This window comes from Musca vetustissima, unplaced genomic scaffold (genome assembly GCF_032173495.1).
Source record: "Musca vetustissima isolate MV318-11 ecotype Yass unplaced genomic scaffold, APGP_CSIRO_Mvet_v1 utg37201, whole genome shotgun sequence".
Taxonomy (NCBI): Eukaryota; Metazoa; Arthropoda; class Insecta; order Diptera; family Muscidae; genus Musca; species Musca vetustissima.
The window spans coordinates 27,797-99,885 of record NW_026888913.1 but is presented as its reverse complement, the minus strand read 5'-3'; the positions used below and the strand labels follow the sequence as shown (position 1 = coordinate 99,885).

The following is a 72,089-nucleotide window of genomic DNA, read 5'->3' as shown; positions in this document are numbered from 1 at the left end:
AGGGACACCTGTTTAGGGTTCCGGGGACAATGCGCTCTCGATACGAGTTGAGTACATTGCTGTATCCGGACCTTAGTTGTGCCAGAATTGAACGGGTTTGCCTAGGGAGAAGCCTCTCACTTTCCGAAATTGCAGGAGGATGTTGTTGTAGGACTTTATTGCATCTGTAGCCATTTATGGCATCGGAGACCGCCAGTTGATGCACGGATTTCATCGCATTCGCTATCGACAATCTGTTGACGTCCGATGGAATGACGTCTTGGATGCCATCACGATAGCGCCTGAAGTCCTGGCGGATGTGTCGCGGAGGTGGATCTGCCATCACAATGTGATGGTTAGGATGACACGGCAGATAGCATGCCAGCAGGAACTGTCTAGTCAACAACACATTATGTTGCTTGACTGACAGCATCCTGGTCTCCTCATGGAGGTGATCGACGCTCGTCATCTGGACACACCCGGTTGCAATTCGGAGTGCATTATTTTGGGAAGTTTGCAATGATCTCCATTGTGTGTCGCTAAGGAAAGAAGTCCAGACTGGGGCAGCATAATTCAGGATGGAACGACCTATAGCCTTATAAGTCGTTACCAGCGTTTCTTTATCCTTGCCCCAGGAGGTGCCAGCCAAAGCTTTCAGAACTTTATTCCTAGCTTTCACCTTCTGGTTGATGTAATTGGAATGCGAGGAGAAATGAAGGAGGCTATCGAAGACCACCCCAAGGATTTTCGGATTATGGACGGTGGGGATGCGCCTACCTTCAACGGAAATGTCAAGTTCTAGATTGACTTCTCGCGTCCAGGAAGTGAAAAGTGACACGGTAGACTTTGCAGTGGATAATTTTAGATTGCGCTCCCGGAAGAAGTTGGTGATGGTGGCTAGATAGCTGGAAATTCTTGCACTTACGTCGTCAATGTTAACGCCGGACGAAATAATCGTACAGTCATCGGCGTACGACACCACTGAAACATCTGGTGGAGGAATGGGGAGTTTCGCAAGATACATGTTGAACAAAATGGGAGAAAGGACACCGCCTTGCGGTACTCCCATTTTGATCTTGCGATATTTGGATTTTTGGCCACGGAACTCAACGAAGGCCTGCCGCCCATTAAGGTAGTTGGCAAGCCAACGTTTGATATCACACGGAAGGGTGGAATTTGTGATATCGGAAATCAGCTCGGAATGATCGACCGTATCAAACGCCTTGGACAGATCTAGAGCTGCCACAATGGTCCGTTCAGGTGGTCGTCGCTGATTGAGGCCATTCGCAATCTTGGAAGTAATTTCTTGCAAAGCCGTTGTTGTGCTATATGATTCCCTGAAACCGTGTTGGTGGGGAGCAAGAACGAAATGCTGTTTCAGGGACGGAAGCAATAGAGACTCTAAAACCTTGGCTACTGGCGACAGCAGAGAAATCGGGCGGTAGGATTCCCCATTAGTAGCGGATTTATCAGGTTTTAGGATTGGAATAATCCGGGCAACTTTCCAAATGTCAGGAATTACCAACTGTGACATCGATAACTCGAGGACTTTGGTCAGATAACCCAGCCCTATTGCCCCAAGCTTCTTTAACATGAACATGGATATGCCGTCTGGACCAAGGGCTTTGGATGGTTTGGATTTGGAGATAATTGCCTCTACCTCGCTGGATGTAAATGATAGTGGCTGCAAGTCTCTTTTAAGATTCTTGGATCTCCGGATAACTGCTCGCTTGGTCCTGTTCTGCGAAGATGGATGCTCAATGAATTGGCGGCAGAACTGCATTGCACATTTTTTGGCATCGGAATGTTGAATGTTATCGAAGGAAATAGCAGGGAGATTTTTATTTCTTTTGGAACCAGATAGACTCTTAATTGTGGACCATAGCTGCTTGGAATTAATGTTGCAGTGGTTAAGGTGTTCTAACCATTTAGAGCGCCTGTGCTCAAGGACTAGAGCATCTATCTCAGCGCTAAGCTGCGGAATTCTGTCGTCAGCGGGGCTTTCGGCACGGAGTTGGTCGCGTTGCTGTGCCAATCTGGATGCCCTGGATGGATAATTTGGTCTCATTAGAGGAATTCTGCCCGCAGGAATAAAGCGTTTTGCCGCTTTTTGAATAATTTCTCGGAAAATCTTCTCACCCTTTCTGGCACATACGGGTGGCGGCATAGGACTTAAGGAGTCCTCAATGAATTTTGTGAAGCCGTGCCAGTTGGCTTTATTATAATTCATGAATGTACGCTGATCGGGCTCTACGAAATCGCTGGGTTTCTCTACCGTGACCAGGATGGGAATATGGTCTGAATTTAAAGCGACCTTGGTTTGCCAGGAAGTATATGGAAGGAGCGATGGACTGACGATGGAAATGTCCGGAGAGCTCGAACACCTGGCAGTGACTCTGGTAGAGGATTCCTCATTGATGGAAGCGAAATCGGACTCGTCTATCTGGTTTGCAATAAGAACACCGCGAGGATCATTTGGAAGTTGAGAATACCATATCTCATGATGAGCGTTGAAATCGCCAAGAACAAGTTTATTATCTCCCTGCAGCAGATGGATGATGCTTGGATGATAACTAGCCCCAATGCTGTTGACGGGCGGAATATATACATTGACAATTTCAATTTCAGCATCGTCGGAATGAACTGAAATGCTCAAAACCTCCAGGAAAGGATCAGACTGGGAAGGAGACGGAGGGGTAGTCAGAGTATATCTGACATCTCGCTGGATGATGAATGCGAGTCCCCCGCCATGGTCTCTATCTCTGTCTCGCCGAATGATATTGTAATTCCCGGAGGAGGATAAGGAACAACTACTGGTCAGCTTCGTCTCTTGCAAGGCAGCAATGAGGATGTTGTTTTCATGCATGAAGTTTGTGATCTCAATTACCTTATTCCTAAGACCATTACAATTAAATTGCATGATTAGGAATGAGGTATTTGGATCACTCCCCTGCATGGACTGCTGCTGTGGAGGCAGGCGGGTGGAGTTATTCGGCGAACGGAAAACCTGCCTGTAACGCTGTTGTCTGGATGGGAAGTTTTGAGCATTCGTTGTTGGAATAGGATGACTAGAAGGAGTGCTAGTCGGAACACTAGAATGAATTCTACTTGATGAATGGCTAGACGGAGTGCTAGCCGTAGAATAGGAAGAGAAGCTAGTAGAATAACTAACTTCACTACCAGTATGAGCACTAGTGGTCGTACTACTGGATGGAGAACTAGACGGAGTGCTAGCCGTAGTACGCGAATCACTAGTAGAATAACTAGTGGAACTACCAGCGTTGGAACTGGTAGGAGTTCTGCTTAAAGGAAAACTAGCCGGGGAGCTAGCAGCAGAACTGGAGGAAGAGCTAACGGAATGACTAGCTCTACCACTAGTACTCACACTAGTAGCAGTACTACTGGATGGAAAACTAGACGGAGTGCTAGCCGTAGTACTGGAAGGACTCCACTGGATTCTAGCGGATATTGCTGGATTGTTAGTGCAGCAATCGGCTACAAAGCCTGGATTCCAATTCCTGTGTGAACGCAGGGTGGTACATCTTCTCATATGGCACCAGTTTCTGCAGCCATTGCACCTTACAGATGTCATATTTCTCCGTATTACTTCCCCGCAAACCGAACAGTACCACTTGGAGTTCTGGGCAGGTTGCTGAGAAGGGATGGAATTTCTCGGGGCTGTTGGAGTTAAGGTGCTAGATGTCGAAGGCTGCAGGCAACAGCTGGCAATGAAGCTGTGTGACCAGTCGCGGTGTGAGGTGAGACCTGAGCACCTCCTCAGGTGACACCAGTTGTTGCAAACATTGCATCGCACAGATGTGGAATTTGCAGCGATGCGTTGATGACACACTGAACAAAACCAGACATCAGGGCCTGGGTTTTGTTCAACGCCGGCACGGATTAAAAGAATGGCGAGCAAAGCTGCCGACATGAATTGCTCACCTGCGGAAAAAACTTTCGTTTTGTACAGCTGTCGCTGGGTTGACAATCCCTGGCCGAGTCGAACTCGGGTCGTTCCGGAGCGTAGATCCGATTGTCGTGGGAACGTGGTTTTTGGTACCCAAGTGTTGCTTTTGCTGTAGTTTGTAGGGAGTGGGCAATTCTTTGCCATTGTGCTTCTATACTATTATCGGGACAAGAAGTGATTTCGTCAAGCAGGTGGGTAAGTTGAGCGGAGTAGGCTTCTGCTATCTGTTGTGTTCACAGCTATTCGACGTCGAGTTTCCGTGTTGTATTAGATCGCACCTTTGCTGCAACATTAATACGAGTGTCAACTTTGGCTGCTTCAAGGTAGTGATCCGCGTCGATATTCACTCCTCGGATCGATCGAATGTCTAAAACACTGGATGAATGCCTTCGGTCTATCACAACATGATCGATTTGACTTCTCGTTGTTTGATCGGGAGAAATCCAGTTGGCCTTGTGTATATCGAGATGCTTGAATCTGGTGTTGTTATCACCACGTTTTTTTGCTGCCACGAAGTCAATCAACCTCATGCCGTTGTCGGATGTTTCTTCAGGAAGGCTGAATTTTCCGACAGTGCGACCAAAAATATTTTCCCTTTCGATTTTTGCATTAAAATCTCCTAGCAGAATTTTAATGTCATGGCCAGGGCAGCGATCATATGCTGTTTCTATGCGCTCGTAAAAATGTCTTTGGTCTGCTCATCTTTATCTTCGGTCGGAGCATGGGCGCAAATAAGACTGATGTAGAAGAACTTCGCTTTTATACGGATTTTAGCAATTCGCTCATCTACTGGAGTGAATCTGTAGACGAGGTCTTTTATTCTCATGTTAACCATAAATCTGCAGCCAAATTCATGTCTCGTTTCATGGCAGGGCGTAAGCATCTGATTTATTTACACCTTTTTCTTTGCTTTCTCATAGTAGTCGGATTTTCCGAGTGTGGGCAACTGGGTGACTTCGTGGTACATATCAGCTCACTATTTCATGAAAGGGTGATGAAAGTAGCTACTCCATGTGACACCGCGGGAGGTCAGTGTCCACAATTGAGATGAAAGAGGGTCCGAGATAAGTCCAGGCCTTGCCAAGTTAAAGGTAATCAGTAGCGTTAATTGAGATGTGGAGATCAACACAGTTATTCTGAAGAAACTATTAATTATGTGGCAGAACAACTGTAGCTCAAGGGGTCTGTAAACACGAGTAAAATATGATGTGGTCTTCTGGCTAGCTGATGTTCATAGAGTCTAAATAGGTGATCCAAAGGGAGTCATAATAGACATGCTAAAGAGTGTTTTATAGGCGATCTATCTACGTCTTTACAGAGGAACCAGAAGGCTCAGATACTCTTTGTAGGTGAGCTGAGCCTCAAAAACATTTATAGTATTTATGGATGAGTAGGAAATAGTCTGTATGGACGAATTGGAAGTAGTCTTTATGAAGGGACGTCTTTAGACAATGTCCAACATTGCAAACATTTGCAAAACATGGCCCACAATAGAAACAAAATCATATAACTAAGACATAAAAATGTCTAAAAATTTATTGCAGTCATAATGTGTTCGTATCGTATCTCTGTTGCGAATAGTTCATGGCTTTGGGATGGCCATAATAACTGCTGGTCTGTGCGCCCGTGCGGTGATTGGTTAAGTAAGCCTTTTTTCCATGAACACCGAACCCCCTGAAAGCCTAAAATGTTGAGGTAGCAAAGATGACTACCAAAAAAAATAAAAACAACAACAACGAAAACAAAAACAGAAACAAATCCTGGCATTACCGAAACAACCATGTTGGCCATAGCAAATGATATGGTCGACATCTTTCTTTAAGCCATAATCTGGGTTAACCTTCATATTGCAGCAGCGGCAGCAGCATCTGTTCATGGTAGTAAACTTGTGGGTTTGTGGGCGAGTGTGTCTATGTCTGTGTATTGTGCGGTCAATGTATGTGTGCGCTTATAAAAATGAAAATAACTAAAACAACACCATAATTTTATTTACATTCAATGGGTTTTCTGTTTTTGTTGTTGTTTTTTTTTTTTTTTGGTACATTTGTTGGCCTGCTTCTCCTCTTATCTCCTCCACAAAGTTCTCTCTAGTTTAGCACCCACTTGTTCTTTTATTTCCTCCAAAAAAAGGGGTAGATTACCATGGCCACTCGGTTTTTTGTTGTTCTTGTTGTTGGTGTAGGACATTTGTTTTTCTATGTGGCAGCTGTTTGTTTGGAGTGTTCAATGTTTAGATTAAATTTCAATGACGTCATTTGTTATGATTTGGCCTTTATGTGGCCGGAGGGCATAACCGGCATTTTTTGGTATCTCAGGCTAGGGAGAAACCAGAAACACTACCATCACCAGAATGTCATTTGCCAAAAATAACAGCAAACAGCAATACTTTGTTTTGCAAAAGATAGGAAATAACCTTTGTTGTTTGTGTTGTATTTTATTCACCATTGTTGTTGTTGTCAAAGTGTTTCTGGCTATGCCTTTTGATAATAATTTTTGGCTTTACGATTTCGCATAAATTTATTTTATTTCATGGTGGTCTGGAAATACAATTAGAGCAGAGCCAGAAGAATATTGGACAGGAAAAAAGAAATCCACGCCTTGAAAAATATTCTTTAAAAATCCACGCCTTGAAAAATATTCTTTAAAAATCCACGCCTTGAAAAATATTCTTTAAAAAATCCACGCCTTGAAAAATATTCTTTAAAAAATCCACGCCTTGAAAAATATTCTTTAAAAAATCCACGCCTTGAAAAATATTCTTTAAAAAATCCACGCCTTGAAAAATATTCTTTAAAAAATCCACGCCTTGAAAAATATTCTTTAAAAAATCCACGCCTTGAAAAATATTCTTTAAAAATCCACGCCTTGTCTAAGGCCTTGAAAAAATATCCTTTAAAAATCCACGCCTTGTCTAAGTAGGCCTTGAAAAAATATCCTTTAAAAATCCACGCCTTGTCTAAGTAGGCCTTGAAAAAATATCCTTTAAAAATCCACGCCTTGTCTAAGTAGGCCTTGAAAAAATATCCTTTAAAAATCCACGCCTTGTCTAAGTAGGCCTTGAAAAAATATCCTTTAAAAATCCACGCCTTGTCTAAGTAGGCCTTGAAAAAATATCCTTTAAAAATCCACGCCTTGTCTAAGTAGGCCTTGAAAAAATATCCTTTAAAAATCCACGCCTTGTCTAAGGCCTTGAAAAAATATTCTTTAAAACTCCACGCCTTGTCTAAGGCCTTGAAAAAATATTCTTTAAAAATCCACGCCTTGTCTAAGGCCTTGAAAAAATATTCTTTAAAAATCCACGCCTTGTCTAAGTAGGCCTTGAAAAAATAGCCTTTAAAAATCCACGCCTTGTCTAAGGCCTTGAAAAAATATTCTTTAAAAACCCACGCCTTGTCTAAGGCCTTAAAAATATCCTTTAAAAATCCACGCCTTGTCTAAGGCCTTGAAAAAATATTCTTTAAAAATCCACTCCAGTAGATGAGCAAATTGCTATAATCCGTATAAAAGCTAAGTTCTTCTACATCAGTCTTATTTGCGACCATGCTATGATCGAAGAAAAAGATGAGCAGACCAAAGACATATTTTATGAGCGCCTAGAAACAGCATATGATTGTTGCCCTGGCCATGACATTAAAATTCTGCTAGGAGATTTTAATGCAAAAATCGGAAGGGAAATATCTTTGGCCCCACCGTCGGAAAATTCAGACTCCATGAAAAAACATCAGACAACGGCATGAGGTTGATTGACTTCGCGGCAGCAAAAAAAATGGTAGTTAGCAGCAACAGATTCAAGCATATCGATATAGACAAGGCCACTTGGATTTCTCCGATCGAATAACGAGAAATCAAATCGATCATGTTGTGATAGACGGAAGGCATTCTTCCAGTGTATTAGACGAATATCGATGTGGACCATTACCTTGTAGCAGCAAAGGTTCGCACTCATCTTATTGTTGCAGCAAAGGTGCGATCTAATGTAACAGGGAAACTCGACATCGAAAAGCTGCAAACACAACAGGCCTACTCCGCTCAACTTACCCACCTGCTTGACGAAAGCACCTCTTGTCCTGATAATAGTATAGAAGCACAATGGCAAAGAATTGCCCACTCACTACAAACTGCAGCAAAAGCAACATTTGGTACCAAAAACCACCATCCATGGTACGATCAGGAGTGTAGTAATGCTACTGAGTTGAAAAACGCAGTGTATAGGGCAACCCTGCAAACAATAGCAGCACGCAATGCGAGAGAGAATTATCGGGAGAAAAGGAGAGAAGAGAGACGTATTCTAACAAATAAAAAAGTGTCAGTGTTGCCAGAAGGAGTGGACCAATGGATCCCACCTTCAGACTTGATGTAGGCTTGGTATCTTTACCAAGATTTCATTCAAATCGGATAGTCCGTTTGCATGTTATTATAAAATAAATTTTTACCACAATTTTGACAATTTTGTTGGGGAGGTACGAGATATGCCGATATACCCCATCTTCGAATTTAAACTAAGTTTTAAAGAAATATTAAGATGTGCAAAGTTTGGATGAAATCGATTATTCCCTTCGAGAATTATCGTGCGCACCAGCCAGACAGACAACGGGCGGACATGTGTAAATCGACTCCAAATTTTCTGAAACGGATTTTGTCCAAAAACATGGGGTCTAAAACCAATATTTCGATGAGGCATTTTCACCGTATCAAAGTGTATATTCCCTCATTAGCCTAAAGTCTGAGGGTATAAAAATAATGAATAAAGAAAAACGTGAGCAAATCGAGATGTACATGAGTCAGAATGAAGTCCGGAAATTTTACCAACGAGTAAAACACCAAACCGAAGGCTTTGGTGCAGGCACATCCTCCTGTAGAGATAAAGAAGGAAACCTGGTGACAGATACAGTGTGATGAGGATCTGGAAGGAGCATTTTGAAAAACTTCTGCTATCAAATAGTAGCGGTTAAGAGGATACTCTAGAACCAAAAATAGATGACGGTATATAGTGTATACCACTTAGCCAAGATGAAGTCAGAATAGCAATCAATCGGCTGAAGAATAATAAGCAGCAGGTGCCGATGGGCTACAATCCGAATTATTCAAGGCTGGTGGTCAGATACTGGTCAGAAGCATGCACCAGCTGATTAGTACAATTTGGCAAGAAAAATGCATGCCCAATGATTGGAACCTCAGCATCCTGTGTCCCGTGTACAAAAAAGGAGACACGACGATATGTGCCAACTATAGAGGAATAAGTCTCCTTCCCATCGCATATAAAGTGCTATCCAGTGTGCTGTGTGAACGATTGAAGCCAATGGTCAATGACATCATCGGACCATACCAATGCGGCTTCAGACCTGTTAAATCCACCATTGACCAGATTTTCACTCTGCGCCAAAGTCTGGAAAAGAACCACGAAAACCACATCGACACATACCACCTATTCGTCGACTATAAAACCGCATTCGACAGCCCTATCCGTTCAGAGGTGCTTAAAGCCATATTAACGTTCGGCATTCCTGCAAAATTAATACGGCTAACTTTAAGTGGCACAAGGTCAGCAGTTAAAGTCTGAAAGGACCCATCGGAACCCTTCAATACCCAACGAGGATTCAGACAAGGTGAAAGCTTATCGTGTGATCTTTTTAAAATCCTGCTTGAAAAGATCATACGAGCCGCAAAGGTGAACTCTGTACACCAAACAACACATGTTACTCGCCTACGCCGATGACATCGACATAAAGGGTCGAACATTGAGAGTGGCAACAGCCAGATTTGAACAAATTGAAAAGGAGTCTGCCAAAGTGGGTCTGACAGTAAACGGCGAGAAGACCAAGCTGATGAATCAACGCGCAAGACGTCCAGTAGACTCGGACCAACTGTGGAACTTGAGAACTACAGCTTCGAGGTAGTTAGAGATGTTATATACCTTGGTACCGCCATAAACAAAACAAATGACATCAGTTTTGAAATTCGGAGAGGGATAGTGTTGACCAATAGATGCTACTATGGTCTATGTAAGCAGTTTAGAAACAAGGCCACCTCCCGCCAGATCAAGCTCACACTTTACAAGACGCTGATACTACACGTGCTGTTATATGGATCAGAAGCATGGGTACTTGCGCAAGCAGATGAGGCAGCTCTTGGGGTGTTTGAAAGAAAATTTTTCCGAAAGATCTACGGGTCGATCTGCTTCGATGGTGAATATCGGCGTCGAATGAACAACGACCTTTACAATTTATACGCGGACATGGACATAGTCAGTCGTATTGAGCTGCAGCGACTACGGGGCTAGGTCGTGTTGTGCGAATGAATGTGAATGCCCCAGCTCAAAAGGCATATAAAAGCGAGCCTACTGATGGTTCCCGTAGAAGGAGAAGGCCAAGATCGACGATCCTTAAAAAATATTCTTTAAAAATCCACGCCCTGTCTAAAGCCTTGAAAAAAATATTCTTTTAAAAATCCACGCCCTGTCTAAGGCCTTGAAAAAAATATTCTTTTCAAAATCCACGCCCTGTCTAAGGCCTTGAAGAAAATATTCTTTTCAAAATCCACGCCCTGTCTAAGGCCTTGAAGAAAATATTCTTTTCAAAATCCACGCCCTGTCTAAGGCCTTGAAGAAAATATTCTTTTCAAAATCCACGCCCTGTCTAAGGCCTTGAAGAAAATATTCTTTTAAAAATCCACGCCTTGTCTAAGGCCTTGAAAAAATATATTCTTTTAAAAATCCACGCCTTGAGTGGGTCCTTGAAAAAATATTCTTTAAAAAATCCATGCCCTGTCTAAGGCCTTGAAAAAATATATTCTTTTAAAAATCCACGCCTTGTCTAAGGCCTTGAAAAAATATATTCTTTTAAAAATCCACGCCTTGAGTGGGTCCTTGAAAAAATATTCTTTAAAAAATCCATGCCCTGTCTAAGGCCTTGAAAAAATATATTCTTTTAAAAATCCACGCCTTGTGTGGGTCCTTGAAAAAATATATTCTTTTAAAAATCCACGCCTTGTGTGGGTCCTTGAAAAAATATATTCTTTTAAAAATCCACGCCTTGTGTGGGTCATTTAAAAAAATATTCTTTAAAAAAATCCGCGCCTTGGGCGGGTCCTTGAAAAAATATTCTTTAAAAAATCCACGCCTTGTGTGGTTGGCCCTTGAAAAAATATTCTTTTAAAAATCCACGCCTTGTGTGGTCCTTGAAAAAATATTATTTAAATAATCCACGCCTTGTGTGGTCCTTGAAAAAATATTCTTTAAAATTCCACACCTTGAAATTTTTATTTTTCAAAAATTGTCCCACTGTTCTGCTTCCTCGAATGGGTATCACACAATTCTCACCCAACATCTGTTTTTGTTTGTTTCACATGATACAACTTCATAGCACTTTTATGTCAGCATCATCATCGTGTTTGTGTGCGGACGTATATGTAAGTGTATTTGTTGTCACACATTGTATAGCTGGGGTGCCGTTCGTTGCATGGCAAGGATATGATAATAATTTTGTTATTGACCATGTTCTGTTTCCGTAAGCCGCTTTCTTTTGCCAAGAGTAGCATTGCGGTTATGAATGTGGTCCAACAACAACAGTAGCAGCAACAACAATAACAACAATGCGACATGTTGTTAGTGTAAAGGATGCTGCTGTTGTTCGATTCTATTTTTATTGTTCTATGTGTTAGTGGGGTTGGTAGTTCTGCATACGCTTAAAGGAAAACAAAAGCCTACACTTATGAGACAGTGTGTGTGTCCTGCCGATGTTGATACTACTGCTCCAGTGCTCCACATTCATTATTTGTGTTGGCATTGGTTTTGTTTTTCGGATTCTGCCTGCAAAAATAAGCATGTTATTGTTTTCGCTCTCTTAGCAGGTGTTCATTTTCCGGTAGTTCAGGCGCCTGTGCGGTGAGGCTGAGAGCCCTACCGGCCACGTGCTTTTATTTTTCCAAAATTGAGTGAATTTCTTGAGTGGAAAATTTCCCCACGGAACTTTCTCTCCGGTGCTCGCTCTCCCTTTTCAAATAAAAATTCATTGCTGTTTAGTCCACAACCTACCATAGGCAAAACCAAGTCATTACCATTCAGTTCGCTGCCATTTGCGGTTTTTCATTTATTTTTAATTTGTTTTTCGCCATTTCGTGGATTTATTAAAGAATATTTTTCAAGGGCCAACTGAGGCGTGGATTTATTAAGGAATATTTTTCAAGGGCCCACTGAGGCGTGAATTTATTAAAGAATATTTTTCAAGGGCCAACTGAGGCGTGGATTTATTAATGAATATTTTTTCAAGGGCCAACTGAGGCGTGGATTTATTAAAGAATATTTTTCAAGGGCCAACTGAGGCGTGGATTTATTAAAGAATATTTTTCAAGGGCCAACTGAGGCGTGGATTTATTAAAGAATATTTTTCAAGGGCCAACTGAGGCGTGGATTTATTAAAGAATATTTTTCAAGGGCCAACTGAGGCGTGGATTTATTAAAGAATATTTTTCAAGGGCCAACTGAGGCGTGGATTTATTAAAGAATATTTTTCAAGGGCCAACTGAGGCGTGGATTTATTAAAGAATATTTTTCAAGGGCCAACTGAGGCGTGGATTTATTAAAGAATATTTTTCAAGGGCCAACTGAGGCGTGGATTTATTAAAGAATATTTTTCAAGGGCCAACTGAGGCGTGGATTTATTAAAGAATATTTTTCAAGGGCCAACTGAGGCGTGGATTTATTAAGAATATTTTTCAAGGGCCAACTGAGGCGTGGATTTATTAAAGAATATTTTTCAAGGGCCAACTGAGGCGTGGATTTATTAAAGAATATTTTTCAAGGGCCAACTGAGGCGTGGATTTATTAAAGAATATTTTTCAAGGGCCAACTGAGGCGTGGATTTATTAAAGAATATTTTTCAAGGGCCAACTGAGGCGTGGATTTATTAAAGAATATTTTTCAAGGGCCAACTGAGGCGTGGATTTATTAAAGAATATTTTTCAAGGGCCAACTGAGGCGTGGATTTATTAAAGAATATTTTTCAAGGGCCAACTGAGGCGTGGATTTATTAAAGAATATTTTTCAAGGGCCAACTGAGGCGTGGATTTATTAAAGAATATTTTTCAAGGGCCAACTGAGGCGTGGATTTATTAAAGAATATTTTTCAAGGGCCAACTGAGGCGTGGATTTATTAAAGAATATTTTTCAAGGGCCAACTGAGGCGTGGATTTATTAAAGAATATTTTTCAAGGGCCAACTGAGGCGTGGATTTATTAAAGAATATTTTTCAAGGGCCAACTGAGGCGTGGATTTATTAAAGAATATTTTTCAAGGGCCAACTGAGGCGTGGATTTATTAAAGAATATTTTTCAAGGGCCAACTGAGGCGTGGATTTATTAAAGAATATTTTTCAAGGGCCAACTGAGGCGTGGATTTATTAAAGAATATTTTTCAAGGGCCAACTGAGGCGTGGATTTATTAAAGAATATTTTTCAAGGGCCAACTGAGGCGTGGATTTATTAAAGAATATTTTTCAAGGGCCAACTGAGGCGTGGATTTATTAAAGAATATTTTTCAAGGGCCAACTGAGGCGTGGATTTATTAAAGAATATTTTTCAAGGGCCAACTGAGGCGTGGATTTATTAAAGAATATTTTTCAAGGGCCAACTGAGGCGTGGATTTATTAAAGAATATTTTTCAAGGGCCAACTGAGGCGTGGATTTATTAAAGAATATTTTTCAAGGGCCAACTGAGGCGTGGATTTATTAAAGAATATTTTTCAAGGGCCAACTGAGGCGTGGATTTATTAAAGAATATTTTTCAAGGGCCAACTGAGGCGTGGATTTATTAAAGAATATTTTTCAAGGGCCAACTGAGGCGTGGATTTATTAAAGAATATTTTTCAAGGGCCAACTGAGGCGTGGATTTATTAAAGAATATTTTTCAAGGGCCAACTGAGGCGTGGATTTATATTTTTCAAGGGCCAACTGAGGCGTGGATTTATTAAGGAATATTTTTCAAAAAATTTTGTCACAATCGGTCAAATATTTGGAGTTTGGTGCACCATTTACCTAAAATCGGACGAAACTATATATGGGAGCTATATCTAAACTGAACCGATTTCAATAGGGTTCGTCCTTGGGCCAAATAAGTAATTTGTGCCAAATTTCATTCTAATCGGATTATAAATGCGACCTGTACTCACACAACTGTACGTCACAAAAATACATGGACGGACGGACAGACGGACATGCCAAAATCGACTCTGAAAATGATTCTATGCATTTTCTCAAAAGGAACCATGGGTCTCGATTTTTTTGTCTGTTACAAACATATGCACAACGACATAATACCATGTACCACCATTGTGGTGAAGGGTATAAAAATACCTTCGCTCCAAAATAATGATGCTGAGAACAACGTTTATCTATCTACCTACGTTTTCAACGCGACGCTAGCTTAGGGTAGCATGCACTGCACCGCCCCAATCAATCATTCAAAAAATTGACAAATTTCGCAAATGTTTTCTCCTTTATGGATTTTTCATCACATACCAGGCGACCAGAACAAAAAGAAATTATTTTTTTAAAGGAAAAATGTACGAGTGAAACATTTTAAACAGGACATAAATTCTGAGCATACTTTCAGGCGCTTTTGTAAAAAAATATGGAGACTGTTAATCCCATGCAAGACCATTCCGCAAGAATTTCGGTACTAGACTCTAATAGCAATATGGATCATGAAGAATTGTCTGATGAAGATTTTCAACTCGTGCAGAAGAAAAGGAAAATCGCAAGTAGCAATATAAAAGCAAAAGTAGATTTATCAAATGTTGAATTTAGCATTCCTAAAAACGTACCTCATACATCGACCTCGACATCTAATAGATTTGCACTGTTAGGTGACCTTGATGTTAAATCTAATAGCTCGTTGTATAAGACAGTCCCATTGAAAGACACGGCAAATGTAGAAAAGCCTAATGGTAATAAGAAATCTTTTTGTCCCCCAATCTTTCTTTTTGGTGTAGATATGCAGAGTCTAATTAAAGATTTAGAAGCCCGAAATATTGTTTTTAAGATAGTGAACAAAAGCAGACTTAAAAGTAAACTCTATTTACAAGATACACAAGTTCACACAGAATTAATGAGCCTCCTTCGCGAAAAAAAATTAGATTCTTACTCTTTTACACCAAAGGAGATGAAACGACAATCCATGGTTTTGCGTGGCCTCTTGTATGAGTCAAACGTAGAAGATATTAAAGCGGATATTGATAGGTTAGTTCCTGATACAATTGATAATGTCTCCAAGTTCACTACTTCATTCTCGAGGAAAAACAATGTTGACACGGGTCTTTTCCTTGTAACTTTGCTTCCTGGTAAATCGGTGTCCGAATTAAAATGTCACAGGTATATATTGAAGCAACTAATAACTTGGGAGTTGCCACGAAGGAATTTGGGTGACGTACGATGCTGGCGATGCCAGAAATGGGGACATATGTCAAAAAATTGCAACAGAGAGTCCGCCTGCGTAAAGTGCGATCAAATCCATGCTAGAGGGGAATGCCAATTTGTGCAGACTGAGAGTAATTTGCCATATTGTGTAAATTGTGGTAATCACGGTCATCCAGCAAGCTTCAGGGGTTGCTCTGAGTATAAAAAATATGTTGAGTTAAAGAATAGAGCTAGAAAAGTTGCGAAAGAGGGAAAAGAAAAAGCTAATACTAATGTCCTAAATGCCTTTAACTCTATTATTAGACCGAATGTTTCATTTTCAGATGCATCTCGAGGTGTTATTAATGCTCGTAGTCAAATTCCATCTCCCAAACCCAAGATTATTGAGGAATTCTTAAAGATCGCAAACGAAATTTGCCCTCCAAAAACGATTGCGCTTGAAAATAAAATAGCTACATTTCTAAGAGAGTTAAAATCGATTTCAAAGGATGAGGCTATACAGCAATGTATAAGTCTTTTACGCGAGGTGAATGAAGTTTATGGTCCGTAGCTTCCTAAACCTAATTACATTTAACGTCAGGTCACTTATTGAGTATGGCCGTAGATTCGAACTATATAATCTAATCAACAAGTTTGATGTTGACATTGCATTCCTTCAGGAAACTCACTTGCGCCCAGGTGTAAGAGTTAGTTTCGAGGGATGCAATTTTATTCGGGACAATAGTGCGCAAGGGGTTGCCATATTGCTCAGGCTAAATTACAAGTATAAAATTGAAGATATTCCTGATTTCTGTTTTCCTTGTATATTTATCTCAATAGATGTTTCAATTAATGGGGTTCCTAGGAAAATTTTACTAGGCTCCATTTATATCCCTGGGAATTCTAGTCATACACAAATAAACAGTTCTTTAACTAGTTTAGGAAATTATTCAAGAGGTTTCGATTTCACCTTTGTTGGCGGTGATTTCAATGCTAAACATGTTTCATGGGGGGATTCTATAAATAACCCTAACGGCACTTGCTTCTACGACTTTCTTCAACAACACCCCTTTATGTTCACAAAAATTTCTTCGACTGAACCCACCTTTCCAAATGGTTCATCATTCCTGGACCATTTCATCGTAAATTCTAATTCTTCGGATCTACCAAACCCTTCATATTCCACCACATCCTTGCCCACATTTTCAGACCACTTCCCTTTAAAACTTAATATTAAGCTTCCAAATGTTGAAATTTTTCTACATCCTCCATCCTTCTTTGTGAGTCACCAAAACACGAATTGGAGCGATTTTAAACATGATGTAACGCAGGGTGTTCTGACCAATTATCCTAATTCCGTTAATAATTTAACAAACGGAGAAATTGATCAATATATACAACATTTTACTTCTGTTATATGCACAGTTTCTGAATCTCATTCTGAAAAAGTCGTATTAGGAAGACGGAAGTTTTTGATTTCTGATAGAATTAAGAATCTGTACAAACTGAAATATAGTTGGCAAAAGGAACTTAAACGAATTTATCAACTCTCAAGTGATAGACATAGTCCGCAATATCGATTGTTATCTAAGCAGATTCAATTGCTAGGTTTTATGATTAAGAAACAAGTTGAACTGGAACAGGTCTCAATTTTCAGGGAAAAACTCCGTGGAATTAAGCCTGGACCGAAAGCACATAGACAAGTTTTTAAGATCATTGGACATCATAAGACGCCTCCCTTGCAAAAACTATCAATTGATGGAGTAACGCTTACTAATGAGGCTGAATGTCTCAACCGTTTAAGATTGTTCTTTTCTAGTATTTATAATATGCCAGTACACCAACCTTCTGAAGAACAACTCATTAACGGCTTCATTGCCAACCTTCCTCAACATAGTGTTTCATTTTCAAATGACGTGGATTCCAGAAATAGAGAAGGATGCGAAAGTCTTACAACCTTAGATGAAGTGATGGCCATTTCAGCAGCTATCAAGAATAAAAAGTCTTCCGGACTCGATGGTCTTTCGAATTTTATTATTCGCAAACTTCCCGTCAAAGCTTTCGAGTATTTAACCATTATATTTAATAATTGCATTTCTAATGGGTATTTCCCTGATTCTTGGAAAATTTCCAAGATTATTCCCATTAAGAAAAAAGCCAACAGTGAAGAAATTTCAAATCTTAGACCTATATCTTTACTTTCAAATTTGGGCAAACTTTTCGAGATAGTTATTCGGAAAAAAATGGATAACGGAATATCGTTGCCATATATTCCAAATTCACAATTCGGTTTTCAGAGGGGCCATTCAACAGTTGATGCAATGACAAAATTTCATAATGATATTGTTCTAAATTTAAGGGATAAAAAATGTACTGTCGCTGTTTTTCTTGACGTAGAAAAAGCTTTTGACCATGCTTCTCATTATGGAATATTGACGAAAATGATAAACATTGGATTTAATCCTCAGATCATAAAGCTGATTAAAAGTTTTTTCACAAGAAGACAGTTTTGCGTGCAGTTTAAACACAAGTTGTCAGAGCTTTCAGATGTGAACTGTGGTGTCCCTCAGGGTTCGGTTTTAGCTCCCCATCTGTACAATATTTTTATGAGTGATTTCCCCCACGATCGTGAACACTCCAAAAGTATTTTGTATGCTGACGATTCCTTGCTATATTCGCACCACGAATCGCCTGTTGTTGCTTTGGCAGATGTCTCGCAACATCTCCGCGTAGTAAATCAATATTTTGATAAATGGGGTATCAAGATAAACCCTTCAAAATGTGAAGCCATTTGCATAAGGAATGCTTCTGGGAAATGCAAACGGTTTGTTGTTCCCGAAAGTAAGGCATTAAAACTTGTTTTGAATGGCACAGAAATTCCATTCAAAGACTCTGTCACATATTTAGGTATTGAGTTTAATAAACTTTTTAAATTTAATGTTCACGCGAGAAAAGTTCGAAATAAAGCTCAAATAATCTTTAATTCTTTTCTAAAACTTTTTTGTAATAAATTTTTACCATCCAACACCAAAATTCTTTTGTACAAAACCTGCATAAGACCAATATTTAGTTATGCATTTCCAATTTGGTTCAATATATCACCGACGATAATGAAGGAACTTGAGATGCTGGAGAGAAAAATTTTAAGGTTGTGTATAGGGAAAAATTTTAGCAGTATAAATAAAAGATATTCAAATGACTATATTTATTCCAAATCAAAGTTAAAGCGTTTTTCCGCCTACGTTTTTGATATTTTGGATAAGTTTAATTTAAGATTGGAATTTCATGAAAATGCTCATATGATAGAGGCAATTAATAGTCAGAGAAACTTTGGGTTGTCAAACACACAGTATCTCTCTCCTTTGGGGTTTTCAAATGAGGATCAGGCAGGCATTACCTGCTTTTATGAAAAGGCGCTCGCCGGGACTCATCGTGGGTAGCTATTGCGTACCTTTTTATTATTATTATTTTTTTTTTTATTTTATTGTATTGTTATTTTTTTTTTTTTATTCTTTTCATATGTTTTTTTTTTTTTTTTTTAATTTCTAGATTTAAGTTTTAGTTTTAAGTTTTAAACCCTAGATTTAAGATTTTCTCTTTTATGTAAAAGTCCCGGGAGCAAGGGCGTCCATTAACACACAAGATGTCTACATTTTATTGTCTTTTTATTACATGAAGCATGATGCTGTATAACTTTTCTTGACATTAGGATAATACATTATAGTCTTAAGGATTACTTTATATTGTTTTTAATTCTAATCTTATTGATAAAAAAAAAAGACTCAATAAAATATAACTTATAAAACTTATATATCCTCCACCATAAGCGCCTGAAAGTATGCTCAGAATTTATTTGCAGTTAAAAATTGTTTCTATCGGACGTACGTTTGTCATTTTTAAAACCATTTTGCTTATATTTCGTTCTGATCGCCTGGTATTGGAATAAGATTTATTAAAGGAGAAAACATTCGCGAAATTTGTCAAATTTCGTGTGGCACATACACGTACGCACATTCATTACTACGTACGAGAGAAACGAGTGTGTGTATTTTTTTAGAGATCCTTGGGTTAGATATGAAATAAGACAGTAGCAACAAACATTTCAGGCTTTATGCAGGTCCTTGAAACATATTTTTTTAAATCCACACCTTTGTATGACTTTGAAAATAAATCATTTCTTTTAAATCCACGACTTGAAAAATGTTAGGTCGAGGAAAAAAGAAATAAATACATTAGACCGGTCGTCGAAGATGTCGATAAAATCGGAGAAATGATCGAAGTTGACCGGCATGTTAGCAGTTGTAAATATCGCCCAGGAGCTAAAAATCGACCATAATTCAAAAAGAAGCTCGATGTTTGGGTGCCACACCAATTAACAGAAAACAAATTGAATGGATCGAATTTGGTATTTAGGAAGGATTGTGAAAATCGACTACTTGAGTTTTTTGCAAATAGAGAGCAGGCAACAAATCATACAACAAAACGATGCATATTTGGCCCAAATCGGACAATCCGAAGCATGTTAAAGTTATATACAAAAATAATGGATTTCTTTTTTTCCCAACCTAATATATATTTTTATTCAATCTTTTGTAGGTCCTTGAAAAATAGTTTTTCAAAGCGTAGGCATAGATAGCCTTAGAAATTCTTTGAAAGGCGACACTTTTTTAATTCTACCCTTTAGAAGGTTATCGAAAAAAATCCACGCTTATTTGGGATTTGGAATAAATATATCTAAAAATCCACAATCCTTAAATAATCCACATCTAATTCGATCCTTAAAAAATTAATCCTCGCCTTTTGTTGGTACATAAAAATTATCCTTGAAAATTTTAACTTGAAAAAAATCCACGGCTCTTTTAGCCCTAAAAAAAACCGCGCCTTTTGAAGGTCCTTAAAAAAATCTGCGCCTTGTAAAGTTCCTTAAATAATCCGCGCCTTGTGAAGGTCCTTAAAAAGTCTGCGCCTTGTAAAGATCCTTAAATAATGCGCGCCTTGTGAAGGTCCTTAAAAAATCTGCTCCTTGTAAAGATCTTTAAATAATCCGCGCCTTGTGAAGGTCCTTAAAAAATCTGCGCCTTGTAAAGTTCCTTAAATAATCCGCGCCATGTGAAGGTCCTTAAAAAATCTGCGCCTTGTAAGTTATAAGTTATAAGTTATATTTTATTGAGTCTTTTTTTTATCAATAAGATTAGAATTAAAAACAATATAAAGTAATCCTTAAGACTATAATGTATTATCCTAATGTCAAGAAAAGTTATACAGCATCATGCTTCATGTAATAAAAAGACAATAAAATGTAGACATCTTGTGTGTTAATGGACGCCCTTGCTCCCGGGACTTTTACACCTGCGCCTTGTAAAGATCCTTAAATAATCCGCGCCTTGTGAAGGTCCTTAAAAAATCTGCGCCTTGTAAAGATCTTTAAATAATCCGCGCCTTGTGAAGGTCCTTACAAAATCCGCCTCTTGTGAAGGTCCTCAAAAAAACGCGCCTTGTGAAGGCCCTTAAAAATCCCCACTTTGTGAAGTTCGTTAAGTAATCCGCGCCTTGTGAAGGTCCTTGAAAAAGCCACGCTTTTGTTAGTCCTTAAAAATATTGAAGGTCCTTAAAAAAGCCACGCCTTTGTAAGGTTCTTAAAAAAGCCACGCCTTGTGAAGGTCCTTAAAATATCCACGCCTGTTGTTGGTCCTTGAAACAATTATCTGTAAAAAATCCACGCCTTCTGTTGGTCCTTGAAACAATTATCTGTAAAAAATCCACGCCTTCTGTTGGTCCTTGAAACAATTATCTGTAAAAAATCCACGCCTTCTGTTGGTCCTTGAAACAATTATCTGTAAAAAATCCACGCCTTTTGTTGGTCCTTGACAAAAATATCTGTAAAAAATCCACGCCTTTTGTTGGTCCTTGACAAAAATATCTTTAAAAAATCCACGCCTATTTGGATTCTGTTTAATCATTGAAAAATTAATCTTTAAAAAATCCACGCCTTGTGTAGGTCCTTAAAAATGGTTCATTAAAAAATCCACGCCTTGTGTAGGTCCTTAAAAATGGTTCATTAAAAAATCCACGCCTTGTGTAGGTCCTTAAAAATGGTTCATTAAAAATCCACGCCTTGTGTAGGTCCTTAAAAATGAATCTTTAAAAAATCCACGCCTTGTGTAGGTCCTTAAAAATTATTCTTTAAATAATCCACGCCTTGTGTAGGTCCGTAAAAATTATTCTTTAAATAATCGAAGCCTTGTGTAGGTCCTTAAAAATGAATCTTTAAATAATCCACGCCTTGTGTAGGTCCTTAAAAATTAATCTTTAAAAAAATCCACGCCTTGTGTAGGTTCTTAAAAATGAACCTTTAAAAAATCCATGCCTTGTGTAGGTCCTTAAAATTATTTTTAATAAATCCATGCCTTGATGGTCTCCACGCCTTGTGTAGGTCCTTAAAAATGAATCTTTAAAAAATCTACGCATATTTTAGTCCTTGAAATAATATTCTTTATAAATCGCCTCAGTTGGTCCTTGAAATATTCTTTAAAAAAAATCACGCCTTTGGTTGGTCCTTGAAAAAAAATTATATAAAAAATGTATACTTACCTTTGTTTCCTTATAGAATAAAATATAAAATTTTTATTTTCTAATTGTTTTAATATTTGGTATTTCATTTTTTTATTCTTTGTTTATTTATCTTCATTTTACTTTGTTGTTGTTGTTTCTGTTAAAACATGTAATAAATTATTAACTAGATACGATACGCTAAACGTTACATACAAATATAAATATAAACTAATTTCATAATAATAATTATATTTGATAATGTATATATAAATATAAATAAATTGGAACTAAAACCATATTTTTTTTTTAATTGTTTATATATTTTTTTTGCATTGGTGATATTCATTATAAGATATTTCAATTTTTTCCAATCTCTAGTATACTTAACTCCATGGGAGTAACAATAATGTGGGTGGAAGAGAGTACATAAAAATATAAAATGGGTGAAAATAAATAAAATTGAGAATAAAAAATAAAATATTTTTGTTTTTAATTTCAAATTAGTTAATTGAAAAAATAATAAATAAATAAAAAAGTAATTAAAATTTTTTAAAATAATATTTTTTATCAAATTTTTAGAGGACCTAATATGCGGTGTTAAAATAAAATTGAAATTTTAAACTACTGGAAATTGAGATTTGTTGTTTTTTTTTAATTATGAAGACCTCCATTATTGTGCGTCCAAATGTGCACAATTAATTATTCATTTTTATAATTTTTAAAAAATAACCCCAGTGTTTTGTTATGAGATTTTTCAAAAGTATTTTCTTTTATAAAGTTTCTAGTGTTTTTTTTTTTTGAAATCATATACTACTGTGCAACATGGAAATCTCCGTTTTTTTTTCACCGTTTGAAATCAACCCGCCGAAATGGAATAGCAATTGATTCCTTTGACCGAAAAAATTCGTTGCCCACAATTGTTGTTAGTATTTTCTCTTTCCTCTCGTTTCGTTTTCATTTTGCTTCTTAATTGTTTGTCTTTTCTTTTATTTCAGTTTGGAGATCATTTAATGTGGAAAGATAGAGAGAGAGCGCGAGAGAGAGAGAGAAAAGTTTCTATATAAAGTTAAAAAATCATTATTAAACTAGATTACTGTTTTCTTTAATTGTTTATAATTGAGTTTTGTTGTTGTTATTTATTTGTTTTTTTATTGTTGTAATTTTGCTAAAAAGAAAATTTTTGTTATTATTTTTTCTATTTAACTTTTTATTATATTTCTGTTATTTATTATTTTTTTCATAAAATGTGGCACCTTTTTTTATTATTATAAAGCTACAGGGTTGTTGTTGTTATTGTAACGATTTATCTTTTCTGCAATATGGTGTTGTAGAATTTTTTTGAGCTGATTCGGGGGATGTGTGTAGAATAGTCCATGGTAAATTATAAAAAAATATTCTTTGGAAAATATGTAAAATTCTGTGAGAATAGAAACATGGATGTAACATTTAAGGGAATCTTATGTTGTTCAAGGATTTTCTATAATTATCTGACAAATGCCCAGATAAGAGTCATCATTTATCTCCCTACTCAAAAAATGATCGAAAATGACGAAAAGTACTTCCCATTATTCGATATTTTGGACATGGTTGGCTATAATGTAGTAGTTTATATTTTCATTGGGTTCCATTTCAGTACGTTATGCAAAAATTGGTGCAAATTTCACAATTTTCAGGGACCACTTACCTAAAATCGGGCGAAACTATATATGTCTAAATCTGAACCTATTTTCACGAAACTTAGCACACGTCATTCTAGACTTAATTCAGTACGCTATGCCAAACTTCGTGCAAATCGAATGATTTTGAGGGACCTTGGTACACAATTTACCTAAAAACGAGCGAAAGTTTATATGGGAGCTATATCTAAATCTGAACCGATTTTCACGAAACTTGGTACACGTCATTCTACACTTAATTCAGTACGTTATGCCAAAATTCGTGCAAACTGAATTATTTTGAGGGACTTTGGTGCACAATTTACCTAAAATCGGGCGAAACTATATATCGGAGATATATCTAAATCTCAACCGATTTTCACGAAACTTGGCACACGTCATTCTACACTTAATTCTTAATTGATTTTGAGGGACCTTGGTACACAATTTACCTAAAATAGGGCGAAAGTATATATGGGAGCTATATCTAAATCTGAACCGATTTTCACGAAACTTGGCACACGTCATTCTACACTTAATTCAGTACGTTATGCCAAAATTCGTGCAAATTGAATGATTTTGAGGGACTTTGGAGCACACTTTACCTAAAATCGGGCGAAACTATATATGGGAGATATATCTAAATCTCAACCGATTTTCAAGAAACTTGGCACACGTCATTCTACACTTAATTCAGTACGTTATGCCAAAGTTCGTGCAAATCGAATGATTTTCAGGGACTTTGGTGCACCATTTACCTAAAATCGGACGAAAATATATATGGGAGCTATATCTAAATCTGAACCGACTTTCTCCAATTTCAATAGGGCTCGTCCTTGAGCCAAATAAGTGACTTGTGCCAAATTTCATTCAAATCGGATTATAAATGCGACCTGTACTTTGTTTATAATTTAACATCAATAGACGGACGGACATGCATAAATCGACTCAGAAAGTGATTCTATGCATATTCTCAAAAGGAAGCATGGGTCTATCTCGATTCCTTTTGCCTGTTACAAACATATGCACAAAGACATAATACCCTGTACCACAGTGTGGTGAAGGGTATAATTATCAACATCGGTAAATTTTTTAGGAGAGATTGGAAACGTTTTCCAAACGAATTGGATTTGAATTAATATGAGGTCGAAAATCCAAAATTATCCAAAAGTTGTCAATATCCCCTCCCCCCCCACACCATACCTCCTGTTATTCGGTATTTAGGGGTTATGGACGCGTTTTTTAAACGAATGGGCTCTTATATTGTTATCATTGGGTGTCAAATCTTCCTATCAAAAATATTGTTAAGGGGCCGAATTATTGCAGGTATTTTATGTGTACATTTCATGATGTAGGTTATAACAAGTTCGGTCGAACATAACGACGTTTTCACTTGTGTTATATGAGGATCCCAATAATCTTGTCCTGAAGCTAGGTGGAGTTGAAAAAAATGTAAATGTTAAAAAAAAATAATCGGTGTAAAATCGATTTAAAATTTTGGATAGTTTTTTGTTTTTAATAATCCCACAAGGATATATGAAGATTGGATCATCATTGGATCATAGACCGGAAAAGTTGAAGGGGACCGAAAATTTTACTTTGTGTGGTTTTTTAGTCTGCCTGGAGGCTCCTTTTTTAAATTTTAAAAGGGGAATGGTATCAACCAATTAGAATTGATGTTTTGATAATATTAAGCGGGTGAAATAAACCGAGACTTTTGTGTGATCACAATATTTGAATACTAGACTTTACTGCTCCGCTCATTGGTTTTAGTTTGTAACTCATTGAAATAATCACTTACGATTCCATAAATATTCTTTATAAGCATAAAATTCAAGCATAAAATTCATGCTCAATATAGACATGTCATTCTTCCTAGTTTAATTACAATTGTCTTTAAACGAATTGAGATAAATTTCCAATATCTTGCAAGTAGTGAAATTTATTTGCTGGCGATTCGATAAAAATCTATAAGGGTCATCCCGTCTTGATTTCCCGTAGTAGTCATATATTTTGGAATAATAAAAAGATTTGCTATCCAAATCTTTCTACCAAAAATTAATGACCCATTTTAGGTATAGCGTCCATATTAAGGTACTTTCCATTTTTCGGGTATATAAGACGTTTCGAGCTCTCTAATACATTTTCTATCAAAAGTGGTGCTCAACACGACCCACGGCATTTATAGATAGAAAAGGTTATTTTTTAATATTCGAAAAAAATGATCAATGAAACTGGGATTCCTGATGATATTGATATATCTTTCGGATCTTGACAAACTATTATTACGTATGTTTTAGGTATGAAACGTGCGGCAATCCAGATAGTTCCAAAATTACTAAACGGAACTATTTTCTATACCAAAATTTAATTTGTTGCCCCTTCAACGTGTAAAATTTTTGATGATCGGCTTGTAATTCTGGCCTATAGTGCTAATTGAAAAAGGATGACTACATAATATGATCACCACCGAAACTGTAGACGTCCTCTTTGATCGTAACCGTGGCATCAGGGATATTTTAATAGCGACTAGCGCTACACATTTCATCCCTCTAGTGTTATAATGGTAATACTAAACAATATCAGATCGATTACATACAACAATATCCCACTCTGTTGGGATATTCTGCAAGGATATACTACAAACTCTTGGAGCCAAAAAAAACTATAATATCCTGATTACTGTTACGTAGGTATAATGAGTAGTAACCGCTGCCCTTTTTTTTTACTCTTCACCTCGTTGTAGAGGGTAAGAAAATGATCGGCCCAGAAGAAAGATCGGCCCGTACTAAATAACGTTTTTACTTGTTGTTACGAACCTCCTTTTTCGAGATCTTGGTGGTGAGGCCACACAAAATAAATTGTTTTATTTTCCACTCAAAAGTGTAGGTGATGTTCGGGTCATAGCTGTGTTCCCTAGAAAAGAATTACACCCAAAATAAAATTTCGTGACAATTGGTTCATAACCGCTGTCTGTACTTTGATTTATAGTTGATATGACAGGATACCGGTCCAGTGTTGCCAATTTGGTACTTTTAGCGCAATATCCAGCACTTTTCAACCACGTTTAGCACAAAAAAAAGTCTAGCACCTTTTTTGCTTATTTTTGAAGCTTATTTTTTCTAGAATAAGCTACATAGATATATCCTACCCTACAAGAACCCAGTGAATGCGTCTAAAACCTTCAAAATAAAGAAGATAGAGTAGTACTTTAATATGAGGACCATGTGCAATCTTTTACCCATATTGACAAATTTTTTGCATATATGTCATTCTCTAGGGTATAAAAATTAAATATTATATCATATAGTAATATAGTGAAAAAATCCGCGTTAATCTCCTGCAGGCAATTTGAAATGCTGAAAATGGGGTCGAACTATTTCTAATATTTTTGCTGTTGCAAAATTTTATTATTAACTTCAAATTGAAATTTTCATAATTTTTACAATTGTTGGGGGAAATATGGAAAGAAGTGAACCCAACGATTCGATCTTCGAACTTGATCTTGGTTTGTATTATGAGTATTATGATGTGCAAAGTTTGAAATTTGCAATATTTTGGCAAAATATGGGGTATCATCAGATGATGTAGACCTATGAGTCCCATCTTGGAAATTGATCTGGGTATGATAAATATGTTACGATGTACAAAGTTTAGATGAATATGGATATTCCGTACGCTTCCTATGAGATTGAAAAATGTTTAAAATGTTGACACTTTTTTGTTGGAGGTTTTAAAACATTGTGAGGGGTGGGGGAGTTCAGGAAGAAATGAACACCATCTTCAGACTTCGGATTATACAGTCTTATTCAAAATATTATACAATGTTTGCTTCAATCCGGATACTTCTTTCGAGTTATATTATAGGTACCAAAAGGAGTTGACCGATATTATCTATCTTTGAACTTGAACTAAGTTTAGAAGAAATATTATGATGGGCAAAGTTTGGATAAAATAGGTTACTGCCTTTGAGAGTTATCGTGCGCAGCAGCCGGCCAGACAGATAGACGGACACTTGTAAATCTACTCGAAATTGTTTGAAATGGATTTGGTCTAAAGAAACATTGGGTGTAAAATTAATATTCCGATGGGGTGAATTTTTGACCTATACCATTAAAAAGTAGTTCAATATCCCTTTAGTAGTTCAATATCCCTTTAGTAGTTCAATATCCCTCCCTTTTACATTTAAGCCGCTTAATACGATAAATTTTATATTTAATTGTGAAATGTAGCTTACAGCCTTAAGGTCGAAAGACTGGGCACTATGAAATATATAAATAAATAAATAAATAAATAAAAATAAAAAATTGCTGCAGGAATAAACGAAATACCATGCTGTAGGCACTCAGATTGGAAAGGCGGCATATGACCTTGAACATACGGGAAATGATCCGTGACCTTTCTGTAGGAGCTATGTAGAGACATGTAAAATGATCGGGCCTTTGAGATTAGGCCCGCAATGCAAAATTACAGTATGTTCGTAACCCTAAAATATATTCAGATATACTCAGAAAATGTGCCAAAAAATCAGGAAAATAATTACCTGTAACGAAGCTGGAACTTTATATGGGAGATATACCCAAAACTGGGTATATCTCCCATAAAATGATTTACAACCCAATGAGAACTCAAAATATGAAACGAGAGTCAACTCGTACGAAAAACCAGATCTTAAAGCCGGAGAAAAATGTTTTTAAAAATTCTGGAAGTTTTTGAAAAAAAAAATTAAATAAACTCAGTCCTTGGCAATATTGAAATATCTACTTTGTAAAAGTCCCTCCAAAAATACTTTCACGAAACGCACCCATCTTAAAACTTGACGGCTGATTGAAAGTTATTCGTCTATCATATAGCTCATCATATGCCGAGAAGAAATTCATTGCGGACACCAAATTGCAGATATCGTTAACTGGTATTTCGTAACCCTCGTAATTTTTAAAACTACCTGTTTTATTTTTAATTAATCATAGAAAAAAACAGACCAACGGACTATTTATACTGTCAGTACACATCACGTTTTGTTTAAATTCTTAGTGTGGAAATCTATTTGGATTTTTTATCATGTTTGTTTTGGGTTTGAAATTAGTTTTTGTAAATATTTGACTTGTTTTGCGAAGACTACCCAAAGCAAAGGATGGCGAAAGTGCCATCCCGATTTCATTTTTCTAACATTCCTGAGGTTATACCCCATTTTTTCGTTAATTACCCGTTCGTTGATCCTTACAGTATGCAGCAGGAGCGTTCAATTTTCTTTTCCGTTTTGGGCATTTCTTGCAGGGCCATTTCGACATGTTTTCGGGCCAACCACGACTGTTTCTGCAAACGATTGATGACAATGCGATAGGCACCAATGATATCACTTCGTGGACCATTCTGAGCAGCCTGCATCAGCATTTCCGTTGTTATGCCCAACTCTTCGAGAATTTGTCGAGCCTCCTGTTCGAGGGGTGTTAACTTACTCATATCCTCCGTATCTGTGGGAAACATAATACATGGCCCGGTTTCATTATCATAATTCTTAAAGAGTGGACATTCGGGAGGTACTGCAGCCAAAATATTATTCCATTGTAATTTCTGTTGACCCAGTGTGCCATTATTGAGCTGTCTTTCATTTTCCGTTTCCATGGGACCGACTTTCTTCTTTAGGGTGCCACATAAAAATGATCGCTTGGGGGTATTACTGCGTGACTGCTCTTTAATCGGTTCCAGGGGTAAATCTTTGGCCAATTCTATGGGTTGTAGGAAATTATCGACGAAAAATCCGTCTGTGCGTTTTGTGTTCATATTTATTGGCGGTTTATTGGTTAACTCCATGTAGCGTTCGCGCAGCGAATATTGTTTGCGCATGCGTCGCGATTTGGAACGCACCCAAAAGCCGGAACGTTTGGCAGATTTGGTGCGTAAATTAATTTCGTGTTGCATCAGTTCGGCACTAAGTTTTGGATGGGTTATAAATTGACTGTTCAGCATGTCATCGATGGTGGGTCGACGTATTGGGATATGGATTAAAATACGTTCTGCGGAGGAGAGAGAGGAAGAAATCGAGGAAATGGGAAGGATGTCCATTAAAATTTGTCATGGAGAATGTGTGAGGGTTTTGAATATCTGTACTTACGTATTAGTCTTATACATGGCAGACTCAGTTGACCCGGCAAGAGATAGTCTCCTTTGAGTATGGCTGCCTTCAGTCCCGGTATTGTGGGGGCCCGAAATGGCATATTGCCCACCACCATAAAATACAATAATATACCCAATGCCCATACATCAACGGGAGCTCCAATATAGTGGTCATCCGAAAATAATTCTGGTGCAGCATAGGGTGGCGAACCACAGAATGTATCAAGTTTTTGATTGGGGCCTAAAAATAAAACAAAAAACCAAATATTTAAAAAAAAATTCTCGACTTACGTAGGACATTGAAAAATATTTAAAAAATGCACATTCTATGTAGATATCTTCAATTCAGCCTGGCTGAATTAAGGTTTCTATAGGAAATCTTCAATTCAGCCGGGCTTAATTAAGGTTTCTATAGGAAATCTTCAATTCAGCCTGGCTGAATTTAGATTTCTATAGGAAATCTTCAATTCAGCCTGGCTGAATTTAGATTTCTATAGGAAATCTTCAATTCAATTGTCTGAATTAAGGTTTCTATAGGAAATCTTCAATTCAGCCTGGCTGAATTAGGGTTTCTAAAGGAGATCTTCAATTCAGCCTGGCTGAATTTAGTTTTTCCAATCATTATTCCCTTATCCTCTCAGCTTCAGACATTTCAAAAAAGAAAACACAAACTCTGACTGTTTTATCGTTTCCTAGAACTGACAACAATACAATGAGGAGCTAGGAGGGGGTCATTAACCTTTCATCCAAAGCTATGTCAAATTACAACACATGTATGTATGTGTATTTATGTACTCACCATTAAGTAATTGTGTGCTAAAACCAAAGTCAGCCAACTTTAGGCGATCCTCTGACAGGAGCAGAACATTTTCGGCCTTTATGTCACGATGAACAAAACCCAAACTGTGCTGTTGTTGTTGGAGAATAAAATAGAGAAATGGAGAACAACAAAAAGAAGACAAACAAATTAATGAAAAAATGTAAAGACAACAACAAATAAATTGTTAGAACAAAGAGCAATTAGAACCGGACGAGTAAGTAATAATTTCTTAAGTAATAATTTCGTACACACATACAAGTACATAGAAATACACAGACACACACACATTGACACTTTTGAAAAAATTACAAAATTTGTTGGCGTGTAATAACCTTTTGAGAGGAGTCACGTGCTGGAATTACGAGAAATATGAGTCTGTGTGTGGGTGTTACAGATGAATACAAAAATACTATTGTAACTACAGTCAGCTCCGGATAATTGCAATGGGGAAATTTGTTATTGCATACATATCAAAAATCAATTTCTAGTCATCCCTTAGGAGTCAAACCAGGGAAACCAGGAGCTCCTTTTAATGTTTGTTCCAAATTACATTTATCCGGATCCCACTGTCTCACTGTGTTTAGCTAATAAAAAACCAACAAACACAGCACTTTAACTTACCATATGTTTCACAGCCAATAACAATTGTTTAAAGAGGGGAGCTGCATGAATTTCACGTAATGGACCACCTTGGGTAATATGATTGTATAATTCACCACCACGAATCCATTCGGTGACTAGATAGACACGACCCAGCGTTTCGACTACCTCAAAAAGCCTATACAGCGGGTAACCGCCAGCAGTGACATTAGCATACACAATGACATTTTTATATATTCACAGCATTCGCACAGCAGGGCAGAATTTTATAAGGAAAGAGAAAAAGAAGAAGAAGAAAAACATTCGTATAAATAAATTAGTAATGAAAGTACGTGTTTAGTTTTGTTGGTTAGATTAGATTCCTGAAATAGTAAAAGTTAATTTTAGGGTAGTATAAAAATAGGCCTTGAAAAAATATTCTTTAAAAAATCCACGCCTTGTCTAAGTAGGCCTTGAAAAAATATTCTTTAAAAAATCCACGCCTTGTCTAAGTAGGCCTTGAAAAAATATTCTTTAAAAAATCCACGCCTTGTCTAAGTAGGCCTTGAAAAAATATTCTTTAAAAATCCACGCCTTGTCTAAGTAGGCCTTGACTAAAATATTATTTAACCCAGTAAGGAAAGTAGTAAAGTCGGACGGGGCCGACTATATGATACTCTTCACCACTATGGGTATATTAAACAGCATTATTAACATGAAATTGGATGAAATAACATATGTGCTATTTTTCTAAGTGTGAATCGGACTAGATCTATCCATAAACATGTCATTCGTTTGGGACAAAAGTATGAAAATCGACTTCAAACTAATCGACTTCAAGAAAACGTAACTACGTTATTCTAGGCTCAATTTTGTACGTTGTGCAAAATTTGATGTCAATATGACAAACATGAGGAGTTGGATGTACAATTTACTTAAAATCGGACGAAAATATATATGGAAGCTATACTAATATATGAAACGATTTCAACGAAACATGTCACAGGTTAAGTTATACTAATTTCGGTACGTTTAGTTCCTATCAGCCATATATTGGTTTTTTGGTGCGTCAATTACTTCATATCAGCCATATCTAAATCTCAACCGATGGCACACAAAATTCTGGACTAAATTCAGTACGCTATGCAACATAAGAACTTTCACACATTATTTAAATTAAATCAGACAAAAAATATATATCTAGATCCGAACCGATTTTCACGAAACTTGGCAGACATCGCTCTAGGCTCAATTCAATACGTCATGCTAAATTTCGTGCAAATGGAAAGATATATAGGGACTTTGGTGCACCATTTACATGAAATCGGACGAAACTATATATGGGAGCTATATCTAAATCTGGAACGATTTTCACGAAATTTGGCAGACATCATTTTAGACTTAATTAAGTACGCTGTGCCAAATTTAATGCAAATCGAAAGAAATAGAGGGACATTGGTGCCCCATTTACCTTAAATCGGACGAAACTATATATGGGAGCTATATCTAAATCTGAACCGATTTTCTCGAAACTAGGCACACATCATTCTGGACCTAATTCAGTACTCTATGCCAAATTCCATGCAAAACGAAATATATAGAGGGACTTTGGTGCCCCATTTACCTTAAATCGGACGAAACTATATATGGGAGCTATATCTAAATCTGAACCGATTTTTCCCAATTTCAATAGGGTTCGTCCTTGGGCCAAATAAGTGACTTGTGCCAAATTTCATCCAAATTGGATTGTAAATGCGACCTTGTTTACAATTTAACATCTACAGACGGACAGACGGACGGACGGACATGCATAAATCGACTCAGAAGTGATTCTATGCATATTCTCAAAAGGAACCATGTGTCTGTCTCGTTTCCTTTTGCCTGTTACAAACATATGTACAAAGGCATAATACCCTGTACCACAGTGTGGTGAAGTGTCCACGCCTTGTCTAAAATATTCTTTAAAAAAATCCACGCCTTGTCTAAAATATTCTTTAAAAAAATCCACGCCTTGTCTAAAATATTCTTTAAAAAAATCCACGCCTTGTCTAAAATATTCTTTAAAAAAATCCACGCCTTGTCTAAAATATTCTTTAAAAAAATCCACGCCTTGTCTAAAATATTCTTTAAAAAAATCCACGCCTTGTCTAAAATATTCTTTAAAAAAATCCACGCCTTGTCTAAAATATTCTTTAAAAAAATCCACGCCTTGTCTAAAATATTCTTTAAAAAAATCCACGCCTTGTCTAAAATATTCTTTAAAAAAATCCACGCCTTGTCTAAAATATTCTTTAAAAAAATCCACGCCTTGTCTAAAATATTCTTTAAAAAAATCCACGCCTTGTCTAAAATATTCTTTAAAAAAATCCACGCCTTGTCTAAAATATTCTTTAAAAAAATCCACGCCTTGTCTAAAATATTCTTTAAAAAAATCCACGCCTTGTCTAAAATATTCTTTAAAAAAATCCACGCCTTGTCTAAAATATTCTTTAAAAAAATCCACGCCTTGTCTAAAATATTCTTTAAAAAAATCCACGCCTTGTCTAAAATATTCTTTAAAAAAATCCACGCCTTGTCTAAAATATTCTTTAAAAAAATCCACGCCTTGTCTAAAATATTCTTTAAAAAAATCCACGCCTTGTCTAAAATATTCTTTAAAAAAATCCACGCCTTGTCTAAAATATTCTTTAAAAAAATCCACGCCTTGTCTAAAATATTCTTTAAAAAAATCCACGCCTTGTCTAAGTAGGCCTTGAAAAAAATATTCTTTAAAAAATCCACACCTTGTCTGAGTAGACCTTGAAAAAATATTCTTTAAAAAATCCACACCTTGTCTGAGTAGACCTTGAAAAAATATTCTTTAAAAAATCCACGCCTTGTCTAAGGTAGGCCTTGAAAAAATATTCTTTAAAAAATCCACGCCTTGCCTATGCAGGCCTTGAAAAAAACATTCTTTAAAAAATCCACGCCTTGTCTAAGGTAGGCCTTGAAAAAATATTCTTTAAAAAATCCACGCCTTGTCTAAGGTAGGCCTTGAAAAAATATTCTTTAAAAAATCCACGCCTTGTCTAAGGTAGGCCTTGAAAAAATATTCTTTAAAAAATCCACGCCTTGTCTAAGTAGGCCTTGAAAAAATATTCTTTAAAAAATCCACGCCTTGTCTAAGTAGGCCTTGAAAAAATATTCTTTAAAAAATCCACGCCTTGTCTAAGTAGGCCTTGAAAAAATATTCTTTAAAAAATCCACGCCTTGTCTAAGGTAGGCCTTGAAAAAATATTCCTTAAAAAATCCACGCCTTGTCTAAGTAGGCCTTGAAAAAATATTCCTTAAAAAATCCACACCTTGTCTAAGTAGGCCTTGAAAAAATATTCTTTAAAAAATCCACGCCTTGTCTAAGTAGGCCTTGAAAAAATATTCTTTAAAAAATCCACGCCTTGTCTAAGTAGGCCTTGAAAAAATATTCTTTAAAAAATTCACGCCTTGTCTAAGTAGGCCTTGAAATAATATTCTTTAAAAAATCGACGCCTTGTGTAGATCGGCCCTTGAAAAAATATTCTATTATATTGTAGTCCACTAAAAATTATAAATGTAAACCTGTGTGTCCTTTTGACTACATGTCCTTTCGGACTAAAAACAATTGTCTCACTTCAAATCCTTTAAAAATACTTCAAGCATTTTTCGAAAGTGTTATTTATCTAATAGGAGAAAATAATGTCAAGTACTTAGGCAATTACCACACTTCAAAACCTACAGACGAATATTTACACATACATACATACTAACCTTAAAATATTAGGATGATGAACACATTCAAGTGTGGCAATTTCACTTGAAAGCATACGCAATGCTTTGGCATCCAGTCCAGCTCGGTCAACTACTTTGATGGCAACTTTGTCTGTGTGGTCAGGACATCAGGAGGACAACAAATGATTTACATGCAGACGAGTTCCCAGAAGAAGCAGAAGAATGCATCGGCACACGCACACATTTAGATCCATAAAGCAAATAGTCAGGATATCGTTGGTAGACCACAAAATGCAAAAGAAAGCAAAGAGATAAAGAGAAGCAGAGAAAAGACAAATAAATAACACATGAAATAATTTCATTTCAAAGTCATATTTCAAACTGGCAGCAGAAGCAACAACAACAATAGTTTTAGTTTCCACTATTGTTTTGTTTTTTAATTAAACTAAAAGCCACACATACTACTAATGTGCGTATCCATCCATCTATTGGCCATGTTTTATAAATTATTTACGTTTTAGTGTGTGCGGGTTGGTTGGATGGAATACCCGTGTGTGTGTGGACTTACCTCGTGTTAGCTGGTGTACAGCTAATTTGACTTTGGAAAAATTGCCACGTCCTATATCGCCACAAAATCTGTAGAGACCAATGCGTCGGCCAACGGTTACCTGCAAAAATGGAAATAATAGAAAAAATAAAATTGTATTTTCATATAATTGTCTAATTAAAAATGTGTAATTTAATTATAATTTTGTTGTAGGTGGTGTTTTGATGAAATTTTCAAAATTGAATTTTTATACCCTACACAACTATGTTGTCAGGGTATTATAGCTTTGTGCAGCCCCAAATGTTTGTAACGCCGCGAACTATTGGTCCTAGACCCACCTTTAAGTATACCGATCGTCATATCTCGACTAGCTGAGTCGATCTAGACATGTGTGTCCGTCCGTCCGTCCGTCTGTCCATTATAATTTGTAAACACGATACGGGCCACAGTTATGGACCAATCTTCACGAAATTTTGCATGTAGGATGGGTTCTGGCCAATAAAGACCCCTATTGTTTTTGGAAAAGATCGGTTAATATTTAGGGGATGAAATGGACCAAATACTAAATTTTTTTCGGTTTTTCTGGTCGCTCCAGAGGCCGCAATTATGGCCCAAACACCGCGAATTTTAGCATGGAGAAGGGGATCGGGCCAGAGAATAAGCATGCATGTTTTGATAAAGATCGGTCAATATTTAGCGGGTCAAATGGACCCTGACTTTTGTGTGAAAAATGACAAAATTTGTATTCTATGGCATATATATTTACTCCTGGAGGATGTAGACCACAGGAGTTGCTAGCATATCCAAGAGGAGTGGTTGGCCTTTAAATTGATACCAAATATAGTGATGTATCTACTCAGATGTGGGAGTTACAGTCAAATATTTACAGGTGCTTACGTATTCAGATATTATTTAGTAACCCATTACCACATTAGAGGGAGAAATATCGCGCTGATGGCTTTGAAATTTTTTATGAAGTTCCAGTTATGGTCAAGAACAACGCCTACAATTTTCGGTGATGATCAGATTAAAATTTTGGGATGAAATGGACCGAAAACATAATTTTTTGTGTGTTTTCGAGTAGAGTATAATCCGAAAATCACAACACAACCCACCGAGAAGGTAATCTGGACAAGTAATTAGAAGGACTGTACGGAATATTCGAAAAAAGTATGGAAGAGGTGTTGTTAACCTCTAATCGGACAAGAGGGGGCAAATATCACGAAATATTACTCAGACTCGGAATAAACATCCTCAGAAAGTTAGAGTTCGTTGTAGTTGTGTAGGGTATCGCATGGTCGGACCCGTCCGACTATACTGCTCCGCTCACTGGTTAATATTTATTTTAAGTAGGTTTGTCAACGTAAATTAAATTCAGGGGTTATACAATTATATTTTGAAATCGACTTTTACAAGGGTCAATATTGGCGTTGTATTATACGTTTTTTTTTATCTAGTGGAATGTTTATACTCTGAGGGAAATAAAATTTCAAATTGAAGACACTAAGGTTGTAAAACTAGGCTAGAAACTTTAAAATAGCAAATATTAATCAGGACCCCTGTATGTATTTACAAATTTTAACCTATTTCAAAAATTTTTAAGCGATAATTATTTTTTTTTGCCATGAAACTGGAACTTTAAAATTTTGTGTCGCCTCCAAATGTCAGCCTTCAAAACCCCGAAATGCCAGTTGGAGACTTTTCGTTTAGAAAACGCTCCTACAAGCCTCAAAATTCCAAAAGTAGGGTGAGACCTTTATTTGAAGGCTACATAAAGACATGGACCAGTATTGATCCTTTTTTTCCTGAGCAGATGTTTGTAAGTCTACAAAACCTCAAAATCCCAAATGAAGCCACAATCAAAATACCGGAAATTGGCCCGGTTTTTTATGGGGATATGTGATAACATGGCCTATAATGATTTTCTGCACAGATTCAAAATTCTACAAGGATTCTAAAACTCCACAATGCCAAATACAGATAATTGGGCTGGACCATGGCCCAGGTTTAATAATTGCCGGCACATATGTATTTTGGTTTCTAAAAACCCGATATGCGATTTCGGTCGGAAAATCCGCCTAAAATCCGTAAAATACCGATATTTGCCAAGACCCGCTACATGGGAGCTATATGCTTTTGAAAATTCGAATTAAGGGGACTCACCCATTCTCGGTGTCAAAAATTTTTATTTAGTTTTTCGAATCTACACTAATTCAAAAATTTCAAGTGAAAATCTCAAGAACTCTTCAAGATAAAGTCGATGATACAATAACATCATCAAGTGACGGCAAGAGTGATTCTCAAACTTTAAACGCATTTTTCTTTACTTTTTTTTACATTTGAATTTTAGTAAAAAAATAGAAAAATAGAACATGCAATTTTGTTTAAGAAAGGACATTATTTAACCAAAATAACTGGAATTTGGGTTCACAGTAGGTAGAAAACATCTTTGTAGAAATTTTCAATATAGGTCTATATATGACTATTTGTAGATATAACCCCCCATTTATTTGTTCTGATCCATTTTCGATATTTTAAAGTGTTAACCGCATTCTCCAAACGACAGGGCTATAATTTGGCAATCCGAGTTCTTTAAGGCTGGCATACATCAATGGGGAAAACGGCCTATATATGGTCCATATTTTGAACGGCACCTCCTCCACAAAAACCTCCACAACCTTTTTGGTATTTTGAAGGTTTTTATCGTATATCCCACCAGAGTAGATTCAATTTGGCATTCTCATTAATTAATTTTAATAAATGAACCTTGACATATTTTTATACCCTCAGCCGTATGGCCAATGAGTGTATATACACTTTGATACGGTGAAAATGTGCCTCATAGAAATATTTGTTTTAGGGCCATGTTTCTTTGGACCAAATCCGTTTCAGAAAATTTGGAGTCGATTTACACATGTCCGGCCGTCCGTTGTCCGTCAATCTGTTTGGCTGGTACGCACGATAACTCCCGACTTCATCCAAAATTTGCAAATCTTATTATTTCTTCCAAACTTAGTCTAAGTTCGATGATGGGGAATATGGGTCCACTCACCCACAAATTGTCAAAATTGTGCTAAAAATTAGTTTTATAATATTATGCGAACGGACTATCCGATTTGAACCAAACTATGCACAACCCAAAAGTCTGGATTACGTCTGAAGATTGGGACCATTGGTCTACTCCTTCTGGTAACTTCCCCACAAATGGTTAACATTTTCAATACCTATAAATGCAATATCAGGCGAATGGAATGCCAGATTTGAACCAAACCTTGGACAACCTACCTCCTTCCTTCTGGAACTTCCCTCACAAATGGTCAATATTTTATAAAATTTGATCAACATTAAATCCAAAAAATCTAAACATAAAATCTGTGTGTAACTTCGCAAACAATAGGCTGGGGGTATATACATGTCGGCAACACCGACTGACACTTTTTTACTTGCTATTTTTTTAAATTCGCATTCTTTAGAAATTCTACGCTTCTCGTTTTACCTACGCTACTTAATAAAACATATTTTTGACAAATGGAGGCCCTAAAAATTGTGTATAATGTAACGTCTCTTGATAGAGCTTGAAAATATAATTTAAAACCAGTGAGCGGAGCAGTATAGTCGGACGGGGCCGACCATACGATACCCTACACAACTACCACGGAACTCAAATTTTCTGCGGATGTTTATTCCGAGACTGGGCAATATTTCGTGATATTTGCACCCTCTTGCCCGATTAGAGGTAAACAGCACCTCTTCCTCACACTGACATATCTTCCGAATATTACGAGTATTCAGTACAGCTATTGTCTAGATTCCCTTCACCGTGGGTTGTGTTGTGATGTTCGGCTTTCATTTGAGGTCTATAGATCGACTCGAAAAAAACACAAAAAATTAAGTTTTCGGTCCACTTCATTCCAAAATTATTATCTAATCATCACCGAAAATTATAGGCGTTGTCCTTGACCATAACTGGAACCTCATGGAACACTTCAAAGCGATCAGCGCTATAATTCCGCTCTCCAGAGTGATAATGGGTTACTAAATAATATACGAATACGGAGATACCTGTAAATATTTAGGTGCAACTCTAACATCCGAGCACATACAACAATATAATTGGTCTTAATTTAAAGGTCAACCACTCCTCCTGGATATAATATCAACTTCTCGGGTATATGTCCTTCAGGGGTAAACATATGCGCCATAGAATACAAATGTTGTCATTTTTCACACAAAAGTCAGGGCCCATTTGACCCGCTAAATATTGACCGATCTTTTTCCAAACAGGCATGCTTATTCTTTGGCCCGATCCCCTTCTCCATGCAAAATTTCACGATGTTCGGACCATTGTTGCGGCCTCTGGAGCGACCAGAAAAACCGACAAAAATTTAGAATTTGGTCCATTTCATCCCCTAAATATTAACCGATCTTTCCCAAAAACAATAGGGGTCTTCATTGTACAGAACCCATCCTACATGCAAAATTTCGTGAAGATTGGTCCATAACTGTGGCCTGTATCGTGTTTACAAATTATAATGGACAGACGGACGGACGGACGGACGGACACACATGTCTAGATCGACTCAGCTAGTCGAGATATGACGATCGGTATACTTAAAGGTGGGTCTAGGACCAATATTTCGCGGCGTTACAAACTTTTGGGGCTGCACAAAGCTATAATACCCTGACAACATAGTTGTGTAGGGTATAAAAAACCTATGCTTTTTAATAGACATGTAAAAAATATGTTTAAAAAATCTAATCTTTTTGAATGACATACATATATATTTAAATCAGTGAGCGGAGCAGTATAGTGGGACGGATCTTACCATACCCTACACAACTACTTCGGAAATCTTACTTTCTGTAGATCTATATTCCGAGCCTGGTAATATTATTCGATGCTGATCCTCAGCAGTAAATATATACGTCCTAGAATGCAATTATTATAATTGTTCACCCAAAAGTCTGGGTCCATTTGACCCGCTAACTATTACCAATCTTTATCAAACCAATCTTTAACAGGCGTGCTTATTCATTGGCCCGATCCCCTTCTCTATGTAAAATTTCGCGATGTTTGGGCCATAATCGCGGCCTCTAGAGCGACCACAAAATTTAAGTATTTGGCAATTTCACCCCCTAAATATTGACGGATGAAACCAATTGGCCAGAGCCCATCCAACATGCAAAATTTCGTGAAGATTGGTTCATAAGGTGTTTACAAATTATAATGGACAGACGGACACACATGTCTAGATTGACTCAGCTAGTCGAGATTTGACGATCGGTATAAAGATGGGTTAAGGACCAATATTTCGCGGCGTTACAAATTCTGGGGGCTGTACAAAGCTAAATACCCTGACAACATAGTCGTGTAGGTTAAAACCAGTGAAATCCATTAAAATCTAACAATGTGTGATTGAATCTTCTGATTCTAGGACCAATATTTCGCGGCGTTACAAACTCTTGGGGCTGCATAAAGCTATAATACCCTGACAACTTAGTTGTGTAGGGTATAAAAATCAATGCCTGTTGGCCTTTGAAAAATATGTCTTAAAGAATCCACGCATCTAGGGTCTTAGAAAAAATGTCGATTGAAACCCCACATCCCATTAGGTTCTTCTTTAAGAATTCTACGTCTGTAAAAGTCCTTCAACCAATATTAATTTAAAAATCCACCCTCAGTTCAATATGGACCTAATTCAGCACGCTGTACAAAATCTGAACCGATTTTTCCCAATTGCAATAGCGTTCATCCTTGAGCCAAATAAATAAGAGGAACCAAATTTCATCCGAATCGAATAATTAATGCGACATGTACATTGTTTAGATAATACCCTGCACCACAGTGTGGTACACACACTCTCTTCGAGAATTAACAACGACTCCAAATTGTCTGAAACAGATTTGGTCCAAAAAGTTGTAAAACCAACATTTCGATGAGTCACATTTTTTCGTATAGGTCCTTCAAAACATTTTCTTGTAGGACAACTTGAACAAATGTTGTTTCAAACCAGTAAGGAAAGTAGTGAAGTCGGACTGGGCCGACTATATGATACCCTTCACCATTCTGGGTATATTGTACATATGTATCCTAATAATTGCATCTCTATGTTCCCTCTTTCTCCAATCTGTCCTAACTTTAATTTCATACGAGCAGATTTAGAGCCGCCTGCGTAACATGGGGAAAATTTATGGAAAATGATTTATTGATACACGCTATTCGCTACGCCGCGGTGTTAAAAAATACAATCTATATGTGGGAGCTATATCTAAATCTGAACCGATTTTCACGAAAATTAACACACATCTCTCTAGACTTAATACAGTACGCTATGCAAAATGTTGTGCAAATCGAAGGATATATATAGGGACCTTGGTGCACCATTTACATAAAATCGGACGAAAATATATATGTGAGATATGTCGAAATTTAAACCGATTTTCTCGAAACTCACTACTCATCATACTAGACTCAATTCAGTACGCTATGCCAAACTTCGTACAAATCGAAGGATATAAAGGGACTTTGGTGAACTACTTACCTAAAATCGGACGAAAATATATATGAGAGCTATATCTAAATCTGAACCGATATCCACGAAATTTAACACACATCGTTTTAGACTTAATTCAGTACGCTGTGCCAAATATCGTGCAAATCGAAGTATATATTGAGACTTTGGTACACCATTTACCTTAAATCGGACGAAAATATATATGGGAGCTATATCTAAATCTGAACCGATATCCACGAAATTTAACACACATCGGTTTAGACTTAATTCAGTACGCTGTGCCAAATATCGTGCAAATCGAAGTATATATTGAGACATTGGTACACCATTTACCTTAAATCGGACGAAAATATATATGGGAGCTATATCTAAATCCGAACCGATTTTCACGAAACTTAACACACATCGTTCTAAGCTTAATTCAGTACGCTGTGCCAAATTTCGTGCAAATCGGAAGATTTATAGGGACTTTAATGCACCATTTACCTTAAATGGGACGAAAATACTTATGGGAGCTCTATCAAAATCTGAACCGATTTTCATGAAACTGTGCACACATCATTCTAGACCTAATTCCACGAAATCTGAACCGACTTCCACGAAATCTGAACCGATTTTCACGAAGCTTAACACACATCATTCTAGACCTAATTCATTACGCTATGCCAAATTTCATGCAAATGGAAGTATATATTGAGACTTTGGTACACCATTTACCTTAAATCGGACGAAAATATATATGGGAGCTATATCTAAATCTGATCCGATTTTCACGAAACCTTGCACACATCATTCTAGACCTAATTCATTACGATGTACCAAATTTCGTGCAAATCGAAAGATATATAGGGACCGTTTACATTAAATCGGACGAAAATATACATGGGAGCTACATCTAAATCTGAACCGATTTTATCCTTTCCTTTTGCCTGTTACAAACATATACACAAAGACATAATAACCTGTACCACAGAGTGGTGAAGGGTATACAAATCCACGCCTTGTGGGACACCTAGAAGAAATATTCCTTAAAATCAACGTCTTGTGGGACAACTTTAAACAATATTCTTTAATATCCACGTCTTGTGGAACACATTGAAAAAATATTTTTGTATAAATTCACGCCTTATGTAGGTTCTAGAAAAACTATGTAGTTCGTAGAAAAATTATTCTTTAAAAAAACCACACTTTTTGTAGGTTCTAGAAAGAAAAAATATACTTTTAAAAATCCACGTCCCTGTTGGTCCTTTAAAAAATATTTTTTATAAAATCCACGGTTTTGTTGGTCCTTGAAAATATATTCTTTATAAAATCCAAAAATATTCCTTAACAAAAGCCCTCAATTATTTCTGTTCATTATATTTAAAATGTTAATCACATTGTTTTACTTTCCAATTTTCTGGCTTAATGTAAGATTATTTTTGTTCTCAAAAATAATTGAGTTCCTTAAAATTACATTACATTCGTTAAAAATGCTCTTTTAACATTTCCAGGAATTATTTGCAATTATGAATCGTATTACAATGTTAAAAACAAAAGAATATATAAGGATATGTGGAAATTTACTATCAAACGTAAACACATCTTATTAAAATGTATTTTTAGTGGTTCATTTGATTTGCATTTCAAAAATTTATTCACAGAAATTGATACGTTTTCCTCAGAGTTTTCATATGTCAAGGTCGTTTTATTTTTTTAAATTTATTTATTCTTAAGAAATTTAATCTTTGAATTTGTAAAATCTTCAAGATAAGATGTATTACAAATTTTATTTTAAATTTGAAACCAAAATTTAAATTGGAATCAAAATGCTAGTTTCACACCACACGGGGCCTAAGGTATACATACACACATTATAATCAAAAGGCTAAATTAGTATAACATTTCAACCTCACATTTCGAACCAAATGAGAAATGTTAACCACAAATTGTTCCAGAAATTAGCATTTGACGTGAAAATAATAATTTGTATGTTTGGGGAAAATCCGAAAAATGGGCTTCGCACAACCGAACCACAAAAGAAAATGAATATTGAAAAGAGGACCACCCCACAAAACCGTAGTGAAAATTACAACACACAAGAAATATCCCCGAAAACCACACAATACACACATGCACCAACTCATACATAAACATTGAATTCATCTCGAACACACGTTTGGGTGTATGTGTGTGTGTGTGCGACATTATTATTCATTCATATTAAAACTTTACACACACACACGAACTAAGAAATCAAGTGGTGTCTTAAGGAACATCTGATATCCTGACACATTTACGTAAGTAAGTATACACGTGAGTATGTTTGTGTGCGTCTGTGTTATAACAACAGACATGTCTGTAACCAGTTGTTGCTGCTGTTGTACTGGTTGTTGTTTTTGGTTCAAGGTATTCATTGTTAGTTTATTTCCTGTAATTGAAATTGACAGTGACATGGATATGGTTATGGATTTTTACCTTGGTTATTTTTGATGAATATTCATGACAATGCAGACACACACATACATCGCAACAACCATGCAACCACATAAATATAGGGATTCTCATTTATGTGTTATGTCGCAGATAAGAGATGCTTTTAGCAAGTTTATTATATAGTTCAGTAGACAGGATAAATGAAAATTAAATTCCAAGGAAATAAGGGAACGATGATATGGCAACTATTACACTAGGCGGGAAAGAAGGAAAACTATTTTTTTAAATAATTAAAAATGGGAAAATGTGGGACACCTTGTAAAAATATTCTTTATAAAATCCACGCCTTGTCTAAGGCCTTAAAAAATATTCTTTATAAAATCCACGCCTTGTCTAAGGCCTTAAAAAATATTCTTTATAAAATCCACGCCTTGTCTAAGGCCTTAAAAAATATTCTTTATAAAATCCACGCCTTGTCTAAGACCTGAAAAAAATATTCTTTATAAAATCGACGCCTTGTCTAAGACCTGAAAAAAATATTCTTTATAAAATCCACGCCTTGTCTAAGACCTGAAAAAATATTCTTTATAAAATCCACGCCTTGTCTAAGACCTGAAAAAATATTCTTTATAAAATCCACGCCTTGTCTAAGACCTGAAAAAATATTCTTTATAAAATCCACGCCTTGTCTAAGACCTGAAAAAATATTCTTTATAAAATCCACGCCTTGTCTAAGACCTGAAAAAATATTCTTTATAAAATCCACGCCTTGTCTAAGACCTGAAAAAATATTCTTTATAAAATCCACGCCTTGTCTAAGACCTGAAAAAATATTCTTTATAAAATCCACGCCTTGTCTAAGACCTGAAAAAATATTCCTTAAAATATCCACGCCTTGTCTAAGACCTGAAAAAATATTCTTTATAAAATCCACGCCTTGTCTAAGACCTGAAAAAATATTCTTTATAAAATCCACGCCTTGTCTAAGACCTGAAAAAATATTCTTTATAAAATCCACGCCTTGTCTAAGACCTGAAAAAATATTCTTTATAAAATCCACGCCTTGTCTAAGACCTGAAAAAATATTCTTTATAAAATCCACGCCTTGTCTAAGACCTGAAAAAATATTCTTTATAAAATCCACGCCTTGTCTAAGACCTGAAAAAAATATTCTTTATAATATCCACGCCTTATCTAAGACCTGAAAAAATATTCTTTATAAAATCCACGCCTTGTCTAAGACCTGAAAAAATATTCTTTATAAAATCCACGCCTTGTTAAGGTTCTTGAAAAAAATATTCTTTATAAAATCCACGCCTTGTCTAAGGCCTGAAAAAATATTCTTTATAAAATCCACGCCTTGTCTAAGGCCTGAAAAAATATTCTTTATAAAATCCACGCCTTGTCTAAGGCCTGAAAAAATATTCTTTATAAAATCCACGCCTTGTCTAAGGCCTGAAAAAATATTCTTTATAAAATCCACGCCTTGTCTAAGGCCTGAAAAAAATATTCTTTATAAAATCCACGCCTTGTCTAAGACCTGAAAAAAAATATTCTTTATAAAATCCACGCCTTGTCTAAGACCTGAAAAAAAATATTCTTTATAAAATCCACGCCTTGTCTAAGGCCTGAAAAAAATATTCTTTATAAAATCCACGCCTTGTCTAAGGCCTGAAGAAATATTCTTTATAAAATCCACGCCTTGTCTAAGGCCTGAAAAAATATTCTTTATAAAATCCACGCCTTGTCTAAGACCTGAAAAAAAATATTCTTTATAATATCCACGCCTTATCTAAGACCTGAAAAAATATTCTTTATAAAATCCACGCCTTGTCTAAGACCTGAAAAAATATTCTTTATAAAATCCACGCCTTGTCTAAGGCCTGAAAAAATATTCTTTATAAAATCCACGCCTTGTCTAAGGCCTGAAAAAATATTCTTTATAAAATCCACGCCTTGTCTAAGACCTGAAAAAATATTCTTTATAAAATCCACGCCTTGTCTAAGACCTGAAAAAAATATTCTTTATAATATCCACGCCTTATCTAAGACCTGAAAAAATATTCTTTATAAAATCCACGCCTTGTCTAAGACCTGATAAAATATTCTTTATAAAATCCACGCCTTGTCTAAGGCCTGAAAAAATATTCTTTATAAAATCCACGCCTTGTCTAAGGCCTGAAGAAATATTCTTTATAAAATCCACGCCTTGTCTAAGGCCTGAAAAAATATTCTTTATAAAATCCACGCCTTGTCTAAGGCCTGAAAAAATATTCTTTATAAAATCCACGCCTTGTCTAAGGCCTGAAATGCTAATGATGTGAACACCGCAGTGTATAGGGCAACCTAGCACGCAGTAGCTACACGTAATGTGATGGAGAATTATCGGGAGAAAAGGAGATAGGTGAAACGTGTTTTCAGAAAAAAGAAGAAAGAACAAGAAAAACGTGAGCGTGAGCAAATCGAGATGTACACGACTCAGAATGATGTCCGGAAATTTTACCAACGAGTAAAACACCAAACCGAAGGTTTTGGTGTAGGCACATCCTCCTGTAGAGATAAAGAATGAAACCTGGTGACAGATACAGACAGCGCGTTGAAGATCTGGAAAGATCATTTGGTATCAAATAGTGGCGTTGAAGAAGATACCCCAGAACCAATAAGAGATGAGATTGTATAGAGTGTATACCACCTAGCCTAGCCAAGATGAGGTCATAAAAGCAATTAATCGGCTCAAGAACAATAAAGTAGCAGGAGCCAATGTGTTACCAGCCGAACTATTCAAGACTGGTGGTAAGATGCTGGTCAAGAACATGCGCCAGCTGATTAGTACAATTTGGCTAGAGGAATGCATGCCCAACGATTGTAACCTCAGCATCCAGGGTCCCGTGCACAAAAACAAGACGATATGTGCCAAATATAGAGCCTTCGCCTTCTTCCCATCGCATATAAAGTGCTATCCAGTGTGCTGTGTGAACGATTGAAGCCAATGTTCAATGACACTATTGGACCATACCAATGCGGCTTAAGACCTGGCAAATCCACCATTGACCAGATTTTCACTCCGCGCTAAATCCTGGAAAAGACCCACGAAAAACACATCGACGCATACCAAGGAGTCTGCCAAAGTGGGTCTGGCACTAAACGGCGAGAAGACCAAGCTGATGGTATCTACGTGCAAGGCGTCCAGTAGACTCGGATCAACTGTGGAACTTGAGAACTACTGCTTCGATGTAGTTAAAGATTTTATATACCTTGGTACCGCCATAAATAAAACGAATGACATCAGTTTTAAAATTCGGAGAAGGATAGTGATGGCCAATAGATGCTACTATGATCTATGTAAGCAATTTAGAAACAAGGCCACCTCCCGCCAGACCAAACTTACACTTTACAAGACGCTGATACTACCCGTGCTGTTATATGGATCTGAAGGATATATTCTTTAAAAATCCACTTCTTGTGGGACACCCTGAACAAATATTCTTTAAAAATCCACGCTTGTGTAGGTCCATGAACAAATATTCTTAAAAAAATCCACGCCTTGTAAGATACCCTCAAAAAATACTCCTAAAAAAATCTACGCCTTGTAAGATACCCTCAAAAAATATTCTTAAAAAATCCACGCCTTCCAAATCCAAAAAAATCCACGCCTTATATGACACCAATCCAAATCCAAAAAAATCCACGCCTTATATGACACCAATCCAAATCCAAAAAAATCCACGCCTTATAAGACACCCTCAAAAAATATTCTTTAAAAAATCCACGCCTTGTGTAGGTTCATGAACAAATATTCTTAAAAAAATCCACGCCTTGTGTAGGTTCATGAACAAATATTCTTAAAAAAATCCACGCCTTGTAAGATACCCTCAAAAAATATTCTTAAAAAAATCCACGCCTTGTAAGATACCCTCAAAAAATATTCTTAAAAAATCCACGCCTTCCAAATCCAAAAAAAATCCACGCCTTATAAGACACCAATCCAAATCCACAAAAATCCACGCCTTATAAGACACCCTCAAAAAATATTCTTAAAAAAACCCACGCCTTGTGTAGGTTCATGAAAAAGTATTCGTAAAAAAATCCACGTCTTGTGGGACACCCTGAGAAAATATTCCTTAAAAATCCACGCTTGTGTAGGTCCATGAAAAAGTATTCTTAAAAAAATCCACGCCTTGTAAGACACCCTGAAAAAGCATTCTTTAAAAAAAATACACGTCTTGTGGTACCCCTTAAAAATGTTCTTAAAAATCCACGCCCATTGTAACCCTTGAAAAGATATGCTTTAATAAATCCACCCCTATTGTAACCCTTGAAAAAACCTCGCCTTTTGAGGTCCTTGTAAAAAATTTAAAATCTCAAGTACTCACCTCGTGTCCGCATCTTGGATCGCATTGCAGAGCTTTGGTAAGCCTCTGATACGGCGGTGTGGTATTGGTGGGACACTTTGGCACGGACGCTGTTGGCTCTATTAAATCACCGTGGGTATCCACGACTGCTGTTTTTTATTGATGATTTTGAAATGTGGAGTTTGAATGTCGTCGCCTGTTCGGGATTGTTTTTTTCTCAATTGAAATCAATATTTCTTGTTGCCTTCTGGAAGAGACACTTTCCGAATGAATTATAAGCGATTGAAATATTGAACATAAATTCAAACATGCGTTGCGATTTTGAAAACGTATTTTAAAAATTATGTTGTGTGTGTTCTGCTTTGGCTCCTTTTTGAGGTATTTTTATTGCCACGTGCTTGTTGGCTTGCTGGCTTCCTTGTGTAGCCTTTGCCTTTGGCTTTGGTTTATGGGTTAGTATGCTGCTTTTTACTTTGGCATTTATGTGCAAAATAACTTTGGAGGTGATTTCTATGTTGGCTTTCCGGTTAAATGCCTTGTGTACTTTGCTTTGAACTGCTGATAACCAACAAGAAATTATTGCTGCAGATATGGCTCCGTCGCACACACACACACCTCAGTTCGCTTTACCCCTTCGTAATACCACAACTTGTTTCAAACTCTTTTATATCGTTCTTCTTCTTCTTTTTCTGTCTTTGGGGTTTACACCTTCTGTCGTTCGTTCTCACTCCTCTTCTCTTTACGCGGAATTTTCTCTTGACTTGACTAGAACATTAAATATCATGTTTTATTGCCTGCACATACATACACCAATACAATGACGCCGATGATGATGGTGGTGGTAGTGTGAGTGCGTGTTACATCGACTGATGAATTTGTATGTGGATTTTTTCCTTTAATTTCTTTGGGTGTTGTTTTTATTGTTGTTGCTGTTGTTTTGTGATCCTTTTGTATGTTTTTTTATTTTTGTTGTTGTTGTTGCTTCTATTAACTTTTATGTCTTCATTTAATAGCTGTAATGATATGAAGAGGAATATAAAAAACGGAAATTGTTACTTTCTAATTCAATACTTTTGTAGCATTAAAAGGTTTGTGTATGGTTTTTTCCTAAGCATTGATCGGAATAGGCAATTTAAGGAGGCAATAAATATCGACTTTAATGTAAGGCTAATTAAAATTATTTATTATTATAGAAAATTTAATATTAAACAACAACAAACAAAAAAAAAAATCCAACGCTTATCGTTGGAGTTTTAAGTCATTAACGTTCATTTCTAACAAAAGAAATATTTTCTTTAAATCCACGCCGATATTTATTTTTTAAAAAATATATTTAAAAAATCTGCGCCTAGTTTTTTAGATCAAATTTGGAGACAGAATTAAAAAAAAAATTCACAATTATAGATCTTCTTAAAAAAAACACTTATAGTATATATATTTTTCAGAAATCCACACTTATAGTTCCATTTGAAGAAAAATAAGATCCTCGTCTATAATCCTTCCTATTTTTATTTTTGAAATACATGCCTATATACATATTTTTAATCAACGCCTATATAATATAGAACCAGTAAAGTTCGAAGGAACATTGACTTGAAACTGAACGAACTTAAATCTAAACCTAACACGATTTTCTCGAAACTTAAAACACGAGCTATGGTAGGGACAGATTTCCATCTCAAAGGCACGAAAATCCCCATGAACATGCAGAACAACAACAACATCAAGTTTAAATACAAATACAGAAAAAAACACAACATTTCTGTAAATACATTTGACATGAACGAACAATTATATAAAATATAGAAACACTTCAAGGTACAAAGCATTCAATTATAGTAACTTCAGTACATTGTAAAAAATTGTGTGCCGGCCGGCCAAACTTTGGATATATAGTGTACAATTTACATTAAATCGGACGAAAATGTATATGGACCAAATTATATATGGGTGCTATATATAAATCTGACCCGATTTTCTCGAAATTTGGCACAATTCATTCCAGACCAGGCAAAATTTTGCGCATATCAAAAGATATATAAGGACTTTGGTTCACCACTTACATAAAATCGGACGAAACTTTATATGGGAGCTATATCTAAATCTGAACCGATTTTCACGAAATTTAGCACACACTTACAAATAATCGGACGAAACAATATATGCGAGCTATATCTAAATCTAAACCGATTTTTCCCAATTTCAATAGGGTTCGTCCTTGGGCCAAATAAGTGACTTATGCCAACATTCATCTAAATCGGATCATAAATGCGACCTGTACTTTGTTTACAATTTAACATGGTCAGACAGATGGAAAGACGGAGGGACGGACGGACATGCATAAATCGACTTAGAAAGTGATTCAATGCATATTTTCAAAAGGAACCATGTATCTATCTCATTCCCTTTTGCCTGTTACAAACATATGCACAAAGACATAATACCCTGTACCACAGTGTGGTGAAGGGTATAAAAATATATAGAAAAATAGAAAAATATATTTTTAAAATCCACGTCTTAAAATTTTGAATTTAATTTTTTTAATCTACGCCCATAATTTTCCTTGTACAAATATTTTTTTAAAAATAAAAAATCCACGTCTATAGTCCTAAAAAAATATAAAAAAAACATTTTTTCATCTAAAAATTGTATTCTTAGCATAAATATATTTTTGTAAAAATCCACGTCGTTGTCATTAATAAAAATTCACGTCATTGTACATTTCTACGAAAATCAAAATCTTCTTAAAAAAATTTATTAGAAAAAATTACTTCATTGACCTTTGTTGAAAAAATCCACGTGAAAAAATATTCTTTAAAAAATCCACGCCTTGTGCCTTGAAAAAATATTCTTTAAAAAATCCACGCCTTGTGCCTTGAAAAAATATTCTTTAAAAAATCCACGCCTTGTGCCTTGAAAAAATATTCTTTAAAAAATCCACGCCTTGTGCCTTGAAAAAATATTCTTTAAAAAATCCACGCCTTGTGCCTTGAAAAAATATTCTTTAAAAAATCCACGCCTTGTGCCTTGAAAAAATATTTTTTAAAAATCCACGCCTAGTGCCTTGAAAAAATATTCTTTAAAAAATCCACGCCTAGTGCCTTGAAAAAATATTCTTTAAAAAATCCACGCCTAGTGCCTTGAAAAAATATTCTTTAAAAAATCCACGCCTAGTGCCTTGAAAAAATATTCTTTAAAAAATCCACGCCTAGTGCCTTGAAAAAATATTCTTTAAAAAATCCACGCCTTGTGCCTTGAAAAAATATTCTTTAAAAAATCCACGCCTTGTGCCTTGAAAAAATATTCTTTAAAAAATCCACGCCTTGTGCCTTGAAAAAATATTCTTTAAAAATCCACGCCTTGTGCCTTGAAAAAATATTCTTTAAAAATCGACGCCTTGTGTCTTGAAAAAATATTCTTTAAAAAATCCACGCCTTGTGCCTTGAAAAAATATTCTTTAAAAAATCCACGCCTTGTGCCATATAGAACCTTGAAAAAATATTCTTTAAAAAATCCACGCCTTGTGCCTTGAAAAAATATTCTTTAAAAAATCCACGCCTTGTGCCATATAGAACCTTGAAAAAATATTCTTTAAAAAATCCACGCCTTGTGCCATATAGAACCTTGAAAAAATATTCTTTAAAAAATCCACGCCTTGTGCCTTGAAAAAATATTCTTTAAAAAATCCACGCCTTGTGCCATATAGAACCTTGAAAAAATATTCTTTAAAAAATCCACGCCTTGTGCCTTGAAAAAATATTCTTTAAAAAATCCACGCCTTGTGCCTTATAGACCCTTGACAAAAATATTCTTTAAAAAAACCACGGCTCAGATAGTCCTTGACAAAATATTCTTTAAAAATCCACGCCTCAGATAGTCCCTAAAGAATATTCTTTAAAAAATCCACGCCTTGTGCCTTGCAAAAATATTCTCTAAAAAAACGTTGGTCTTGCGTATGTTCTAGAAAAATTTTAGCTACATCTTTTGTAGGTCTTTAAATAGATTCCTTTAGAATTTCACATCTTGTGTTAGTCCTTTGATAAATGTTCCAAATGAAATGACAAAACTTAAATACCCACCCCTTCTTAAGGTGAAGGGCATACAAACGTAAGGAAAGGACATTTTTTACATTTACAAAGGTCTTGATTAATTTACCCTCTTATGCCCTCATTAGTTAAAAAATAATGAATCCTTTATTTGCTCTCATCCACTATCTTATATCTTGCTCCTTCTCCATTGCTCTCCTTGTCCATTATGGTCATGCTTTAATTTCCCAAATCAATTAGATCAACTTGAGCCAACGACCTTATCGACAACAACAACAAATAAAGTCAGACACAAACCGTTATCTAATTCAAGTTTATTATCCTTGTGCTGTATCTTTTCCCATACCGCCTCCATCTCTCCCCCTCCTTCATTATTGTCATCTGAGATTGGATTGGAAATTTTTGCAGAAGCAGAACTTTGTTTAGTTCGAAGAGTCAACAACATGGAGTTCTGGTAAAAAAAAGTCATACAAAAAATATCAAACAGGATATGACAACAAAATCTACTCCACAACAATCAAGAAAATACAAAAAAGACAATTCCAGGAAGTTGATAAACAAACACACACACACACACACACAAAATGTGAAATGAAGTGTAGTCCATGAGATTCAATTCATGATGTTATTTTTTTGTGTGTAACCAAAAAAATGTGTCCGTTGTTACATAGAATTCTTTGTGGAATATTTTGAATTTATATGGAAACAAACTGCAATCAGGGTACTTTGGAGCTTAGATAGAAGATTCGGGGAAAAATTTCATAGACAGGCTAGAAATATGTATTCTGGAAAGAGTATGGAAAACAATTGGCACAAATCGGGGAAAAGCTGAAGAATATTTTCTCACCCATATACAGATTAGTTAAAAACGAACTCAGTGTTCGTTTCGCCCAATAAAATCTTCTATAATAAATAAAATATTCCAATGTGGCGTATGAACAATATAATCCAAAATTGTCATAAAGTATACGCCATCACTGTCTACGTTCATAAATGTCTATTCAAGGAATAAATTTTTCAGGGACTATCAGAGGCGTGGATTTGTCAAAGAATATTTTTTCAATGACTATCAGAGGTGAGGATTTTTTAAGGATTATGTTTTCAATGACTACCAGAGGTGAGGATTTTTTAAGGATTATGTTTTTAGGGGTATTTTTTCAAAGGGTCTATAAGCGGGGATTTTGTAAAGAATATTTTTTCATGCGTCTATAAAAGGCGTGTATTTTTTAAAGAATATTTTTTCAGTGACTATCAGAGGCGTGGATTTTTTAAAGAATATTTTTTCAAGGGTCATCATACAAGGCGTGGATTTTTTAAAGAATATTTTTTCAAAGGGACTATAAGAGGCGTGGATTTTTTAAAGAATATTTTTTCAAGGGGACTAGAAGTGGCGTGGATTTTTTAAAGAATATTTTTTCAAGGGGACTATAAGAGGCGTGGATTTTTTAAAGAATATTTTTTCAAAGGGACTATAAGAGGCGTGGATTTTTTAAAGAATATTTTTTCAAAGGGACTATAAGAGGCGTGGATTTTTTAAAGAATATTTTTTCAAAGGGACTAAAAGAGGCGTGGATTTTTTAAAGAATATTTTTTCAAAGGGACTAAAAGAGGCGTGGATTTTTTAAAGGATTCCTTCCAATTGCTTGTTAAGTATTTTGCTTAGTCATTAAAATATTTCTGCTGTAGTTCTGTGTGTTTTAATTAAGTTCAATCATTTTAATTATTATTGAGAAGGCAAGCAGAGCGCGCACCAGGCAAAACATTTACCAATTAATTGGAAAATGAAAGACAAGGATCAGAGGATTATTTACACATAGTTCGCAAAAGAATTTCCACTCCAATCTTTGAATGGGGCGGTACTCGTGCAAAAGTTTTCAATTGCTCAAAGGCACAACACAAGGAAAAATTCCAAAATGTTTTGGTTGAGTAAGAAGAGATTTTTTATTTTTTGCAAAAAGTGTCGGACAAGATTTACAAAAACAAAACAAAAAATGTTTGCATAATATTCACATTATGAATAATTAAAGGAATTTTCCAGATTTTCATCTTGCTGGCATGGTACCATGCTACCAGGCTGTGCTTATGGTTGGCGCTGGAGCAGGACGGGCAGCTGTAACAAAAACATTGTTGTTGCTTTTTTAATATCTTACTGCAGGGTCCATACATCATCCGATGGCTATGTACTGGAAAATTGCTCCTCACGAGGAGGAGGAAGCTTGTCATAAAAATACCCTGCACACAGCTATTAAGACGAAAAGACAACGACGAATATTCCATTACGGCTGTTGTTGTTACAAAAAATAATAATCCGTTAAATGTTATCATAAATTTTACAGATTACGTTTTTTTTCCTGCATATCCAACCAGAGAAATGAAACGGATTACAAAGTGAGAATATAAACGGAATTATGAATGGCTTATGGTTGCTTGGTTGGGAGTGAGTGTGTGTTTCGGCAAGGAGTATGAGAATTTGGCCAAGGTGCTGGAAGCTGTACTTCAGGTAAAATAGTAAATTACAATTTAATGGGTATTGTCGTTTTTTTCTGTTCGGTACAAATAACTGGAATGAGTTTTAAAAGATTTTCATGGTCGGGTAATAAATTATAAAATATATGTTGACAAATTAGAACAAAATCTTGTGTGACAGATATTATGTGGGTATAAATTCTATATTAGAAGGAATTAAATCAGATTCGTACAAAAACAAATCAAAATGTAGACGTTGATTTTTAAATAAGGCGTGGATTTTTTTTAAATAATTTTTTTTTTGGATTTTTTAAATAATTATTTTCAAGACCGTATATAAGGCGTGGATTTTTTAAATAATTATTTTCAAGACCGTATATAAGGCGTGGATTTTTTAAATAATTATTTTCAAGACCGTATATAAGGCGTGGATTTTTTAAATAATTATTTTCAAGACCGTATATAAGGCGTGGATTTTTTAAATAATTATTTTCAAGACCGTATATAAGGCGTGGATTTTTTAAATAATTATTTTCAAGACCGTATATAAGGCGTGGATTTTTTAAATAATTATTTTCAAGACCGTATATAAGGCGTGGATTTTTTAAATAATTATTTTCAAGACCGTATATAAGGCGTGGATTTTTTAAATAATTATTTTCAAGACCGTATATAAGGCGTGGATTTTTTAAATAATTATTTTCAAGACCGTATATAAGGCGTGGATTTTTTAAATAATTATTTTCAAGACCGTATATAAGGCGTGGATTTTTTAAATAATTATTTTCAAGACCGTATATAAGGCGTGGATTTTTTAAATAATTATTTTCAAGACCGTATATAAGGCGTGGATTTTTTAAATAATTATTTTCAAGACCGTATATAAGGCGTGGATTTTTTAAATAATTATTTTCAAGACCGTATATAAGGCGTGGATTTTTTAAATAATTATTTTCAAGACCGTATATAAGGCGTGGATTTTTTAAATAATTATTTTCAAGACCGTATATAAGGCGTGGATTTTTTAAATAATTATTTTCAAGACCGTATATAAGGCGTGGATTTTTTAAATAATTATTTTCAAGACCGTATATAAGGCGTGGATTTTTTAAATAATTATTTTCAAGACCGTATATAAGGCGTGGATTTTTTAAATAATTATTTTCAAGACCGTATATAAGGCGTGGATTTTTTAAATAATTATTTTCAAGACCGTATATAAGGCGTGGATTTTTTAAATAATTATTTTCAAGACCGTATATAAGGCGTGGATTTTTTAAATAATTATTTTCAAGACCGTATATAAGGCGTGGATTTTTTAAATAATTATTTTCAAGACCGTATATAAGGCGTGGATTTTTTAAATAATTATTTTCAAGACCGTATATAAGGCGTGGATTTTTTAAATAATTATTTTCAAGACCGTATATAAGGCGTGGATTTTTTAAATAATTATTTTCAAGACCGTATATAAGGCGTGGATTTTTTAAATAATTATTTTCAAGACCGTATATAAGGCGTGGATTTTTTAAATAATTTTTTCCAAGGCCTACGTATATAAGGCGTGGATTTTTTAAATAATTTTTTCCAAGGCCTACGTATATAAGGCGTGGATTTTTTAAATAATTTTGCAATCTACGCCTAGTGTAGTTGGAACAATTAATTAAAGCAGGAAAGAATTTTTAAATGTCGGACGAGGCCGACTATATGATACCCTTCACCACTTTGGATACATACAAGTGATACTAATATATACAATTTCCTGTATATAGGACAGACGATTTTCTCGAAACTTAGCAGACATCACTCTAGGCTCAATTCAGTACGTTATGCTAAATTTCGTGCAAATCGAAGGATATATAGGGACTTTGGGGCACCATTTATATGAAATCGGACAAAACTATATATGGCAACTATATCTAAATCTGTACCGATTTTCATGAAACTTAGCAGACATCACTCTAGGCTCAATTCAGTACGTTGTGCCAAATTTCATGCAAATCGAAAGATATATAGGGACTTTGGTGCACCATTAACATAAAATCGGACGAAACTATATATGGGAGCTATATCTAAATCTGAACCGATTTTCACCAAACTTAGCAGGCATCACTCTAGGCTCAATTCAGTACGTTATGCCAGATTTCGTGCAAATCGAAGGATATATAGGGACTTTGGTGCACCATTAACATAAAATCGGACGAAACTATATATGTGAGCTATATCTAAATCTGAACCGATTTTCACGAAACTTAGCGTACATCATTCTGGGACTAATTTAGTAGCCTATACCTAATTTCGTGCAAATCGAAAGATATATAGGGACTTTGGTGCACCATTTACATAAAATCGGCTGAAACTACCATTTACCTTAAATCGGACGAAACTTTATATGGGATTTATATGGTCCTTGGGTCAAATAAATGACATGTGCCAAATTTCATCCAAATCGGATCATAAATGCTACCTGTACTTTGTTCACAAAAATACATGGACGGACGTGCAGACGTACGAATGGACAGACGGACGTGCATAAATCGACTCAGAATGTGATTCTATGCATATTCTCAAAAGGAACCATGGGTCTATCTCGATTTCTTTTTTATTGCTACAAACATATGCCCAAAGACATAATGCCCTATATCACAGTGTGGTGAAGGGTAAACAAATCTACGCCTTGTGTAGGTCCATAAAAAGAATTATTTAAAAAGTATACGCCTTGTGTAGATCCTTGGAAAAATTACTTGAAAAACTTACGCCTTGTGTTGGTCCTTACAAAATGTTTAAAACTCAACGGTTTGTGTAGTTTGTGGAAAAGAAATATTTCAAAAATCCAACCGTTGTGTAGGTCTATAGAAATTTTTTTAAAAGACCTACGCCTTATGTAGGTCTTAAATAAAATATTATTATATTATTTGAAAATTCTACGTCTAGAGTAGGTGATTGAAAAAATAATATTTAAAAACTAGTGAGCAGAGCAGTATAGTCTGTTCCAGTACTTTTTTAATAGTAAAGCTAGTAAAAGGGAAATTTTTCAAAATTTCTCTCAGAGTACAAAATAATTTGAAAAGTTCGGGAACGCAAATCTAGTAAATATGCCAAAATTAGATGGCAATACTTCAAAATCAACATAACAGCCAATCAGAAGTAGACATTCCTGTTTACCATTTTTACTCGGCCAAATTTCTCGAGTAAACAGTTTACAAAGAGAACGCCATTTTGTTTTGTGCTCTCTTAAATTTGATTCAATGTTTTACCAATTTTTTGGGTTGAGGAACGGTTTTCGAGTAAAAAGTTGCAAAACATGTAAAATGAGTAGATTCTTTTTGGTTCTGGAACGGAAATTTTAAGTGTAATTCCTACAACCGAGTACTCACGACAATATAATTGGTATCAATTTAAAGGTCTACCACTCCTCTTGGATATACTGTCAACTTCTCGGGTCTATGTGCTTCAGGAGTAAAAATATACGCCATAAAATACAAAATTTGTGATTTTTCACACAAAAGTCAAAGTCCATTTGACCCGCTAAATACTGACCCACCTTTATCAAAACAGGAATGCTTATCAGCTTCCCCATGTGAAAATTCGCGATGTTTGGACCATAATTGCGGCCTCTGGAGCGACCAGAAAATCAGACAAAAATATAGTTTTTGGTCCATTTCATCCCCTTAATATTAACCGATCTTTCCCAAAAACAAAAGGGGTCTTCATTGGTCAGAACCATCCTACGTGCAAAATTTCATGAAAATTGGTCCATAAATGTGACCTGTATCGTGTTTACAAATTATAATGGACAGCCCGACGGACGGACACACATGTCTAGATCTGCTCAGCTAGTTGAGATATGACGATCGGTATACATGAAGATGGGTCTAGGAAAAATATTTCTCGGAGTTACAAACTCCTGGGGCTGCACAAAGCTATAATACCCTGACAACATAGTTGTGTATGTTATCAAATAAATATAAAACCAGTGAGCGGAGCAGTATAGTCGGACGGGGCCGATCATATGATACCCTACACAACTACGACGAAAATCAAACTTTCTGCAGTTCTATATTCTGAGCCTGGGCAATATTTCGATTATAGATCAACAATTTCATTTTCTAACCCTGGCATATTTTTTCCAATTATTTTTTTTTCTTGAAATGAATTTTTACGCCTTAAAATAAAAAAATTGTCACTTTATGTTTTGGTTGATTTGACCCTCGGAATATTGACCGATCATCATCTACACTGCCGCTCTATGTATTTGGTCAGATCCCCTTCACCTTGTAAAATATGTATTGTTCTGCATATAATAATTCCCTCTAGAGCGACTAGAAAATCTGACAAAATTAAAGTTTTCGGTTCATTGCACCCCCTGATTGAAATACTAACTTCACCGAAAACTATAGGCGTCGTCCTTGACCGTACTCTGAAGTTCATGTTCAATTTCAAAGCTATCAGCGCGACATTTCTGTCCTCCAATGGAGTAATAGTAATACTATGCACATAGTCAGCTTTACCTAATTACGTACAACATCTGAGTACATACGACCATATAATTGGTATCAATTTAAAGGTCAACCACTCCTCTTGGATATGCTATCAACTTCTCGGGTCTATGTCCTTCAGGAGTAAATATATACGCCATAGAATACAAATTTTGTCATTTTTCACACAAAAGTCAGGGCCACGATGTTTGGGCCATTTCATCCCCTAAATATTAACCGATCTTTTCATTGGGCCGAACCCATCCTACATTGAAAATTTCGTGAAGATTGGTCCATAGCTGTGGCCTGTATCGTGTTTACAAATTATAATGGACAGACGGACGGACACACATGTGTAGATCGACTCAGTTGGTCGAGATATGACTATCGGTATACTTAAAGGTGGGTCTAGGACCTATATTTCACGGCGTTACAAACTTTTGGGGCTGCACAAAGCTATAATACCCTGGCAACATAGTTGTGTAGGGTATAAAAATTATTATTGAAAAGCCAACGCGTGTAGAGGTCCCTAAAAAATATCAATTAAAAACTACAAGCTTTGTCTAAGGCCTTGAAGACATTTTAAAAGTCTACGCGTTGTCTAAGGAATTAAAAAAAAATTAAAAAATACACGTCTATAAAAATCCTAAAAAATATATTTTAAAAATCAACGCATTAAGAAGTAATTTGCAGAATTGGCGTTAATTTTGGTTCTCGATTTTATTTACAATATTCACGCCTATTGTGATCCACACCTCCTGTTGGTCTTTGAATAATATTTTGAACAAAGACCAACCCTTTGTCGGTCCTTAGAAGAAAAATATTTAAAATTTGGTTCGGATTTCTTGAATATAGGACATTACTTAATCCTATGAATAAATAATTTCCTGCCATAGAAAAAGAAACTTTTGTTCTTCAAAAAACTTCTCATGCGACATGGAGGAGCATGATATATAACCTTCTTTATATTTGTCAAATATAAATCCGATTTTTATTTGTTTTCAAAAACGAGGCAAACTTTTTTTTTTTTGATTCATATGAATCTTAGCAAATCTGTAGAACCACTCCGCAAATGTTATGTGAAAGACAAAAATATATAAAAAAGAACAGCAAAAGGGAAAAACTTTGTGCTGTGTACGTGGCTCATAATATTGTGGAGGAAATACGTGTTACACATATTCTGGCAAAGAAAATCATTTTATTACTTCTGTCTGAGCCTTTGTTTTTTTTTCGAAAACTTCTTTATTTTTTTCTGTTCAAATACATGACTATATATATTCTGACTATTTGTCAGTTTTTTTGTGGTATACACTTCATGTTGTCTTTTCATCACAGAGAGTTGTTCTTTTGTTTCTCTTCCTCCTCCTCTATGGCTTCTCGACCAACTCCAACACATACTGTATGTGTGGGTGTCTATATGAGTGTGCTTGTGTGGGCTTTGCTATTTTATAGATGGAAGTAGGAAAAGTTTACTGATGTTTTTAGTATTTTTTATTTCCGTTTCCGCAACGGGTGTCGGTGTTAGAGGAAGTGCAAGAAAAACACACATAGAGATTGCACACGAACGGCAATAACAACTAAAACAACAACAATAATGACAAAATGAAACCTATAGCCACCAGCTAGCCACCCAGCCAGCCTGTCAGTACATAAATACATTCATGCATAGATACTGGGTAAAAGTTTAGCGATAGTTTTATATATTGTCGCAATAGTTTAATTTCTTCCGGCTGAGTTTTGTTACTCGACTTTTTGTAGTTTTATTTTTTCTTCTTTATTTCATTTCCCGCATTTCGTGTAATTTTTGTCTAAATGTATTTCTGGTCGATTGAATGTCACCCACATAACGATTTCAAATTCGAATAAAATTAAACTAAAAATATTTGGTCAAATAAATATTAATGATTGGAAATAATTCGGATTGTTGAAAAAGTACTATTTAAACCAGTAAGGAAAGTAGTAAAGTCGGACTGGGCCGACTATATGATACCCTTCACCACTTTGGGAATATTTTACATATGTACCCTTAGAGTTGCATGCCAATGTTCCCTCGAAGGAACATACTCATGTCTTTCTGCAACCTATGCTAAATTTAATTTCATTCGGGCAAATTTACAATCGTCTGCGTACCATGGGGAAAATTTATCAAAATTGATACGCGCTATTCAGTACGTCGCGCTGTTAAGAATTTAATCTCAATCAGACACCCGTTCGAAATACATAAGGAAGCTATGGCTGCATTAGGAGTTTGGTGGCCGAAATTGGACGAATATATGTGGGTATATGTGGGAGGTATATCGCAATCTGAACCGATTTCCACGAAATTCTACACACATCGTTCTACACTTTATTCAAAACGCTATGCGAAATTTCCTGCAAATGGAAATATTTATAGGGGTTTTGGTGCACTATTTACCTAAAATCGGACGAAAATATATATGGGAGCTATATCTAAAACTGAACCGATTTCCAAGAAATTTTACACACATAGCTCTAGACTTTATTCAGTACGTTATGCCGAATTTCGTGCAAATCGAAGGATATATAGGTACTTTGGTGCACTATTTACATAAAATCGGACACATCGTTCTAGGTGTATATGCCAAATTTCGTGCAAATCGAAAAATTTATAGGGGTTTTGGTGCACTATTTACCTAAAATCGGACGAAAATCTATATGGGAGCTGTATCTAAATCTAAACCGATTTTCACGCAATTTAACACACTTTCGTGCACTATTTACATAAAATCGGACGAAAATATATATAGGAGCACGCATCGTTCTAGACTTATTTTGACTACGTTGTACCGAATTTCGTGGAAATCGAAGGATATATAGGGACTTTGGTGCACCATTTGCATAAAATCTAAATGTGAACCGATTTTCACGAAATTTTACTCACATCGTTCCAGACTTATTTCAGTACGTTTTGCAAATGGAAGGTTATTAAGGAATTTTGGTGCACTATTAACCTAAAATCGGAGAAAAATATATATGGGAGCTATATCTAAATCTGAACCGATTTTCACGAAATTTTAAACAAATCGTTCTAGACTTATTTCAGTACGTTTTGCCGAATTTCGTGCAAATCGAAGGATATTTAGGGATTTTGGTGCACTATTAACCTAAAATCGGAGAAAAATATATATATAGAAGCTATATCTAAATCTGAATTGATTTTCACGAAATTTTACACTCATCGTTGTAGACTTAATTCATTACATTATGCCGAATTTCGTGCAAATCAAAGGATATATAGGAACTTTGGTGCACTATTTACGTAAAATCGGACGAAAATATATATGGGAGCTATATCTAAATCTGAACCGATTGTCACGAAATTTTACACGCATCGTTCTAGATTTATTTCAGTACGTTATGTCGAATTTCGTGCAAATCGAAGGATAGATAGGTATTTTGGTGCACTATTTACCTAAAATCGGACGAAATTGTATATGGGAGCTGTATATAAATCTGAACCGATTTTCACGAAATTTTACACGCATCGTTCTAGACTTAATTCAGTACGTTGTGCCGTTGGACTTTAGTACACTATTGACCTAAAAACGGACGAAAATATAATATATCTAAATCTGAACCGATTTTTCCCAATTTCAGTAGGGTTCGTCTTTGGGCCAAATAAATGAGCTGTGCCAAATTTCGTCTAATTCGAATCAGAAATGTGACCTGTACTTGGTTTACAATTTAACATGGACAGACGGACATGCATAAATCGACTTAGAAAGTGATATGAAAGTGCATATTCTCAAAAGGAACCTTGTGTCTATCTCGTTTCCTTTTGCCTGTTACAAACATATGCATATGTCGGACCGAGCCGACCATATGATACCCTACACAACTTCCACGAAAATCTAACTTTTGTGGTTCTATATTCTGAGCTTGGGCAATATTTCGCGATATTTGCACCCTCTTGACCGACTGGATGTCAACAAATATATCTAATATTCAGTAGACGAGGGCTGTACTTGTCCAGATTCTCTTTACCGTAGGTTATGTTGTGATGTTGGGCTTTCAATTCTGGCCTATAGATCGACTCAAAAAAAAAAAAAAAAAAAAAACACAAAAAAATAAAGTTTTCGGTCCACTTCATCCCAAAATTATCATCTCATTTCATCACCGAAAATTATACGCGTTGTCCTTGAACATACTTGCAACATTATGGAAAACGTCAAAACGGATGTTATTTCCACCCTCTAGTGTGGAAATGGGTTACTAAATAATATCTCAGTACGTAAGCACCCGTAAATATTTAAGTTTAACTCCTACATCTGAGTACATACGACCATATAATTGGTATCAATTTAAAGGTCAATTCAAAGGTCCACTCCTCTTGAACATACTATCAACTTGTCGGGTGTAGGTCTTTCAGGGGCAAATATATTCGCCATAGAATACAAAGTTTGTAATTTTTCACACAAAAGTCAGGGTCCATTTGACCCACTAAATATTGACCAATCCTTATCAAAACAGGCATGCTTATTCTTTGGCCCGACCCCCTTCTCCGCCTGTAAATATGTATATAAAATCCACGCCACCATAGTCCCTTAAAAAATATTATTTAAAAAAAAATCGGCGGTTCTCATAGTCCTTGAAGGAGCTCCTGATAGGTACTCATATTGCAATTTCAATACTTTTTTCGCTTTCTCCCTCTATTCTTGGAAAAGATAAATACCAAAAACAGAATGGAATTTTTCAACGATTTGAAGGTTTCCTTATTTGCTCATATTTTTCTTCCGTTTGTAATCTATTTTACTTCCTTAAATAAACATCTTGTTTTGTGTATCTGAAGGATTCTTGGCTTGAAGGAATATTTTGTTGCAATTTTTTGTTCTGTTTATTTATTTATTTTTTTTTTTTTTTCGATGAAGGAAGAGTGGGTTGGGGGTGCTGGAAATGGATATCTATCATCTGCTCTCGTACAACAAGCTCCACCTTATATTTTACTTTTATTATCTACCTTTGCCATTTATTTGATTCTTTCGCTTTGTTTTGTTTGTCTTTATTCGACTCTCGGCGGAATGTGATATTTACCGAACAAATAAACCCGAACGTGAATCCATTTACCTTATTACTTTAATCCTTGGCATTACATCCAAATGCTACATCCTCCGGTATTGGCTTGCTTTTCGTAGCAAAGAACAACAACAAACTCGGCAATATCCGACAGAAATTTGAAAGACATTGTCTGTTCCACTCCCTTTTTCTTCTCAGAATTTTTATGATTGTTTATTATTTGTTTGATGGTATATGAACGTGAATGTAATTGCAATATTATCCTGTGTACTGAATGAAGAAGAAGCACATGTTGGCATGGACGGAGATGTTCTATTTAACAATGACACGTTTATTTTGTCGTATGTTACCGGTAATTTAGATTGAAGATTAAATAATTTGTTATGATTGCAGAATTTTCTATTAAATATTTGATTAAAGAAATTAAAGATTTGGAGGCGTGGATTTCTTAAAGAATATTTTTCAATGGCCTACATAAGGCGTGGATTTTTTAAAGAATATTTTTCAATGGCCTACATAAGGCGTGGATTTTTTAAAGAATATTTTTCAAGGACCAAGAGGATGCGTGGATTTTTTAAAGAATATTTTTCAAGGACCAAGTGGAGGCGTGGATTTTTAAAAGAATATTTTTTAAGGACCAAGAGGAGGCGTGGATTTTTAAAAGAATATTTTTTAAGGACCAAGAGGAGGCGTGGATTTTTTAACGAATATTTTTCAAGGACCAAGAGGAGGCGTGGATTTTTTAAAAAATATTTTTCAAGGACCAAGAGGAGGCGTGGATTTTTTAAACAAATATTTTTCAAGGACCAAGGGGAGGCGTGGATTTTTTAAACAAATATTTTTCAAGAACCAAGAGGAGGCGTGGATTTTTTAAAGAATATGTTTCAAGGACCAAGAGGAGGCGTGGATTTTTTAAATAATATTTTTTCAAGGACCAAAAACAGGCGTGGATTTTTTAAATAATATTTTTTCAAGGACCAAAAACAGGCGTGGATTTTTTAAATAATATTTTTTCAAGGACCAAAAACAGGCGTGGATTTTTTAAAGAATATTTTTCAAGGACCAAAAACAGGCGTGGATTTTTTAAATAATATTTTTTCAAGGACCAAAAACAGGCGTGGATTTTTTAAATAATATTTTTTCAAGGACCAAAAACAGGCGTGGATTTTTTAAATAATATTTTTTCAAGGACCAAAAACAGGCGTGGATTTTTTAAATAATATTTTTTCAAGGACCAAAAACAGGCGTGGATTTTTTAAATAATATTTTTTCAAGGACCAAAAACAGGCGTGGATTTTTTAAATAATATTTTTTCAATGACCTACATAAGACGAGCATTTTTATACCCTTCACCACACTGTGGTGCCTGTGGTACAGGCAAAAGGAATCGAGATAGACCCATGGATCCTTTTGAGAATATGCATGGAATCACTTTCTGAGTCGATTTAAGCATGTCCGTCCGTCTGTCCGTCCGTCCATTTATTTTTGAGAAAAAAAATCGGATCGCATTTATGATCCGATTTGGATGAAATTTGGCACATGTCACTTATATGGTCCAAAGACGAACCCTATTGGAGAAAATCGGTTCAGATTTAGATATAGCTTCCATATATAGTTTCGTCCGATTTTAGGTAAATGATGCACCAAACACCCAATTTTGCACAGAGTTCTGAATTAAGTATAGATTGATATATGCCAAGTTTTGTTGAAATCGGTACAGATTTAGATATAGCTCCCGTACACAGTTTCGTCCTAATTTAGGTAAATGGTTCTGAATTAGGTCTCGATTGATATATGCCAAGTTTTGTTGAAATCCCATATATAGTTACGTCCGAATGATACACCAAACTCCCACCAAACTCAGGACCATGCACCAGCTGACTAGTACAATTTGGCTAGATGAATGCATGCCCAATGATTGGAACCTCAGCAACCTGTGTCCCGTGCAAAAAAAAGGAGACAAGACGATATGTGCTAACTATAGAGGAATAAGTCTCCTTCCCATCGCATATAAAGTGCTATCCAGTGTGCTGTGTGAACGATTGATGCCAATGGTCAATGAAATCATCGGACCATACCAATGCGGCTTCAGACCTGACAAATCCACCATTGACCAGATTTTCACTCTGCGCCAAATCCTGGCAAAGACCTACGAAAAACACATCGACACATACCACCTATTTGTCGGTGTTTAAAGCCATGTCTACGTTCGGCATTCCTGCAAAATTAATACGGCTATGCAGGATAACTTTAAGTGGCACAATATCAGCAGTTAAAGTAGGAAAGGACCTATCGGAGCCCTTCAATACCGAACGCGGATTCAGACAAGGTGACAGTTTGTCCTGTGATCTTTTTTAAAATCCTACTGGAAAAGGTCATATGAGACGCAACGGTGAACAGAAATGGTACTCTATACACCAAACAACACATGTTACTCGCCTACGCCGATGAGATCGATATAATGGGTCAAACATTGCGAGCGGTAACCGCCACATTTGAAGAAATTGAGAAGGAGTCTGCCAAAGTGGGTCTGGGAGTAAACGGCTAGAAGACCAAGTTGATGATATCAACACGCAAGATGTCCAGTAGACTCGGACCAACTGTGGAACTTGAGAACTACAGCTTCGAGGTAGTTAAAAACTTTATATACCTTGGTACCGCCATAAATAAAACGAATGACATCAGTTTTGAAAGTCGGAGAAGGATAGTGATGGTCAACCGATGCTACTATGGTCTAAGTAAGTAGTTTAGAAGCAAGGCCACCTCCCGCCAGACCAAACTCACACTTTACAAGACGCTGATACTACCCGTGCTGTTATATGGGTACTTGCGCAAGCAGATGAGGCAGATCTTGGGTTGTTTGAAAGAAAAATTCTCCGAAAGATCTACGGGCCGATCTGCGTCGACGGTGAATATCGGTGTCGAATGAACGACGAGCTTTACAATTTATTCGCGGACATCGACATAGTCAGTGGTATTGAGCTGCAGCGACTACGGTGACTAGGCCATGTTGTGCGAATGAATGAGAATGTCCCAGCTCAAAAGGCATATAAAAGAGAGCCTACTGATGGTTCCCGTAGAAGGGGAAGGCCACCAATTAGATGGAAAGACCAAGTAGAAAACATCATCTTGGAACGTGGTCTTTCAAATTGCAGGAGATGAGCATAAGACCGGCGCGCTTGTAATACCAAATTTAAGGATTTAAATAAATACACAGTAAATCACCTACCACTTGATCAGCATTTATACACCTTTTACCAAACAGGAAATTACAAATTTAATTAAAATTTTATATTCCATTATTTTGATTTACAAAGGATTAAACAACCACACACACACATATATTGGCACACATTCCTCCCATAATATGCTGACCTCATTTGAGATCCCTTTTTGCCCTATGAGCAAAAAATTCCACACATGTATGGCATCCTCACAGCACAGGAAATTGGCCTTCTGGAAAAAAGGTAAAACAGACTCGAGTGTTTAACTCCTTTTTGTGGTTTCTATGAATAATAGCACCCAAAAATAAAATGTTTAACCAATAAAATACTAAAGAAGAACACACACACACACCTGCAAACAAATGAAATAAATTTTCTTCGAAAAAAGGAGGGGTTTATCTTTTACAACTTTTGAATGCAATTAATGATGAATAAAAGAGGCGAGGAGAGGGGCTATACAGTTGGAGGGGATGGCTTACTGTCAGTCCACGTGTGTGTGTGTGGGTGCCAGCACAAAGTGATGTTATGGCAAAAGGTACACATGAAACACCACAAAATCCTTGGCAATGAAGAGGCAAAAAATGACAGAACACAGAACACAAAAGTGATACGAACTCCAGGAGGTACGTGCCTACATCTGTAGACCAGAGATACAATTTGTAAACACCCAGAGTGTGCAAAGTGCCATCCATGTAAGGTAAAACAGAAGTGTTGCTATAACTGGCTCAGTCAATAAAACACAAATGGATGATTGTTTAAATGGATGAACTTTTACCTGGAAGAACAAGGACCTACAAAAGGCGTAGATTTTTAAAGAATATTTTTTCAAGGCCTACTTAGACCAAGGCGTGGATTTTTTAAAGAATATTTTTTCAAGGCCTACTTAGACAAGGCGTGGATTTTTTAAAGAATATTTTTTCAAGGCCAACCAAAGACAAGGCGTGGATTTTTTAAAGAATATTTTTTCAAGGCCTACTTAGACAAGGCGTGGATTTTTTAAAGAATATTTTTTCAAGGCCAACCAAAGACAAGGCGTGGATTTTTTAAAGAATATTTTTTCAAGGCCTACTTAGACAAGGCGTGGATTTTTTAAAGAATATTTTTTCAAGGCCTACTTAGACAAGGCGTGGATTTTTTAAAGAATATTTTTTCAAGGCCTACTTAGACAAGGCGTGGATTTTTTAAAGAATATTTTTTCAAGGCCTACTTAGACAAGGCGTGGATTTTTTAAAGAATATTTTTTCAAGGCCTACTTAGACAAGGCGTGGATTTTTTAAAGAATATTTTTTCAAGGCCTACTTAGACAAGGCGTGGATTTTTTAAAGAATATTTTTTCAAGGCCTACTTAGACAAGGCGTGGATTTTTTAAAGAATATTTTTTCAAGGCCTACTTAGACAAGGCGTGGATTTTTTAAAGAATATTTTTTTCAAGGCCTACTTAGACAAGGCGTGGATTTTTTAAAGAATATTTTTTCAAGGCCTACTTAGACAAGGCGTGGCGTGGATTTTTTAAAGAATATTTTTTCAAGGCCTACTTAGACAAGGCGTGGCGTGGATTTTTTAAAGAATATTTTTTCAAGGCCTACTTAGACAAGGCGTGGATTTTTTAAAGAATATTTTTTCAAGGCCTACTTAGACAAGGCGTGGATTTTTTAAAGAATATTTTTTCAAGGCCTACTTAGACAAGGCGTGGATTTTTTAAAGAATATTTTTTCAAGGCCTACTTAGACAAGGCGTGGATTTTTTAAAGAATATTTTTTCAAGGCCTACTTAAATATTTTTTCAAGGCCTACTTAGACAAGGCGTGGATTTTTTAAAGAATATTTTTTCAAGGCCTACTTAGACAAGGCGTGGATTTTTTAAAGAATATTTTTTCAAGGCCTACTTAGACAAGGCGTGGATTTTTTAAAGAATATTTTTTCAAGGCCTACTTAGACAAGGCGTGGATTTTTTAAAGAATATTTTTTCAAGGCCTACTTAGACAAGGCGTGGATTTTTTAAAGAATATTTTTTCAAGGCCTACTTAGACAATGATATATGATAATATATGAAAGGACGAACCTCCTTAACAATTGAAAACATTTCGGAATTGTTCTGCACAACATTTACATTAACTTTTATTGTGCTGAGTAGCAGCAGCGTAGTAGTGAAATAATTTGTTGTTTTCAGTTTCATGTTCTACTTCATCTTCCCCACATCCTTTATATCTAACTCCATGAATTTAAAATTGTCAATTTTTTGTTTCGTTTTCCTTTTACCTTTTTCCTGTTGTCTCGAATTCGGTCTTTATTTGCAATTTAGTTAAGTGTTAATACGTGTAGTTTGTGAAAATAACAAACAAACAAACGACATATATTCATGGCAAAGGGTTTTAGTGTGTGTGTGTGTGGGAGGAGATACTTTTGTTTATTGTGTAAGGGATTTGAAGAGCTTAAATTGTGGGTTTTTATGTTGTTATCAACACCTTAACAGGTATCCTTTTTTTACAATTGTTGCTGTTGAGAAAAAAAAAAAACTGGAATTCATTATTCTATTCACAACCATAATTTGAGGTTTATTTCGGTTGTAATGATAGTTGATATTTTGTGTTAAACTGTTGCAGAATAGGAGATATGAGAAGAGAATTATTTTTGCAATGATTTTAAATAAGGCATGGGCGAAATATATAAACTTGAAGGCGTGAACTTGAAAGTGATAGTACTTACATATTTTTTTACAAATCTCCACAGTACATAAAAATATATTTTACAAATCCAATAGACAAATAAAAGATATGTTCCCGAAAGATATATACCCTCAGCATATGACATACATGATATACTTATCCTGTCTTTTGTCAGCTATTTTGGTCTGAAATTCCTGTCTTCTTTAGAAGTGGTGGGCTTTCTAAATCCATGGTAATTATAACTATTAACTTTTTACGAGCTAAAACCTAACAGTATTCATTCGCTGTTTAAAAATATTTCAAAAAATCCACGCCCTGTGTGGGTGCTTAAAAAATGTATGTAGATCCTTTAAAAATCCACGCCTAATAAAAGACCCTAAAAATGTACGCCTAATAATGGACCCTAAACAATTATTAAACAAAATCACGCCTTATGTAAAAAAATACTCATTCAAAATATCCAAAATATGTAGGTCCTTTATTCCACGTCAATTTTGGACCTTTATTCTACCCCAAATATGGACCTTTATTCTTTAAAAAATGCACGCCAATTTTGGTCCTTTATTCTTTAAAAAGCAAACACGCCAATTTTGATCTTTTATTCTTAAACAAGTAAGGAAAGTAGTAAAGTCGGACTGGGCCGACTATATGATACTCTTCACCACTTTGGGTATATTGTACGTATGTATCCTTACACTTGCAATGTCAATGTTCCTTCGAATGAATGTACTCATGTCTTTCTGCAACCTGTGATAAATTTAATTTCATTCGGCAGATTTTGAGTCGTCTGCGCACCATGGGAAAAATTTATAGAAATCGATTTATAGCAAATTTGATGCACGCTATTTGGTACGCCGTACTCTTAAAAATTTAATTTCAATCACACACCCGTTCGAAATACATATAGAAGCTATGGCTGCATATACCTCAATTTCAACAAAACCCAATAACGTCATTCAAGTATCAATTTGATACGTTGTGCAAAATTTCGTGTTAATCGGACAAATATTTGGAGTTTGGTGCACCATTTTCATAAAATCGGACGAAAATATATATGGGAGCTATATCTAAATTTGAACCGATTTTTCCGAAATTTAACACTTATCATTTTGGACTCAATTCATTACGCTATGCCAAATTTCTTGCAAATCGAAGGATATAAAGGGATTTTCATGTTCTTTTTACCTAAAATCGGACGAAAATATATGGGAGCTATATCTAAATCTGACCCGATTTTCTAAAAACCTGACACACATCATTCTACACTCAATTCAGTACACTATGCAAAATTTCGTACAAATCGAATGATATATAGGGACTTTGGTGCACCATTTACATTTAATCGGACGAAGATATATATGGGAGCTGTATCTAAATCTGAACCAATTTTCACGAAATTTAGCTCTTATCATTTTGGAATCAATTTATTACACTATGCCAAATTTCGTGGAAATCGAAGGATATAAAGGGATTCTGATGCCCCATTTACCTTAAATATCGGAACCCATTGTGACCGACTAGAGGTCAGCAAATATTACTAATGTTC

At 35.8% G+C, this 72,089-nt stretch overlaps 1 protein-coding gene across 1 annotated transcript; it reads right to left on the bottom strand.

Moving 5' to 3' along the window:
• Positions 1 to 28,761: 28,761 nt before the first annotated feature.
• Positions 28,762 to 48,791, bottom strand: LOC133336712 (MAP/microtubule affinity-regulating kinase 3-like). Its single transcript, XM_061544992.1, has 7 exons — positions 48,652 to 48,791; positions 35,370 to 35,469; positions 34,841 to 34,952; positions 31,100 to 31,256; positions 30,458 to 30,566; positions 29,657 to 29,899; positions 28,762 to 29,558 (listed from the first exon to the last, which is right to left on the bottom strand). Exons 3-7 carry the CDS (start codon positions 34,894 to 34,896, stop codon positions 28,762 to 28,764), a joined length of 1,362 nt encoding a protein of 453 aa, XP_061400976.1. The 5' UTR covers positions 34,897 to 34,952; positions 35,370 to 35,469; positions 48,652 to 48,791.
• Positions 48,792 to 72,089: the final 23,298 nt, after the last annotated feature.

Bases quoted from the DNA above. Each gene is read 5' to 3' on its own strand.
- LOC133336712 (XM_061544992.1), bottom strand. From the start codon at position 34,896: ATGCTTTCAAGTGAAATTGCCACACTTGAATGTGTTCATCATCCTAAT. The intron at 31,257-34,840 runs GTTAGTATGTAT...CCCGCTGTATAG, and splicing joins CATCATCCTAATATTTTAAG to GCTTTTTGAGGTAGTCGAAA. The intron at 29,559-29,656 runs GTAAGTACAGAT...TCTCCTCCGCAG, and splicing joins GCCATGTATAAGACTAATAC to AACGTATTTTAATCCATATC.